The sequence below is a fragment of the Camarhynchus parvulus genome, chromosome 3 (genome assembly GCF_901933205.1).
Source record: "Camarhynchus parvulus chromosome 3, STF_HiC, whole genome shotgun sequence".
Lineage (NCBI taxonomy): Eukaryota > Metazoa > Chordata > Aves > Passeriformes > Thraupidae > Camarhynchus > Camarhynchus parvulus.
The window spans coordinates 91,440,021-91,506,348 of NC_044573.1; the positions used below are offsets into that span (position 1 = coordinate 91,440,021).

At 39.6% G+C, this 66,328-nt stretch overlaps 1 protein-coding gene across 4 annotated transcripts; it reads right to left on the reverse strand.

The window, feature by feature from the left end:
• Positions 1–14,551: 14,551 nt before the first annotated feature.
• Positions 14,552–44,537, reverse strand: TTK (TTK protein kinase). 4 transcript variants are annotated; one of them, XM_030945906.1, is made up of 23 exons: positions 44,450–44,537; positions 42,894–43,015; positions 40,553–40,697; positions 40,051–40,276; positions 36,030–36,136; positions 32,313–32,456; positions 29,125–29,233; positions 28,936–29,011; positions 28,757–28,854; positions 28,123–28,222; positions 27,291–27,408; positions 25,763–25,944; positions 25,507–25,643; positions 23,964–24,090; positions 22,809–22,901; positions 20,944–21,101; positions 20,707–20,858; positions 19,401–19,525; positions 19,009–19,089; positions 17,625–17,801; positions 17,230–17,320; positions 16,898–16,995; positions 14,553–15,796 (listed from the first exon to the last, which is right to left on the reverse strand). In XM_030945906.1, exons 3-23 carry the CDS (start codon positions 40,695–40,697, stop codon positions 15,707–15,709), a joined length of 2,634 nt encoding a protein of 877 aa, XP_030801766.1. In that variant the 5' UTR covers positions 42,894–43,015; positions 44,450–44,537; the 3' UTR covers positions 14,553–15,706. The 4 variants fall into 4 exon arrangements, with proteins under 4 accessions (XP_030801767.1, XP_030801766.1, XP_030801763.1 ...); XM_030945903.1 differs by having other exon boundaries at positions 42,894–43,063; positions 44,450–44,525; XM_030945905.1 differs by having other exon boundaries at positions 42,894–43,063; positions 44,363–44,483.
• Positions 44,538–66,328: the final 21,791 nt, after the last annotated feature.

The following is a 66,328-nucleotide window of genomic DNA, read 5'->3' on the forward strand; positions in this document are numbered from 1 at the left end:
GGCAGGGGGGGATGTTTGTAGTGATGGTGTTTGTCTTCCCAAGTCACCACCAGGTATGAGGAGGCCTGCTCTCCTGGAGACTGCTGAACACCTGCCTGCCCATGGAAGCACTGGATTCATTCCTTGCTTTGCTTTGCTTGTGTGAGTAGCTTTTACTTTCCCTATCAAACTGTCTTTATCTCAACCCATGAGTTTTTTACCTTTTACCCTTCCATTCTCTCCCTTATCCCGCAGGTGGGGGAGTGAGCAAGTGGCTGTGTGGGGCTTGGCCTCTGGCTGGGGTTGAACCATGGCAGGCATAAAAGTACTAGAAGCTGCCAAGCCAATGGATTTATATGAAAGAAAGCCAGGATCCAGAAGGATTTGCATGCAAATACTCTTTGTGTCATGGATGGAGCAATTGGACAGGAAGAGAATGGAACTGAAGACTTAGCAGTAGAACTGCACTACACAGCACCTCAAAGGGAAAGTAGAGCTCACAGACAACTGGAGAGGAGCCCAGGGCCTCCAAAGGTAGGAGAAATACACCACAAAAGTATAGTCAAGCCTAATTCTCAGTGCCCTTTTGAACTGTGCAGAGGCACAGTTAGACCACTGAGATCACTGAGATCAATCAAAGAGATCACTGTTAAATAATGATCTCTTAGATGCCAGTGAAGAGGAACCATTCTCTTCTGACACCTACACCAAACTGCTTAAAAAGGGTGATGGAAACATTGCTGGAGTCAATGTTCACAGCACACAGCTCTGTTTTCTTTCCAGAAAATTGGTTGGTTAGCTGGTCGGACAGAGGGAAGAGATAAAACAACTTGTGGAGTTGATCCCTGGGCTTTCAGACCACACTTTGATTCAAGAAGCAAGAGACAGTCCCAGTGCACGGGCTGGCTGGGACAGTGGGAAACTCTCACACACCTCACCCAGTGCAACAGCTCTGCAACAGGGAGACTTCTGGGTTCTCACTGTAGAAAACCCAGGGATACCAATGTTTTTCTTCAAACAGTTCATTAAAATCAGCAGTTGTTTGATTTGCAGCCTCTGTGGGGAGTGCAGACTGCACTTCACTCCCAACTGGCACAAGCTCAGCAGATTGACTGGCGGTCCCAAATCTCACAGCCTGATCACCAACCCCATTCAACAAAGCTCAAAGAGAGATAATAGTTGGCAAGGAAGCAGCTGACCCAGGGGCAAGAGGCATTCATTTTTCCCACCCTTTAGACCAATACTAGCCTGCCAAGGTCTTTTTATCGGGTGAAATTTCACCTGCTGCAGAGGAGTTCTGAAACAGATGACTCACTAAGAAAGATAAGGTTCTCAATGAGGCCATAAATAACAAATCTAGACAGCAACATCACCCCTACATTTTAGGCCATTGAATATGAACATAATGAAGTGCAGTGTGCAGCTACTGAAGCTGAAGCTCAGAGAAGACGCAGGTTTTCACACAACCTGGTGGTAGATTAGAGACTCAAACCCATTTTTCCTGTTTATTTGCCTGGCACCATGCCAGCCAGGGCCCTTTGGAATCCTGGGCTGAGCCCCAGATTAAATCAATTCTTATTCTTTCTGGCATTGTAGGACAGATCTCTCCTACTGGAGCTTTATGCATTTGGGAGCCCATTCATGTGCTGACAGGCCTGCAGTGGCCCAGCCCCTGAAATGCAAACAGAAACACTTTTGGGGCACAACTCCAAGGCCTGCAACACTTGCCAGAGCAGCACACACCTCCTCCTTTTTATTCCTCTCAGGTAATAAGCTTAAATTCAAAGTACCCCTCAGGAGGTTTCACCAGGCAGCTCTTTACAGTGCTGTGAAGGACTCCTGACCTGTTAGCAATCGGCCCCAGCAGGAACAGACCACTTTCTGGTTAAGTCACATCCTCAGTCAAACCTCTCTGCCAAAAGGGCTCTACAGAGGGATCTGGACAGGCTGGATCAATGGGTGAAAGCCATCTGTAAGATTCAACAAGGCCAAGTGCCAGGTCCTGCACTTGGGTGACAACAACCCCCTGCAGCACTACAGGCTGGAGGAAGAGTGCCTGGAAATCTGCCCAGAGGAAAAGGACCTGGTGGTGCTGGCTGACAGCAGCTGAACATGAGCCAGCTGCGCCCAGGTGGCCAAGAAGGCCAGTGGCATTCTGGACTGTATCAGAAATGGTGTGGCCAGCAGGACCAGGGCAGTGACTTATCCTCTGTACTCGGCCCTGGTGAGGGCACACCTCAAGTGCTGTGTCCAGTTCTGGGCCCCTCACCACAAGAGAGACACTGGGGGGCTGGCACGTGTCCAGAGAACAGCAACAAACTGGTGAAGGGGCTGAAGGAGAAGTCTGATAATGAGCAGCTGAGGGAACTGGGGGCAGCTAGCCTGGAGACAAGGAGGCTTGGAGGACACCTTTTATCAGCCTACAGCTCTACAGGTTCCTGAAAGGAGGTTGTAGCCAGGTGGGGATGAGTCTCTTATCCTGTGTAACAAGTGACAGGATGAAAGGAAGTGCATCTAAGTTGTCTAGTTTAGGGGGAAATTGCTTCACTGAAAGTGTGGTCAGACATTAGAATCAGTTTCCTAGGCAAGTGATGGAATCACCATCCCTGGAAGTGTTCAACAGGCCTGCAGAGGTGGCATTTAGGGACATGGCTTAGTGGTGGACCTCATATTGCTGAGTTACCAGTTGGAAGTCTGATCATCTTATGTCTTTTCCAACTTTAATAATTCTATGAAAATTCAGAAACCTCCCTCTAAAACCAGCAAGTAACCATCCCTCAGCCAGTGCCAGCATTGCTCTCCTTCAAGTAGCCAAGCCATGGGGCCACACCTCTGAGGGGATGCAGGGTGAACCATGGCCATTCTTGTTCTGGAGTTTGTTCAGCCTCTGCTTGTCTAGGAGCTGTGCCATACTGGGGGGACCTCCTCAGACTCACAAAGTGACCTTATTGCCAAAAGAACTCCTTGGCTGAGGGAATGTAGCTGCACCCAAGCCTGGACTGTGCCGTGCCTGCAGAAGGCAGTAACAGACATGACTGCATTAGGCTGGTTGTGGATGCAAAGGTCAGAGCCTGAGAATAAAGCCATGCTTGAAGGGAGAGAAAACACAGGATGCAGACATGGAATGGAAAAAGGAAGGAAGAAGAGGTTCAGCATCTCAGTGGCAGCAGCGGCTTTGCCTGTTGGAGGGAGGGTGCGGAGGGCTGCATGCCCAGCCTACTCCCCATGCTGAGCACAGTATCTGCCTTTGGCTCACAGGCCCTTCTCAAATAAGTGAGTTGTAGCTGCCCTGGCTCTCCTAGAAAAGCTGGTATCCCACCAGAGCTAAGAACTAAATGAGTCCTTATTTTTTCTCCATTTGAGTCAGTTCACCCACAAGCACGTCTCTCTTGGCAGGGGCAGGGCTGGTATAACTGTGAGCCACAAGAGTGTCGCATGTGCTGGGGCAGAGCACCCACCATCCGGGAGAGGTCAAACAGAGCAGAAATACACATTCTTACAATGTGGTGGTGGTTTTAAATAAACTATGCAGGGCTTTTTTTTTCCCCTGAAGGATTCCTTCATAGTGCAGGGTACAGTCCCGCATGCAGTTAGCAAAATCCCTGCTACCGGCAGTACTGTGGTGCCCTCAAGTGGATGCAGAGCACTGAGAAATGTGATACACTGCTGTCCCTGCTCCCTGCCTCACAACCCAGCCTGCAAACAAAGCTTCTGCCCACCACGAGAGCTCTTTGCAATGCCAGAGGAATAAATGTGTTTCAACATTAGGACTGCCAGACCAAAAGTTTCTCACTTAAGAAAAAATTATTTTTCAAGACATGATTTGATTTATGAAAAAAAAAAAAAACCTTCAAAAGGGGGATTAGTTGCAGCACTACCCTCATGATATTTCCAAGGAATAAGCTGAAAATAGAGATGGTTTTGGGTCCAACCACAGATCAAATGCCCTTGAGCTTGATTCCCCTCACCAGATGCAGTATTGCTGGCCTTCCTCTGGAAATTGGCAGTAGATACCAAATTGCCTGACATCAGTACCTACCAGTGTGCCATCCAACCACTTCTCAGTGCCAGCAGATGTGAAATACCCCATTTCCCACCTGCTGCTTCACTGGTGGCAAGTTACCCATGCAGGGCTTCCTCCTCCTCCTGATTGTCCTTCCCATATACTGTGTTCTTTGTCACATCACAGAGATGTAGGGGCAGCACAGGCTCCAACAGCCAGCCTTAAAGAACACAGGAAAGACCTTGAGAGGCTGGAAAGGTAATAAAAACATCCTGACACCCAGCTCACATAATTTTTAAAAATCCCTAACTTTCAAGACTACACAGTGAGCATGGCTGTGCTTACTGCTCAGAGGTCACAGGGTAAATCATGCTACTGCTAGAGAGAACTTGAATCATGGGGGAAGGACACAGAACTTGGCAGCAGTGTTTGGCTCATTTTCCTCAGCTAAACACTCCACAGGCAGAGGTTCTGTTGGAAGAGCACTGCAGGTGCTGATCTGGGGCACACACATGCCCAGCTCACTGCCTACCACAGCCCTTTCCACAGAGCTATACCCCAGCAGTCCCAGCTTATCCTGGTGCCCAGGGCAGGGCTTGGCATTTGCCCCTGCTGAATTTTATGGAGTTCCTGTTTATCCATTCCTCCAGCCTACTTGGGAAAAGCATGCCTGACCTCAAGCATTAATCATCTGCAAGTTTGATGAGGGTGCATTGCATTGCCTCCTCCAGGCCATCGATGATGTAGAATAGGACACACCCCAGCAACAAGTAGAGAACTGCAGGGGTCTGAAAGTGCAACCCATGAACCACTGCCCCCTGATCCCAGCCATCCAGCCAGTGTTTCACCCATCTTCTAGCTGTCCATCCACCCTTCCACCCAATCCCTAATATCCTGCCATGTTTACAAGACTTTTATGGGAGGCGGTGCCAAAAGTCTTGCTAAAGTCAAAGGAAACATCATCTCTTGCTCACCCCTCATTCCCAGATCCAGTCATTTCACCACAGAAAGCCATCAGATTAGTCAAAGGCGACTTAATCTTGTGAGCAGCTGTGGAAAGAACTGGCAATACAAGACTAAAGCTACCTCAAACCATATTGATTAGAAAAAACATTCCTAGGCGCACAGAGGAATCATGGCCAACCAGAGTCAAATAGAAGCAGCTGTCCAGCTGAGCAGGAATGAATACAAAACTTCCTAAAGCAGTGAACTAAGTTCAGAAATGTCTTACCTAACTTTGTTCTCTGAATCAGTTGCTTTAGAGTATTCCTAGGCAAAAGTATCCAAGCCACTGTTAAAAACCTGGTAAAGATTTAACTCTCAAAGGAGTTAATTAAAGAACCTGATTACAATACCTGTGAGTCACTGAAGGACTGCATGGGCAATGCACTCCTAAAACACCAGCAGGACATGGAGCTTCTAGCATGTGGGCCAGGCACAAACAGACCCCAGCAAGCAGCATGTTTGAGCAGAAACAGCAGCTTTGACCACAGCCTATAGAAAATTTTAGACTCACTACTGGAAGACCAGTATTTGGACAAAAAACATTTGCCATCCATGTCCTCAAAAAACAAGCCTTTCAGACATAGTCAAAAAGGTCTGTGTGCTTTCAGTCAACATAGGTAACACACAAATCAAATGCTAACCTGGGAGATATTTGGTGAGTGCAGAAATTTTTGCCTGGGGATCCATCAGAAGTGAGATAAACTATAGGGCATAGCCAGTGGCATGTCAGTTTTGTACAGCTCAGCCAACCATTACAAGAGCTGTAACTAAACACAAAACCTTACCAAAAGAAGGCAGAGCTATGAATACAAAAGATTGTTCATAATCTCTTAGTGACAGATGAGGAAGCTGTCAGTACAGGTAGAATCATGTTTAAAGGCACCTAGACTGTGAGTAATAAAATTATTTTTTACAGAGAGATTTAAGAAAGCCAAATGACATTTCATATTGCTTGAAGGTGGTCTGAGGACACTGTCGACACCTGCCAGTTCTATGCCAAAAATACAGGCCCATGCAGAGAACAGGAGGGACTGCTGCCATTGCCACAGCAGCTCTCACACCAATGCCACTATCAATTTGGCATTGACTGGACAATGACATATTGCTCTGTAGCATCATCCCTGATAACAAACCCCAGGATAGCACGACAAGAAACCCTGCTCACTCCTGGCACTTTTTTCTGACTGTGGGACAGCTGAAGGAAGCAAACTTGCACTCTGGCTGCCACTGGTACACACCTGGTCTGGATACAGCCACGGCTCACATTAAAAGCTTGCACTCATTAATACAAGGGCAACCAGTAAGCAGCAGTTAGCGGCAGCAGAAATACAACATTAAGTTACTTGCAGAAATGAAACATAAAGCAATTAAAAGGTGATGCTTTGATCAAGGCAAATCAGTTGAGTTCAGGACATAGAAGATGCAGCAGAATATCCTTCTGCTGAGGAGATCTCTTCTGGCCCTTAGTGCTCACCAAGCACCAGTCTTGGCCCAACTGAAATGCACTTCCCAGGGCAGGCTTGTGGCCACACCAAACCAGAAGCATGAGGAGAGCACTCATTTATGGCTTGCCTCAGACCAAGCTCCTCAGGCTTCTGATTCCTTTCTGACCATTCTGGCCAGCAGGTGACATCACGTCTGCCACCCTGGCCAGCAGCACTGTCCACAGGAAAGAGCTGCTCTCCAGAGACATAGAGGCTAAAAAAGAGATTAATATCACCATATGCCATACCCTTTGGGAGGCTGGCAAACTCAAAAATAAAAAGTTCAAGGCACAAACTAGAGAGAGACATTTCTCCTTAACAAATAGCTCCTAAATCTGTAAGTCCAAAAGCCAGGCAGTTTCATTTTGTTAAGCAAAGAGGATAGAAGGATTGCAAGATACTCTTTCAGAAACAAGTGATCACAGAGTCAAAGTGGCAGGGCAAACAAATGCAGATCAAGGAATACAGCTTCTAATTTCTAAAAAACTCAAAAAGCAGGAATTCCAGATACAACATTTCAGAACTTTATTTCAAAATAATAAAAGGGGAGGGAGTATTAGAACTTTTCAAAATTTTTTTCCATCTAAAAGGTAATCAAAATGAACAGGATGTTCTCCTACATAAAAAGAAACAGGGAAAATAAGGACAATAGACACATAACTAAATTTACATATAATCCCAAAAGAAATCTATTCTCTGCCTCAGTTTTCAGTGAGGACCATGATGTCTCCTTGGAGCAAAGGCATGGTAGCCATTGAAACTGAGCATGCTGTTGCACAACTCCATTGTCCTGGAACTGGAAGAGCAGCTGTACTTGCAGGGAAGATAAGGTGCTGAGCACCATCCTGGGATGCATCACTGCACACCTGCCCCAGGCCACTCTTTCCTTAGCATCCCATACTGGCCAGAGACAAGCTCTGAGGCAACATGGACCTTAATTTTAACCCAAAAAAGCTGCTTTTCAGTAACTTTGAAAGGATTAGTATATGAAACTGCAGCTTAGGTAGATATTTTGAAGTGAATGTAATATGGTTGAAGATCAGTAAGACTACAAAAGGCAATAAATGTGCTCATCCATGCAAGACCAACTAGCCTGACCTCAGAAGTATGTCTTGATTAAAAACATGTAACAATAATGTAGAAACTGACACAAAATGCAGCTTGGGTATTAATGATAAATGAGACCCTACTGAATAGTTTCTTTCCTTATGACAGTCAGATCAAGATGCACTGAATATATCTTCCCATGTATCTTCTGGCATGACTTTTTAATGCATGGAATGAGGGGAAAGTGAACCATTAAGACAGATGACAACGTACAGTACTAACATTCATGTTCATCATGTGACTTTGGATGTTATCCTGCTGGTCAGAAAGAAATCAGAAGCCCGAGTTGCTCACTCCAAAGCAAGACCAGTTCCAGTAGGCTGAACAGAGGCTCTTGGAGCACCTTCAAAGGATCACAGATAATTAATGACACCACCAATATTCTAATAAAATTTATTCTTACCTCTACCTTTATCATCCTTAATTCAGGATCAGTCATTCAGGTCTAGGTGGTAAAGAAAAAAGTCACAGTAACTTCAATCATATAGAGCAGGTTAAGTACCTAGTGCCAACGCCTTTCACTGAGTGCTGTAAACTGTTGGAAGCGAAAAAAGGGGGGCAGAAGAAGAGTTCTGCATTAGTCATTTTTTTTACTATCTATGAAGCATAACTGCCTAAGCCAAGAAAAAAAACAAATTCTGCCTAGAGATTATTAAATATTTCCCTCTAAAAAGGCACCTGGTGAGACTTCTGAGATGTTTTCATTTTCAATGCATTGTGTTTGAATGTGGCCAGCCAGGATGCACAGAAGGGCAAAGACAGTTCAGTAGGTGGATCAGGAAAACACTCCATAGAAAGTTCTGACTCACTCAGCCAAGAAGGAAGTCTGGGAGAAAGGAGGGCAGACACCAGCCCAGAGAGGCTCATACTGCTCACAAGGCAGAACAGTGGGAGTGTAGCACCTCCCTGTCTCTGGTCGGACTTTTTTGCTTTGTTGTGCATTTTGGTTTTTTTAATCTGGATCCATTCACACCAGCAACTACAAAAGGGTTTTCCTTTAGATAACGTAGATGCCTCATCTAGTCCTGGATTTATATCTTCATCTTTCCTTTATGCTTGGCCTCTCTTATGGAAATTCTTCATTATTAGGCTATGATGTTCTAAGAGATGCTCAAGATGAAAATCAATTAACCCCTGTGATACCATATGTCAATATAGACTTCAAGTTATTATTATAATTGCAAAGTTGAGAGAAAGATACAATATTACAGTAAATACAATGAGTAAGCCTTCACTTGTAGTGACTCCTGTTTACTGGAATCAGACACAATGAATAAGCTTTTATGGAAAATGTGCTTGGATGTAGCTTTGGATGCACAACTCATGCATTGGCAATGTTTATGGATTGACTCATTACACAGCCAGTCTTTCTGCATATTCCTTTTGAAAACATACAGGTTTTCAGAAATAAACAAAAACAGATGTCCAACATGTAGGAAAGTTTATTTTTCAGTTGTCTTCCATAAAGCAGAATCTCCCTGAACTCAAAAAGATCCTTGGCCAGAGTTTCAATGGACAAGATTTAATACTCCAATATAGTGACAGACCACAAAGGGATCAGCAAATGCCCTGGGTCCTTGTTATTCAGCACTTATTCCAGATCCTGGGAGAACCCAAACTCCAGGACATGGAGGTCTTATGTTCAGAATTATGGGCAGAAGACTACCCAAATGATACCAGGTCCCTGTCTAAGGTGAAACCCAGAATTTGAAATGACCACTGTGAACTCCTTGAACTAGCATTTCCCCATGAAACCACCACTGGAAAGGTTCCAGCTATTGCCTTGAAACAGTGTGTAAGGACATGCATATAGCAAAGTGTGAGGCAAGGTGCTGTGGGAAGACTGAGCACACAGGGAACTCTGGAAAAGAAGGGCTAGCTAAACAAGTTTTGTAGGACCCACCCATGTACAAAAACCCACCTGTGTGCCAAAGTGGTTATTGAAACATCACGACCTGCACCGACCTAAGCTGCTGGCAGGAATTGCTGCTGGTGTTGTCAGCAGGCAGCGTGTGAAGTGGGACCTAGTGCCAACTAGGTCAGGCTGTGGCTACAAGCAGAGTCAAGAAAGCCACAGCATGGGTACAGAACCTAAAACTGGATCTGTGGGACCAAATCTCTGACAAGCAGATCTGAACCCTCCTTCTACCACTGCTGCAGTTGCTATTCTAGCTACTTGCTTTCTTGTAGCCTTGCTCCAAAGCTGACACCCAGGCAACAGCCTGCCATGATCCCAGCTTCCAGGTGCCCTTCTGAGGTACAGCTATGATCTCAGCAGGGAAGTTACAGCACAGCTACAAAACCTGCCTGACTCCTTGAGGCAGTGGCTTAGGTGGCAGGTGGGAAGCAAGATAAGGCAGCACAGCTCTGGCCAAGCTGCTGCTGGTACACAATGCCTGCTAAAACATTATTGCCTTCCATTGACACTGATGGAGCAAATACATTCGAATGCTGCTTGCAAAAGGTGCCACACTGACAGGCATGGAGATGGAAATCAAGTACCCAGGACCCAAAGAAACCCAAACAATTAAGGAATCTATTGTCACATGGGTCAGGGCACAAGGTAGTGTGATCTGCTAGACTTTTTTATCATGAATCCTTTGAGCAAGGTAAGCAATTTCATTTCTGGCAAAACAGCCCAGGCACTTAAAATCAGAGATATATATAGGGGGAATTCCCAAGCCAGAGATTACATCTCACCACTTACATACAGCACCAAGGATCATCCTGACCTCCTTGAATATATCCCATCTCTTTTTGAATACACTAGTATCTTTGGCTTCCACAATACTTCAGATGTACTTACATGTTGCATAGTAAACCCTAGGATCTTCCTTTCATCCATTTCTAACAGTCTGACTGATCATTCCATCAGCTCCTAGCCCTGCGCAATGCTGATTCCTCCCAGTGAGAGTTTCCTAAGGAAGTCATACAGCTTTTAGTCTTGTATGGAAGTCATTTCCATCTCCCTGAAGGCTTGCATTGTGTCTCTCCGTATTCTCTAGCTTTATTAAACCTTTTCAAGGACTGCAGACAGCATTTAAATCAAATATATTTACATAGCAGCATACCAATATTTTCTTGCGTTCTCATCCTTTCCCAATAATTAATATTCTAATTGGTTCCTTTGGTACAAGGTTTGGGCAGACATTTTCAGAAAACTATGCATAATGCAGAAGAACAATCCCCAAATACCACTCCAACAGCCCCTTGTGTTGTATGTATGTTAGGATACTTTTTTCCCATGTGAATTCCTTGTGTTCTGCCAACACAGGCTTTATTTACTATGAAGCTTTGAAGTTTGAAGCTTTGTCTGCTGTCCCAAAACCAATGCTTTGTGCATATTTGCATTGCTCAGCATCCATCACCACAGTAGGAAGTGTCTTTACCTTTGCAGTGCTGGACGTCTGCTAAATCCAAAGCCCAGACTCAGGTACCCAAGACCTGAAGATTCAGAACTTCTCATTACTGAGGTACCTTCCTGCAATGTTGGTGCTTCCTGCTGGATGGCTCAGGAGTCCCTCCAGCACACAGCAGCTGCTGCAGAGCCCAGCATTTCCCCATCAGTGTGGAGGGGACTTCACTGCCTTCTGCTGCACAGAACTATGTGTCCCATTGCATGAACATCCAAACACATGTTTTATGCCTGATAAGAGTATTTCAAAGTACAATGCCACTCTGCAATAGAAGTGAAGAGCTTTATGCCCCAATGAGTCACTGAACACAAGCAGCACTGTACAGATGCATGGTACTGAACAGCTTTCTAACAAACTCAAAGCAAACAAGACAAGGAATGTAAAGAGCTAAGACTCACAGAAATATTTTAGCCATTACTTGGCAGCACTAGGCTAACAGAATCATTTGGGACCTCTAAGCTTTTGTCTATTCAAGGCTACAAAGGAAGTAAGTGCAAATCCAATTCATGTTTCCTTAAATATAGCTACTTAAAAGCCAATTAAAAATACAAATAACAGTGACATAAAATAGGGGAAAAGCAAAAGACACAGAGCATGTTACAAAGAGGAATGCAAAGCATGCCTGCACTTACCACATAACATACACATTAAGTGGGTACAGAGACAAGCCAGAGAGCCTTACAATATATAAGGGTTAAAATCAATGGACAGATATTTTTTAAACCTGACCGGTTCCTTGCATTTATTCAGTGTTCAGAACAGTGGTACCACTATTCCACGTCAAATTAGTCATATCTTTCATTGCAAAATCTGCCTCGATTTTGGCAATTCATCTGATTAGAGCCAGAATCTTCAAATTGCATCATTGTTTAGCCGTGAATATTCTACCTGCCAAGAGAAGGAATTGAGGTGAGGAGTCAGATTTTTATCTCAGGTTTCATTTCAGCAACTCCCATGAAAGCATATGGACAGGCTGTATAAAGACTTTTTGTGTGCCCACACAGGTGTACACCTCTATATCCTACAAGTAAATCATGCTGTAGTGCCTGCTCCATTCTTTATAGCCTTTATCTCACAAGATTTATCTCCTAATTACTTTATGTGAAGCAGTAAGCAAACAAGGGCACACTGACAAGCCTTGTGCTCCAGGCAGGTGGGACACATAACCAAGTTAGAAGATATATATACATCAAGCAGGAAGGGAATACTCCCATATTAGCAGTTTACCCTTAGCTGAAACAGGACATGCCTTAGCAATAAAAGTGTTAAAATAAAAAATGGTATTTGTTTTATTTGTTGCCGCTGAGAGCTCCGTTTTGTGTGAGCAGCAAGGCAATAAGAGAGTAAACAACTGGAAGAGAGAAGCAAGGAGTTGTTTTAACTGGCACCTGCAAGGATTAGCCAGAGATCCCTGCTGAGGAGTTCAGGGAGCAAGCTAGACTTCACAACAGGGCTAGAACTCAAATTTGTTCAACTGTTGAATTTTTAACATGATATTTACCACCACTCTCAGAATTAGTTAAAACTGTTGAGCATGCAACCATTATTAGGTACTTAAAGGAGGAACAGAATTCACAGGAGGGACCAAAATAGTGACAATTTGACAACTTACCTTCTGACTAACTCACACCCTCTGCTCTGTACTCTGCTGTTAGGGATTTTACCATTTCCCTCCTGCACAGCTACATGGACAGCAGTAGCACCTTAAGAGTGCCTTCCACAAGACTAGATGAGAAGCAGGAGTTTGAGTCCTCCAGCATCATGGTGATGGATTGGTGAATAGATTTTTCTTATTCCTTGGTCAAGTGTCCTTAGAGCAGAGGTATATGCAAGTAAATAGCCTCCTTTTCTTGTACTTGTCAAGGACTCAATTCTAGGTATTGCCACAAGAAGAATGATTGCATGAGCAGAGCCTTCAAAACTTAAAACTTTATTTAGTGTTTGAATTCCAAGTAACCTTACAGAGCAGAGTTCAGGCAGAGTCATAGAATCATGGAATCAAAAAATGTCCTGAGGTGGAAGGAACCTACAAGGAACATCAAGTCCAGCTCCTGGCCCTACACAGAACACCCCAAGAGTTACACCAGGTGCCTGAAAAGTTGTTGCCCAAACACTTCTTGAACTCTGTCAGGCTTGGTGCTATGACCACTTCCCTGGGGAGCCTGTTCCAGCGCCCGACCACCCTCTGGGTGAAGAACCTTTTTCTGGTATTCAGCCTAAACCTCCCCTGACACAGCTTCCTGCCATTTCCTCAGCTCCCACCACCACAGAGGAGAGGTCAGTTCCTGCCCCTCCACTTACCCTCATGAGGAATCTGGAGACTGAGTCATAAATGAAAAGGGAAGTAACCCTTCTGCAGTTACATTTCTTTTTTAGTGCCAGTTGCTGAGCAGAACTTTTGGACCACAGTTTTAGATTTACAAGCTGTAAGTTCCCAAACCCATTTTTCCAACAAGAATTACAACAGGGAACTTAGTGAAGTGTTCTCATTTACCTTTGTGCCCTTCACATAGCTACGGAATCTCATTATTAGCTGATATGGTATTATACTGTACATTTATCTCTTTACAGACATACTCTGCTTTACCAGTCATCTTCTCTCTCCATTATGTACAATGTCCTGAAATGCAGCCATGAGGGTGACAGTAATGCAGGATGGAAACTTTGTAACCTTGAAAAAGCTTCTAGCAGTTACCTGTTACCCAACATTTAAGATTGTTATTTCTTGTCCTTTAAAGCTAATCACACATTTCTGTAATTCACTTATGCTTTTAAGACTCTAGCAGAACCTGAGAAGGGAGATAGTAGTCTATAAGGCAGAAAAAAGCCTGGAATAGATTGAAGACTCATAAGTGGCAGCTACCAAGGTAGACAGATATCCTGCAGCATGTCATTGAAGTGGGGAAGGAGTATAAATCAAATGCCCATCTGCAACGGAAAAAAATTATTTTAAAGGGATGATTGATAACAACCCACTGCCTCTTATCAGCCCCAGGGCTCTTTCATAAGCTCCCTCTTATGCCAGTTATATTTCCTGTGGGTTCTTCAACAGCCATGGAATAAGAGAAAGATTTGATATATCATACACTACAAAAGAAAAATAGCTGTAGCTATTGTAGCACTGCTGTGCAGTAGTGCAGCACTGCTTCTCAATATTCAACACAAACTAGGGAGGCAAAACAGCAAAAGATAACAACTGTAACATTAGAATAATTACAAATAATTTTTTCAAGCTCTGTAATCTAGACAAGGACTTGGGAAACTTTTCACTTTATGAAAAGACATTTCTGCAGATTTTCTTCACAGGTTTTTCTCTGAAGAGGCTGATACTTCTTCCTCCCTTCCAGAGAAAGCCAAAGTGTTTCAGTTCCCATACCTAAGCAGTCTCTCAAACTGTTTAGAATATGAAATGTGCAGAACAATAAGATTTTTTCTTCATTGTTATATAGATATTAAAATTTTCAAAGTTGAAGCCAAACTATAAGCAAAAGGTGGAGTACAATTAGCGCAAGTACTCCTTATGCCTGAATTACCTCTGAACTTCTGCAGCAGCAGCACTAAGTCTTTAAAAAAATAAGCAAAACCAATGCCTCTATGGAGAACAAGCCTTTTTCACTAGAAATATGGGACAACAACCCCCATCCTGACAGATGACTAATTGAGATTCCACACCCTGTTTCACACAATGACAACGAGACCAACACCTTAAGTTTATCATTCCAGGTTTACTCTTAGTCAGGAGATGTGCTGTTCTTTGTGTGCTCCAACACTGAAGTGGAGCACACATTCTCTGCCCCTGCTTCAGCCCTCCTGCTTATCAGGAGTAATTCCCACTCTGATCACTCTCCCTGTGTAATGTGGAGAATCACAGCAAATCCAAAACAAGGGAGGGCAGGTATCAACATCAACTCACACCAGAAATGTAATTCAGCTAAAACCTGACCAATCCAATACAATCATGTAAAATCCACTTCTCTTACATTCAGTGCATTTTAGAGAATGCTTAGTATTAATGCTTTTAAAAACCCAAATTAGTAATTTATTACCATTGTGAATCCTGAAGGATTTTCTATTTTGAAATTTGAAAAGCAGACTTAACTTGTAATAGCATTTTTAATACAACAAGAGCCATTTTATTCATACAAGTTCAACACAGTACTGATGATTCCATCACAACATTTAACCACAGGAACAGCTCAAAAACTGGGTGACATTTACATGCATCTACCAATATTGTAACTGGTGGTTTATACAGAATGCTCATTTCCAAGGTATTTGTTAGCAAAGGACAGAACAGCATAGCATTGTTCATGCCTTAGGAGATGTTTCAAAAGGTATTTCATGTTTTTCATGTACATCAACTGGCTTTTTTTGGGAACTTTTTTATATTAGTTTCTCATAAGATCTCATCTTAAAAGATTCTCCTACAAGTTTTTGTACTCCACAAACACTGTAGTGCTTTGTAAGTAACACAGACCATAATCACCAAGTAGCCATTGTCATTGCTCAACACAAGCAGCGTGCAAGGAGTGAAAGAGCCCACAGTAAAAAGCATTCAATTAAGCTCTTTTTAATGACCTGAAATCATTACCAAAAGAACACAATGTACATATAAAAATGCAAACTTTATGCTGAGTGTCCTTTTAAAAGCTAGCAGCACAAAATACTTTTTGAACAGACCAGACATCTGTTGCGTCCTGAACAGTAGTACATCATTTTGTTGTCCATGTTTTTTGACTCCCAGGTTTTGCAAATGCTGATACATCAAGAGTTTTACCACTGCTGCACTGTTCATATAAAGTCTGAAAGTTAACAAACACACAGGGTATTCAGGTGAACACAGCTGTACTGCAAATGGATTCAAACTATATAACAAGAATTATCCCTTGAAATAAATCATCACATACTGAAATATTCCATACTAAAATTGCTCTGTCAAATCAAAAAATAAAAACACACTTAAGACAGCTTAGTTGAACCAGCTGTAATGCAGTGCAGTGCCAAGGGGAAAATACATACGCTGACTTTGCAGTGTGGGCAAAGTTACAGAGTTTCACAAGTCAGGAGAGAACAAATGAGCTGGAGAGATCTAAAAATCAAGTTTACTCTTTTAAATGTCTCCACTATGGAAACCCCAGCATGGAAGGAGTTTCTTGTGTACTGGGGGCATGCAAGCTTTACATGAGATACTCAGATGCCCACAAAAAGCCACATCACCATTTTGTTAGAAGAATAACTACTTGTTCACCCTCATATTCAAAACAGATCAATTGCAACTAGAAGTGTAAGCATGAACTCCTTTAGATTTAATATACATTGAATTTGCTTTCCTCCCCATGAAAGCAGCTTTGCATTCTCTAGGTCTTATGTATACTTTACCACCATCACTTCTGAGACACAGGTAGAAAGAACGGAGTTGAAGATTTATCCAGCTTCTCTTTCAGGCAATAAACAGAGAGGCTGCAATACTTCAACACACAGGAACTAATTTACACTGCACTGCATTAACAGCTCAGCAACTTCCAGGAAGCAGGAACAGCTGCAGTCCAAAAGTGTGCACACTTAACAGATCAACTGAGATAATTTTTCCATAGTGAGGGTTCTTAAATTAGAAGACCCCTGCATAGGGGCTGCTTAAAAGCAAAGCACATCTACCAGGAGGTGGAAAGGAAAGAAAAAACTAAAAGTAAAGATTACTGGCACCATTTTCAACCTTTCCAGTTCAGAATAATGTAGAGAGATTCTGCATCCTTGCAAATAAAAGCACTAAGATATGCAATGTTTTCCCAGCTATGGCTGAAGATTTTATGTATGTATTGTTTCAGCTTTCACTACTAAACATTCTAACCTTGGTCTGCATGAACATGTACTACTACACAAAATAAAAAAGACAATTTACTTACCCTCGCAGCTCTAGAAATAGAATTGGGAGAATTCAAGCCAACAAGCTGCCCAAGGATACGTTTCATTTCCTCTGTTGTTCCTTTTGCATTTGGGACACCTGCAGGTAATTTATACTTATGATGAAATTGTATACATTATTAGTGTAAAAATTGCCAGAACAGTTTGCAAGAGGTTTAAGAATTAAAATACTGAAGTCTATTCTGAAGCATATGTAGGCACCAAACAAAACTGAGTCACATCAACATGCTCATAGTACTTCTAAGAGTAAAGTGGTTTTTAATGCATAGTTACAAATACTATTTAATAAAAATGTATTTTAAAATAAATGTACCTGTTTGACAATGACTTTGAATTTGAACATAGGGATGTACCAGCAACTCCGAAACAGAAATTCTCTCTTTAGGATTTCTTATTAAACAGCGCTGCAAATGAAGAAAGAGGAAGAATGTTTTGCCTATAAATTATTAATTGTTCGAGGAATTAAAAGTATTTACTTTGGTTATTGAAACAAAGGACGGACTTAGCTGGCATTGAGCTGAAAAGAGACTTTAATATGGAAACTACGCGAGTAGCTCTAGCTTAGTTCTTTTAGAATAAGGCCTGTTACTACAAGTAGCAGTGAGCATCTCTTTGTGGAAAAAGTCTTGCAAGCACAATTCATTCAGTTTTATAAAATATACTTTAAACAAAGAAATTACCATTACTTAAAACAAAAGGAACGGTTACCTTCAGCACATCTTGAAGATCCTTCTCAGCAATATCTGGGAACCCTATTTCATAGCTTGGATCAACAATAGCATGCATTTTATTGATGTGACTTGTTATATGCTGAAACGGAGTCCGTCCATATGTCATACAGTACAAAATGCAGCCCAGTGACCACACATCACTTTTGGGACTTATCTAATATTAAAAATAATAAAAAAAATTAGTCTCTACTTAAGGAGCTGGCCCTTCAGTCAATTTATCATGTATTTGTACACTTTTCATTGTATAAGAGATCTTTGTTACTATTACACAAAATCACCAAGGCAGCACGCCATTATCTACTAAGACAGTAATGTGGCTTCCTACACTAATATTCCATAAGAAAACTATTCTTCTAAACTATTTTTGAAAACCAACTTACTTGAAGAACCAACTTAAAAATAAAGTTAGTCCTTAACAAGTCAAACTGCAGGATTCTAATTTCAGATTTAAAAATAAATACAGCTAAAAGCATACTAAATTACTTAAATCCAGGAAATGGTGAGAGATCACTGCTATGTCTCCTAAGTGGAAAGCCACAATTCAGTTTGACACTCAGGCTGTTCCTTGCAGGACAACTTTGCACTTGTCCTGTTGAAGCTGAAGTACTTCAAGAGAAGCACAGAGTAGGGGAGAGGGGGGAAGTGGAGAAAGATGCATACAGAGAACCTGACTCCCAGCACAGTCGTTAGATTTCTGCTTAGATGAGCTGAAAAAATCTGCACTTTGCATGCAGTTTTAATTTAGACCTACAAAAGGTAAAAAAATTACCATCCTTAAAAAAAATCTACTTTTAAAATATTTTATTCTCCGTTTAGGAAGCCAAGATTGTATTTCATTACATAATAATACTTCCACTCAACTGTTAAAAAGTTAATCTTCATGTACATGCGAGTACATATGGATTTTAAATACTTTTGCACTAAACCATGTAACCCTCAGTTGAATTTTGACTGCCAATGTGAAAAATGCTTTCCCTTCAGTACTTTTCTCATCATTCATATTCCATTGCCCTGGTGATGTTGTAAAATTTTCTACAATATACAATACTCTGTAGCAGAGAAAAATTAATAGGATACACTGAATTCATATGTGGCCCTAAAATGCCCAAGCCTGTGCCTCTGTTTTACTTTCAATTTTCCTCAGCGATTGAGCACTTACATTTTTCTAAACACCATCTGCCAAATGCTTTTAGGTAGTTAGGGAGATTAAGCTTAACCTTCCAACTCTGCACACCATCATAGCACAATAAATTCTCTTATGTTCAAGTTTCAGTGGAAGATTTTGAAAAAAATCTGAAGATATATCATTGAATTTCTTCCTTCTTAACATGAAGGGAATAGGAGGAAAAAGATCATACTACCTTAGAACGAGGCTTGCCATTTTCTCCATAGGAAGACCTATCTTCTATTGCTTCAGGTGGCATATAATTCATTGTGCCAGCCTAGCCATAAAAATGAAAAAAATATTTTAAGTAAAGCATGCATTAAATTTAATTAATTTAATAAAACTTAGATTTGTGTCCCAAAACACTGAAAAGCATCTTAAAAGTTTGTTTCTATTAAGGTTGAATGCCATTATTATTTTCTTCATTAAAAACATGTAAAAAACAATATACATGAATATTCATGTACAAATATAAAACCATTCAGCATAAGATTTCAATAGTAATTAAGGTTATTACAATCAAAATTATCAGCAGGTACTATTGCATTTCACAGAAAAGTGGACATGAATTTTCCAGAAGTATTTCACCTGAGAATCTTTTATGATACTTGTCACATCTGGCTGCATTTGGTTTGCAATGCCAAAGTCAATTAGTTTTAACATTCCATCAACTATCAGAAAGTTTGCTGGTTTCAGATCACTGTGAATAATGCCTGTAAAAAAAGTGTTTAAAGTAAATCCAAATTACTACCATAAAAGGTTAGCATTACTCAATTCCCATAACCCTTGCACAGAGAGAAGATGCAGATTCGCTTTATTTGCATCTCTGCAGATTTCATAAAAGTGCTTCCATTTTGTCCTAAAGAGTTCTTAACTTGCATGAATTTACAGTTAGAATTACTACTTATTCAAACGTGCAGGTACCCCAGAACAGCCCCAAGCAATTTAAGTTACAGAGTTTGTCTCAGTTGGGGACAGCTCTGTGGGCACATGGCCACACTGGATTGCTGCTTTGAAGCAGTTCAGTGGCCTGTCCATGCTTGTAGCTCTCTTCAATTAGCTAAGCAGGTAGTTAAAATAAATAGTTATATTGCTTAGTCTGATTAAAGGTACCATTCACTGAGGAATATACACAACTCACTTCTCACAAACTCTACTTGCGCAATTTAAGATGCATTTTGGTTACTATCTACATAATCAACCAATCTTGATATTTTACAAAAATCTATGTCTTTTTTCAGAACATCACATGTATGTATGCCCACTGAATTTCAGAGGTTTTGCTGTTTGCTATATTATGGAATGCTCTAGTCCTGAAAAGAGATGATACTTTCTGCTACATGTACTACTCTTCACTTCATTATTATATAGGAAAAGATCCAAGTCTGCCTCTCCTTTATACTATACAGACAAACAGAATATAGATGCTATAGATGCATACGCAATTATATAGGTAAAGAGGAGAGGAAGGCCTGAAGAACTCTAGGAGAAAGCTTAAACACTTTGTCAAAGTAAAGATGGCAGAGCTGTCATTAATGTCAAAGCTAAGTATGGAGAGACTGAGTGGCTAAAATTTGAGTCTAACAGAACAAGTGGGAGTATACAAGGTAGTCTAAAACAGAAAATATTTTCTGGCTGTTGAAAGAAAGCAGATAGCATTACATAAACAGTGATATTTGTGAGATTCTTCTTGAGTTAGCCAAGTCTGTCTCTGTATCAAGATTTACCTTGGTTTTCTGCATCACTGTTTTTTTTTTAAATACAGTAAATACCCATCTTTGAAGATCACTAAGATTACACCAAGATTAAAAACAATACCACCTCCAAAATTAAAACAAGAGCCATATTATCTGCCATATATCCTATACAAATACCTAGAATTATTTAAGAATACCATATTCATGGATTGTGTGAACAGCTTCCAGCATATGTTTCCAATAGCTCTTTCGTTCCAGTGGATCCATCTTTTTTTTCTTTTTAAGCCAGCTATTGAGATCAATATTTCCACACTCCATTACCATGTAGATATGTTGATCAGTAATTTCACTAAAAATAAAACATGTATGTTAAAAGTGAAGGAAATATCTTTTTATAGAGAAATACTGATTAAATCAAGTTAGTATTTACTCACTAGCCATAAAGGCGGATGATCTTATCACTATGTTGCTGCAGTTTACTCAAATGAGCAATTTCATTCTTATAGCTCTCAACAGTCTGTTGATCAGCTTCCTCTAGGTTCACATATTTGACAGCATACAGCTGCTTCTTGTCATTCAATACTTGAAACACCTACGAAACAGTATCTGTTAATAACTTCATTCATCCCTAATTCCAATGTACCATGGACCTTCATCTCAACTCAGCCTGAATACCAAAATCTACCTTTTGAAAAGGAAGAAACAACACGAAGAAATTAATACAAGTCAGCATGAAAAAAATCAAAGACACCAGTTACAACAGAAACAACCCTCTATCAGAAACTATCTTGGTGCCACATTATATTTCACCGGGTGTAGTACATCATGAATCTGCAGTGTTCCTAAGATAAAGATTATGAAATAACACTCTCAGAGATAAAGGTTTGATCTGCTCTCACACATTCACTTTGTCACACCATGATCATTTGGAGGCTAGATCACATGGCACATTAGAAGAGGTTGAGAGCATGATGTCTCATTTAGTCTTAAGATGAGAAGGCCGCAGGAAATCCTATATGCAGTTTTCAACTATTTAAAGGGAAGGTATGACAGACTCCTCTTGAACCATCAAAGTATGAGATGCAACAGACATAGCTAAAACAAGGAAAATTACATGTTGATGTTTGGATTTTTTCACTGTCATACAGTCCAACAGGAAAACCGCTTGTCCAGATAGGCTATGAAATCTCCATCCTTGGCAATATTTAGACACAAACCCCATGCATACTCTGCTCTATTTTAGCCTTGTTTTAAGCAGACTATGAGAAAGTGACACACAGAAGTCCCTGCCATCCTACCTCATTCTATAACCATACACTGGCAACACAAAGAGCTCCTCTTTCTGGAGTTCCCTGTGACTGCAAGCTGGCTAATGTGCTGACAAGAAGGATGGGAGGGAAGGCCCAGGAAACTACAAACTTGTTAGCCTAACCTCAGTTGCTGCAAAAATTACAGAGACTATCCTACTGGGTACTACTGGAATGCAACAATCAGAGAGTCAACATGGATTCACAAAGAGAAAGACCTCTAAGTAATTAGTTAAATTAGCTATCCTTAGGACACATCCTCCTAGAAGCTCTGCTAAAACACATGGAGAGCAGGGAGGTGATTTGAAAGAGCCAGCACTGCTTCACCACATGCAAGTCTGTCTGACCAATCTAGTGATCTTCTGTGAGGGAGGGACTACATCAGTGGACAAAGGAAGAGATAGAGATGTCATCTATCTTGACTTTTGTAAGGCCTTTGACGTAGTCTCCCACAACATCCAGCTAAACTGCTTATGCTGTTAGGAAAGTAAGGAACTATAACAAACCCAAGAGATTTTGCCAGTATTGTTTCCCAAGCTCCCATGACCCCAGATTTCCATGTAAACAGCATCTCACTCACCACTTCAGACATAGCTACAACTCTACTTCTCACACAAGTTACAGAAGTAGTTAAGAGATGGTCTATCTCCTTCAGGCTCTCAATCAACTTTACAAGTCACCCATTGCCCAACAGTGTAATCACACTGCTCTAAACAACAGCCTCTCACATTAGGATGTACACAATGCAGCACATCTCTTTCAACAGAAGAGCTGATTCTACCAGGAATTTCAATGCTTACTCTACCAGAGAAATTATCTTCAAGAGCAAAAAGTCTAAGCATGGCACACCAGCAAAGTTCTAGATTCCCTGGGTCAAACATTGCATACATGTTAACACTAGGCACTCATTAGGTGACTTCAAAGTGTATTTACAATAGATTGTCCTACTGTGTAAATGAGTGACTGCCTAAAAGGATGAAGCAGCACCTTACCTTACTTGAGCCTCCACTCCCTATTTGCTTTAACACTGTATAAACTCTTCCATTGATGACAAGGCATTCATGTGAGGGTACAGAAGCTGGAACCTGTGTACACATAAAAAAGGTTAAGAAATAAATATTGGTACATGCAACAGAACTTGAGAGCTCTACTTTTTATTACATTAAAACGCTTTGTCTTCCTCTTTCTGAAGATGATAAAGTTGCTTAGAAACAGTAAAGAAACTTCAAATGAAAGCTAGATCCTCATACACTGATCATCATTTGGCATGTGACATCACTGCACTCACGTAAAGGTACCAATGCTCCTCACACTAGAAATCAAGGAAAATATCTGCTTTAATAAGGTTTCCCAGTCATTAGCGACACCTCCTTCTTTATATACAACATCAGAAATTACATTATCCAAGAGACTTTCAGTCTCAGCATGAAACTTAAGAGTTGTACTGAAACCATCTACCATTCTATTTGAAGCTAATTACTAGCTAAAAGACTGCAGTAGTGTGAAGTTGAAACATCGCCTGCATCGCCCATATCTGCTACACCAAGCCATAGAAAGGCCTCAAGTTTGATTTATTAATTTATCAATACTTATCATCTGGTAGGAAGCTTAAACCTATCCCCCAGTTTTATCTACAATTGGGAAGGCTCCTACCTGAATATGCAACACATCTAAGGTAACCCATTTTTACATTATGTCAGGCCACAACAAATGTATCAAAATTTGTGAAATCTAAAAGAAATGGAGGAGAAATGCAATCTTTTACCTCCTTCAAACTCATGACTTTCAACACACTGCTTCTTTTTAATGATACTGTACTGGGTAATACCACTGTAAAAGCACTGCAGAACAAAAATAGAAGCTCTAGTTCTTTTCTCTCTCATTAAGTAAGACCTGAAAAGGCTTAGATTGCAGACAAAGGCTCCAGCATTTTGACAAAATTGAACTGATTTTTCAACATCTGACTTAGGTCATCTAAATTCAGACATACACACGAAGAAAGTTATTTTACGAATACTAGACTACTTTCCATTACTCCTCCAGGAAGATGAACAGTAACTTCAGATGAAAAAAAAATATACACACATTTATTTTACCCAAAGTAGTTCCCAATGAAAATATGTGCTAAAATAACAGAAAATTGTTACCTGCAAGCCAACTTGATTTTGAAATGGAGTCACTGGAGTATGTGGTAAATAATAAGGGAACTGGCTGTAGGGAGTAGAAATTTGACATCCTGGTAGAAACTTGTCCTTTACAACTGGTGTGCTGAAACTAACAAAAAAATAAACAGTATCTGCATTAGTTGTATTTTCTTAAGATTATTTTAACAACAAAGTTGAAACCTTCAATGTTTCTTGAAAGTTAAACCCTAGTGACTAGCAAGAGCTCAAGCCTCCACTTCATTCAGTAATTATCACTAAGACCACTTCAACATCTTCATTTAGAAGTCCTTTTAGAAATACACTGAAACTATAACATACTTAGCAAATATTTTTAAGAACACAAACTCACTATCTTCAGACAATAGCTGGCACTTCCCAGCAACTGAAAAGTGAAGGCAATGTAAAGCTAGAAGAGCTGACAAGACGGTTTGAGCCCATTACTCTTCTCTACCTTCTTGTTATTTATTCAAAAACTTTTTAGATTACCTATTTTTTAGAGTAAGCATATTAAGACAGACAACTTCAAAAACTCTCACGATTGCCTTGAGAGCTTTAGCTACACTCTGTATGAGCAGAAAGATCATTGATTTAAGAAAACTAAAGATGGTAAAATATCCTATGGTTTTTTTATTTGTTCTCCTGATGTGTCTACCATCTCTTTAGTAATATTTCTGAACATACTTAATTTTTCCCAAATTGTATTTACAGAAACTAATGTCAAGATCAGAACTGGAAAAAAATGTATATAACTAGGATTTATTTGGTAGAGTAAAATCACAGAAGTAAAAAAAAAATACAAAACCAGTCCAAATAGAGAAATAGAAACACTGAGCAATTCTGCATATTTAGCATGTACAAACTAAGTAAAGTGAATTTATTCAAGGACTTCCATGACGTTCCTTCATGAAATTATGTGGTTCATGCCCTAACTACAGTCTGAATTCTACAGCTACAGACACAGAGGTCCTACCAACAGGAACAGTACTTACTCAGCATACAACCTTGACCTATATGATTCATCCTAGAGACTTATGAAAACAAAAACTAATCATATAATTAGAAAGATTTGCCAACACAGGCATAGGGGTTTATGCCTTATTTAAGGTACCATGGATAAACAAATGCTATAATTTCCTAACAAGTGCTTAACTCTGCAAGCCTCTGGATTTATCAAAGTGCTTTTAAAAAACCTCAGACATTTGCATCATGGGAAATAAACTGATATATAGTTATCAATCTAAAAAGCCTCTCAGCCACATAATTTATCCAAAAGAAAGTGTCATGTAGCAGGGATCAGTGAAAAAGGTAAACGGTCTACTAGGGACTTATTGATTTGATGGTAAATATTCAAATGCTGAAAATTGCCCCAAAAGGCAAAGGTCCCTAAACACAATCTGAATCTCAAAGTCAGGCACTTCACAGAAGCACTTGGAATATTCGCTATCGAACAGAAAAATTTAACAAACCCTGTAAAAATCTGCTTAAACCTTTCCAGAGATCAACTACCACCTTATAGTAGGCTTACCAGGCCATATAATCATTAGATGTGGTGCTTGGTGTTCCATAAACATGTGATGGGTCACTTTTCTTAGAAACAGCATCTGATGGTGATGATCGTCTTGAAACAGGATGACCAGACTGTTCAATGTTCATTTGTTTTCCCTACAAAGGGCAAAGCAAGATATTATATCACACAAGGAGCCACAATTAGGAACACAGAAATAATTTCTTCAACATGAGAAGGCTGCTAGCACACATGTAACATATTTTTATTACTTTACCTCTCCATAGCAGCTTTTCTGTGACACCTCTTGAGCTGGCATTTTTTTTCTCGCATTAACACTGTTTAGTTTAATCTGCTCCAACTGCTTTCTATAGCTTCCACCAAAACTAGATTGTTGCTGTTGACTTTCCAGACTCCTGGGCACTGGTGCCTTCAGCTCCAGATGCTGAACTTTATTTTCTGTGGAAAAAAAAACCCAAACAAAAACCAGACTATTAAAATGATTCAGTATTCAACACTTGAAAAGTTACTACAATAATTTTACCTCATTTTCTAGATCAGACTAGAACACGGACAATTTACTGGAATTAGGCCTTAAAAGACATTAATGAAGTCCTCGGCCGTATGTTCAAGTCCGTGTAGTAAACTGTAGTGGCAACTTTCTTCAAAAAGTCTTAGGATAACACTGTAACAGTAACAGAGATGCAACTGTTTCCTACACCAACTCAGGCAATGAGAGTAGGTTCACAAATCATACTACAACATCCTGGGCTATTGAGCAGGTTTATTATAAAGCACTGAAGATAAGCTTACTACCATACTCCAAATTAGAAGTCTGCTGTCTGCAACAATAGGCAACCTATAATCCAAGTGCAGTGACTGAAGGCAGAGGCCTAAAGGGACTTGACACAGTCTCCTAGTTCCTTTTGCACAGGTAGTACAAGAGTGAAACGGTGGGATGTGACAGTGCAAGCTGCAAACAGCACAGCTTAAGAGTGCTCCTTCACAAGCCTAAAAAGTTTTCTTTTCAAATTACTAGAAAGCAACATCCCATGCTGAGCAGCCTTGTGCAAGTCAACTGCTGAAGGACTGAACTACCTCAACCAACATCTAACCTGGAAACATGAATGAAGCACAAACAGGGCAAGTATGACCTGAAACCAAACTGTTCCCAATGCAAGTCAGTGGGAAAAGCTCACTGAGGAGCTGAGGGAACACTGAAGTTTAAAAAAAAATACAGTTTTTCAATTGTAATGTTTCTTTCCTACAATACATATGTACTTATACAATCCTAAATCTAACTCTTGCAATATTAGACATTACTGTTCCTGTTTTCACCTAATTTTTTCAGCAGGATGAGAACACCACTTAGGGAACCAGCTTTCTGATGAAACATTGAAGTAGTTAGCAACTAACCATAGGAGGTTAATACATGTATTCCATGAAGTTGGTAAATAATTAATAGCAACCTTCTAGATTTTACTAGCCCTGAAATCCTTGCTATAAATCCAAGCTGGTTACAACATTTTCCAGAAAGACAACAGAATGTAATCTAATACCATCCCTATTTTTAGCTGACTTCATACAACAGTCAAAATCCATGCAATATCTAGTGAAGTATTTCTGAAATACAAAATTGTTTTTAAAAGAACTTGAAGAATTATTCTCCAAAGGCATGTACAAATAACGCAGTAAATTCCACTTTTTGGAAAACATTTTATTTAGCAACTTTAAAAAAATACAGAATAGCACATTTTCAATGCTCATTCTATTTCAAACTACTTAGACATGACATTAATAGTTACCTGCTCTTTTCAACACAAGACTTGCATCCACTTTGGTTTTGAGAGTTACAGTTGAATTGGTAGCTGTTTCTGAGCTGCCCTCATCCAACATCTGTAAAGCTGTTCTTTCTTGTAAGGACTAAAGAACATAAAAAGCATCTTAAAAAAAGAATCAAAGGAAACTCAGGAGTAGCATACAAAAGACATTTCCTTAAGGTGATTAAGTGGCAGGTGCACTGCAAAGCAAACTTGCCTCAGGGAACTGTGCAGGTTACACAGACAAGTATTACTGATGCTATTTTTAACTACATCAACATTCTGAATTTTCATAATCCAGTTTCTATAATAAAGGCCTAAGTGGTTTCTGTTCTGGAATTTTCTTTTAGCAGATGGGGACATGGGACGTGAAAATATACGATATAGTAATGCAAGACATGTGGTTTTTGATGAAAAAAATCTCTATCAAAAGCTGTAATTTATGGCTCCATAGAGCACTGAGTTGAATTGACTTCCTTAAATAGGGTCTTCCCATGGTAAACTTCATTACTTCAGCTGAAAGAGGTCCTATAGTCAAGTTGAAATCTGTTTATCTCCTCTTGATAAATCATATTCCAAACACCACTCCCATTGAACAGTACATCTGATAGGAGCAGAGAAAGCTCTTTTTTAATGCCCTATTATGCATAACAAATTTCAAGTTTAAAAGCCATAATGAATGTTTCTATCCACAAATGATTACTTAAAGGGAAATCTTACATTATTTCTTTCTTGAATTGAAAAAGCTGTTATCTTTTTTACTAATATCATAGGATAGCTAGAGTTCCTTCAAGTATTTAAAAAATATTTAAGTAACCTGCAAATCTCCCAGGTTGAACGAATTGCGCCCACAAGGTTTCGGTTCTGATGGTGGAAAAGGTGCAACGAAGGCTGTTTGTTTGGAGCTGGACATTTGCCTGTTGAAGTAACATTCTTAGTTACATCACATGCCACCACAGTGGGGCAACAGTCTTTTTTGTGAATGACATGAAAAAAGTAGTTGTGTGAAGACTTTTGGCTACAAGTTTCAAATATACAGAAAAGCAGGTCCACTCAGCAAAGTGAGGAACAATACAAAGAAGTCCTACAAAATGTGGATTTAAAAATATCTTGAGTTACAAGACTGTATTTTCTCTTATTTTAAAAACTGGACTACATAAACTTAAAAATATTTTGAACAAAATTTATTTCCACTTTAATTTCCATTTCTTTTGAGCTTACTGATTAGCCAGAACATGCTTTCTCTTCATATTCACATGCTTTCATACAAAGAATTTCCATAAGATTAGAAGCAGGTTACTGCACTACCTGTTGCAACTACAATGACTATTTGTTGCTATCCTTCAGGTCAAATTTGACATTGACATCTGACATTTCCACTACCCAATAAAAGTACCATTGAAAAGGAGTATTAAAGTCTGTTGTGCTGTAGGTAAATCCAATAACCATACCTCTCTGTAACACTAGCCGTGAGTGGAACATCTGAATCCTCCATGTCGTCACCATCATCAGATACTAGGGTAACAGGAATCCTCCCAAATGGGCAAATCTTAGAACAAATTCAAAGTCACCAGGTGTGTACAGCAAAATAAAGAGTTTAAGACTTTAAAGAAAATGTTACATGTTCTACCTGGTTAGATTTGTTTAGTGGTCTCAATGGATTGTGGTAATTAACTAGGGCACCCAGCTCCTGTGACTTCTCTTCCCTAAAGCAAAAACAAACTCAAACAAAAAAAACCCACAAAGCAAAACACACAACACTGTAGTGTATGTGCTTGCTTTTGGTTATAAGACATTAAATAAGAAATTAAGACATTACCTAAATAAAGATCTGTTAATAGTAGAAGAATTTTCATTAGAATCATTCTTTTTTAAGCTTCTGTGATTTCCACCTATATTCTGAAGTCCAGACTCCTGTGTACTTGATACTGTAGGGAAAATAGTTAGAATCATTCAGATCATATCACACAAATTCAACCAAATTATTCTAAGCAATTAATTGGGTTAAATTGAACCAGCTGATCTCACTGATAGCAGATTTGAGAGTGGTCATATAAGCTGTGCAAGGTCAGGGAGTATCAAGGCAGGCAATAGCAAAAAGCTCATTCACCAGCCTCATCTTAATCCAGAAGAGACTCTTGCTTGATTATTGAATATTTAGCAGTAGTTTTATGAAGTTGCACATTAATGTTAAAATTAAATGTCAAGTCAACTTAATAAGCTTTGTGAAAGTATATATTTCAGATATAAACACAACCAGAATTCATAGAACCTCAAACCCACAAATAAACACTTCAGAACAACACTGTCTTCCACATTATTTTTCTCTACAGGTGAAGGGAAGGCTATTTCTCAGAGACAAAGAAACCACAAGGACTCAGAATACACTAATGAAAATGTATCAACACGTTAATGAACGCACATTCACATTACAACACAGCTTAATTCATCATTTAGGGAACAATGTGGAGTACAAGCTATTTTAAGTACCTTCAGATAAACAATAATCACTTGAACTCAGATATTTTCCTGACAAACCCTTTTTCAAAAATGTAAATTAATATCTGGTTATTTTGATTAAGATCTCTTCAATGATACAAGTTCTTTTTTTAAGACAGACACCAAAGAGCATATTAAAAAAAAAAAAAAGAACACAAAGGCAACAGGAAGTGTTCAAAGCCAGGTTGAAAGCTTTGAGCAACTTGGTCTAGTGGAAGGTATTCTTGCCCCATAGCAGGGGGTTGGAACTAGATGATGTCCCTTCCAATGTCCCTTCCAATGCAAACCATTCAAAGATTCTAACCAAGATACTATATATTATGATCTTTTACATCACATAGGCCTTGTGTTCCATCAATATTGGAAATTATCTGCTTGACCAACAAGATCCACAGCTATCCACAGCCTTCCAATAAATCACAATTTAAGGACTTGTATATAGCACTTAACATGTTTAAATTTGTTTTAGCTCATTAAAATGGATTTTACTTTTCTTTTGAACTCTCCCATATCCCTTTTCTACTTTCAGCCAGAAGTCAGACTTCTGGTAGATGAACAGTGGCTATTTCGAATACTTAACGTTTTATGAACTACTTATGCCAATAGACCAAACCACTCATTTAAATAAAACAAGTGCCTCAATGTACAGTGTAGTTTTATTACCAATCCAGGACCATCAACATCTCACAAATGCAACTCACACTTTTTTCCCTCAAAGATTTTTTTTTTGAACCACCAAGCTGGCCACTGGACTCCCACACCCAGCTGGTGATCTACAATACTTTTATTCCTTCACACTAAGACAGCCTATCTGCTTCTTATGATACTCCTTGCCACACCTGGACCCCATGACCTAAGGCTCTCTTCCACCCAAAACAATTCTAAAGTGGTTCTGCATTTCTGAAATACTAAACTACCTTTTCCCAAGTGAACATGTCTGATTGCACCTGGTGTGCCAAATACTTTAGATTGCTGTGCACGAATGAAAGAGAAAAAAAGGAATTAATCCAAAGGTTTCTAGACTTGATGCATAGTCTATATTTGCATCACAACACTAACAGTATATAACTGTCAAAAACATTCTGTACAATCTTTTGAAGCTGTGAACAAATGCATTTACATATACAGCATTCATATTTTCAAATAAAAAAAACTTTCAAAAGCAGCTCTTCAAATAGTAATACAAAAAATACCTATATGCCAATATACTAAAATCACCTCTGTTGCTCCAGAGGACTATATTCACTTAAAGCCAAATTCAGTGATTTACCCCTTTTATGTCCCAGAGTTTGAGATATTTCAAGTCTGGTGTTATTTACCTTTTAAACTTTAATCTTTAAATAACTAAATGAATAGTTTGCATCTTTCAAATACCTAATTACAAACCCATAGATATGAAAAAATAAATGAGCCTACTCTTGCCCCACAGTTCACTGCTTCCTAACTGGCAGGCAGGGTTTTGCCACTCATTCTCACAGGTATTTCCTTAGCCCTGCAGCAGCAAGTCAATGTCAGCAAAAAATGATACAATCCACGAAGGATATTGGTATCCTTCAAGATATTCTCCTGTGGCACAGTACATCAGCAGTGGCATTTATGATGTCTATATCCAATTAATGATAAACTATTTTCTGTCATTCTGTTTATTAGAAATGAATGCCATAACTGAATAGTATTCAAAGAGTTCACCCTCACTAGTGTTTCAGTAAAAGGTTGATTCAACAGGAGCCAAGCAAATCTCAAACAGCACTCCTGAAGATATATCCCTAAGGAAATTAAATCAGACCTATTTTACATTAATCCTGTCCTTACACAATGCAAAAATATGGAAGTGGTAGACATCACTCTTGAAAGTGTTAGCTACACGCACTTCAATGCTGAAGTCAAACCATATTTTTTGCTCAATTCCACTCCAAACAAATTTATCTCTTGAAAACATCAAGAAATAACTGTTCCCTTTTTGAAGTTATATACCCAGCAATAAGGATCACTTAGGATGCATGATACAGCCAAGCACTTCAGTTTTGTACTGACAAAAATATGGGTTTTCTCCAAAATAAAGTTGAAATGGATTCTTTTTCCTAGATTTGACTTCACTGAAATTACTGTCAACTCTTTCCCAGTCTGTCACAAGATGCACCTCCAAGCAACCTATATAAGTGTAGTTTAGTCTGTATATTTCAGTCCTAATTCTTCTCTACCAACACTAGCTCTTCCTTCACACTTAGAGCTGTCAGTCTCTATTACAAATCCCTGATGACAGCCAGAGGAACACCCTCTGCAGAATCACTGAGTTGACCATACCACAGCTCCTGCAAACTGCAGTCACTGCACTGAAGATGGAAACAAGCATTGAAGGAATGAGATTTATAATACAGACAAATATTCCTGTTTATTGGGCAACAGAGATTCTGAGTTTGTATCTAGAAGGGACAAACACTAGTGATTCTAGATTGGAAAAAATCACAACATGTATAAGCAACCAGTATTTTAAGAAATTGCAATTACCTGCAAAGTTCTCCTTCTCTTCATCTGAAAGTAACTGGTTTTTTTTCAAATGTAAGTTTTGCAGAGCAGTTTCCAACAATTCCAGAGGAACAGCAGAGCACTCCACAGCTTTCTGAAGGATCTGCTTACACTTCTTCTCATTTTCTAAGTGTAAGAAGCACAGAGTTAGAAATCACAGAAGTAAAAAACAACTACACTGGGGCAAGATATTTTTAACGAGATGGCTACATTCATGTTGTCTTATATCCACTTTGCATAGTTCTATGAAGCCATTGTTCATTAGGGACACCTCCCCTTACATTGCCATTTTAAGGAAACTGCCTGAAAATAGTTAAAAGCAAATCACACAAGTCAGTTTTTCACATTAAATTGAACACCAAGTCACAAAATATGTATTCTCAGTATTTTTTTCAGTGTTAAAGGAACTGTAAGAAAATTGTACTCATTCTAAAATTTTTTTTTCTGTTGTATCAGTAAGGAAATATGACTTTTATGGACTTCCATTTAGATCTGACCAGGTAAAAATTTTATTATGTATATATTATCAAACATCTTTAAGGCACTTAATAGAAATCACATTTAAAACCAGCTGTTGTTAAATAAAACTACAACTCTGGACAGCACTACAGTTAAGAGGAGAGAAAAGCGAGGATATTTTTTCATTACAGTTTTAGACATTACTAAATGGCATAAACAGAGAACTTTGAAGAGAGCTGGGGTGGGAAAGGGAATATGTTGACAAAACATACTGAAGCAGTCAATTTACATATGTAAACATGTACACAGCCATCTACTAGAAAAAGTCAAATAAGGGAAAAAGTGTACTGCAACCACAATACTTGGTTTGAAGAACATCTGGGCAAAATGATGCAATGTTTTGCTACAGCTGTCATTGCCCCTGAAACCCCAAATTCCCTTCTTCCTTCATTCCAAAGTAGCAAAACAAACCACTTGGTTCTTACCTTCATGCCACATATATATTATAAGAAATACTCAAGTATATGCATAATAGCATATCTAAGAGCACCATGTCCCCTGCACTCAAAACTCCACTCATAAATGAAGTTAGACATCACTGTAGTTCAGGCTGGTGGAAGTGCAGTGTAGGTACCAGGAACTTATGCTTTAAGTAATCTACTTTTAGAATATTAAATGGATGATGCCAAACATGAAGCAAGGAAGCACCAAAATTAGATGAGCTATAATTTCATTTAAATAAATTTTGTGCTAACTTGTTAGAATTTGGTTTTTAACCATATAGTCAAATACTGTTTTTTCTCCTAAATCATTAGCCAAGTGGATAGGCTCTAAGAATCCTTAATCAGCATTCTGATTCTACCTTTTGCTATATTTAGTAACCACACATTGCTTCAACAAGACCTGCTACTCTAAAGTAATTCCTCCTAGTACTGCGTGCCTCCCTGAGTAAGAAAAAGCATGACATCAAAACGTGTATGTGAAAAACTGTTTCATCCCCCTTAACAGATGAGGAACCAAGGCACAAAATCAAGCCAGAAATATTTCTGAATTCCAACCAGTCCACTTCCATCAGATGCCACAAGCCTGAATCAAGAACCCTGGCATAAGATTTGAAACAGTCAAGAGTAGAGTTTTATGGTCATGAGTTCTGACCAATTCACAGCAAATCATCCTCAAACACACCACCCAAGGTACCCAAGTAATGACAAGACAACTCTTCATCTGGGGGACTTAAATGAAATTTTACTCAGTATTTTAGTAAAAAAAGAGCCACAAAAAACAGAATGGCACCTTTACTGTGTCACTCCATTTCCAGGTCACTAATATTCAATTATTAGGAAATCAACATCAATTTACCAAATCTAATTTCACAACTTGAGCTTTTATCTTGAGCAAAACTGTGAGCTAAGGAAGAGAACGTGTGATTAAGTTTTTCTTCTTAATGCAAAAGCAAGCAATGGCAGGTGCGCCAAGCCCTGCTGAAATCACCGGGATGAAGAAGCAACAAAGCACTACCCTCCTTTCCCTCTGGCCTAAGTGGACACAGTGAAAAAGGAACATCACTCTTAAGTAACAATTTACAACTCACATGTTCCACTAATCCTCTTTGAAGCACCCAGCAGGGACACTGTGGCTCCATACACATTACTAAAGGACACCTAGATCAGCTCAAGGGTAACAGATATAAATCAGAGAGCACACTGCAGATAAAACAAAGCCAATCATAACTGGCTTATTTCCTTGGGGATGAGGACTTCATTCTAGGTTGATTACTTACTGTCAAAGTAAGGTAAACTACTGCATGAACACATCCCATAACTACAGGATGAATTTAGTCACTGGTAACCTGTAGCAACATTTCTACACTTTATTAAATTACACAATAGGTTTTATTACACTTATTTAACAATATCTTTGTTATTGCAGTATTAGTGTTTAAGTATCTGTTTAAATAAACATCCAGTGCTCACTAATTAATTATCTTCTTTTTACTACTGTTTAGAAGTTCAATACCACAAGTTTATATTAGAAGAAGACAGGTCAGATAACTGACTTAGGCATAACACAGAAACTGTGTAATTTCAAGACACAAACACGCAAATTTTTGTCTTTTTTTCCCCATCCTGTAGAGGAGTCATTCGCAAAACATAACATGTACTTCTGGGAGGGGGGAGTTGGTTCATGGCCTTCCCTGCTCTAATGCAAATCAATTTATCAGAAAAGAAGAACTGGAAAATCTGACATGACAAATGAGTATTGACTTTGATTTTAACAAAATGGCTCTGCCCCATGGGCCACACACTTTGAGCATCTAAACAATATCCTAAAATACAGTTAAAAAGTAGTACTGGAGCAACACCACTATCAGTGGAAAATAAACAGAAGTAAAGGAAGATAACCAGTAAAATGTATTCAGAATCTAGAGTGTAGAATAGACAGATTAATTTATTTAGTGCAGCTAAGTTTGGGGAGAATTTCTCATGCTAGGCAGTATGAGAAATATATACAACATACAACAATATACCATAACTTGCATGATACTGAAAAAAACATGAAGGAAAACAAATCACAAAAAAAATTAATATATTCATTAAGTCTTTTCCATTCAAATACAACAGCTTTCATGGAATGTGCTTGTCTTTCTGTACAGAGCAAACTGTCAAAGGAAGAAATACCCAGGGCGAAATATGCCACTGCTCAAATCACCCAAGGAAACAAAAGATTCAAAAGATCCAAAAACACAAGCCCACAAGCCTGTGGGCAGCCAACACAGCCTTTCCAGCAAGTACCAGGGCAACCAAATTGCACATTGACAGTGTATTTTGGGCTAATAAAAAACAATCTACAAATGCTTTTTGGAAAAGGACAGAATTTGTTCCACAAGCAAGCAAAGTATTTGAGCCTCACTTTTCCATGAAGGAGGAGCCTTACTCAAAAGCCTTCCACTGCAAGACCTAAATTCGAAAACCAGAAACTACTAACAAATTTCACCTAGTTTGAAAGTTAATTCTAAAACAGAAAAAAACAATGAAAGGTGTGCATATTTTCATTTTAAAAGTGAACACATGCTCTCAGTAAATTTCAATTTTAAAAAATCACAATTTTTTTCTTTCTGATTCAATACCTATCAGTTTACTTACAAATTCCGTAAGGGAGCAGAAGTTTAAAACAAAACTGAGAACAACACAGAACAGCAACACCAAACAAGTTTGGTTGGTTTTGGTTTTTTTTACACACCTTGTGATAGCTCAAACTGTGCAAAAGCCACATGCACAAAAGCAAATTTCTTGCAGTTCAGTCTGGCCAGATGAAATTGGTCCCGTGCCTCCTCTGGATCTTGAAGCCTGTAAAGACAGCACATTCATAGTTAAACAAGGTGAAGAGCCTGAGAAGGATTAAGTCCCATGTACTGGATGAAGCCTTTAAATAACTTTGAAAAAGTAACCCACCTATAGGCCAAAGATTTTCCTTTTTCTTAGAGCAATCAGTGAACTACAAATAGTCAGAGAATTTTAAACTCTAATTATTGAAAGATATCAAGGTGAACCTTTCCAAAGCTCAAAGGACTCAATCCTTAAGCTCTTCCACACTTGACAGTTCATTTACTTCTGGCAAATTTTAATCCTAGTGTTACATTCAGCCACAGATTGCTGAGCAGGTTCATGCTTACACACAGCACATCAACATTTAAATATTCAAGAGCAACTACAGCCTCTGCAAATACCAGTCAAGACACGAAAGGCCTAAATCTACATCACTACATAATACATTAATGTTATGTTTCAACTGCCAAAAAAAAAAAAGTAGCTTAACACTTTTACCAGCAACATCTGTAATCAAGAGATAAAGGAATTCTTTCCTAAGTTCCCCCTTGACTCAACAGGTACCCAAAGGTACCATTTAGAAGTGGGAAGAGCAAAACATTTATGACCATGGTTCAAAATAAAAGTACAACATGGTAAGGTAAGGAACATTTTCAGTAGAATTCTATGGATTTTTGAGTGAAAGAAGTTTTTCATGTTACTTAGGCATGTAACTAGAGTCGCATAGATTTACTGAACTCAGCTCTGATTATCCAAAACAATAGAACAGGCACAGAAAAACCCTTGTGCATGCAAAGTCTGAGCCAGAGAAATTAAGCTGTCCTGTATTACATTCATTTTCAAAGAGCTTGTTAAAATTTAAGTTCCTGTAGAAAGCAGCAACAGCTTGGATAGCAATACACAGAACAAGACCTAACACTAGCAATAGGCACCAATTGTCACACGCTTGGTGGCACTGTGCTACAGCCAGAAGCATGCCACAAGAGCAGGTCTGGCACTGAAAATGTACAACACAGAAAATCATAGAAGCATTTGCTGTCTTCAACTATTTCAGAGCACGCTCAAGGGTTCTTCAGACAACCTTGGTATAACAATAGATCAAAAGGTATTGGCACAGCCAGACTGCAGCTAAAGCAGATACCAGGACAAAAAAGATCCAGTGCCAAGAATGGAATAATCCAGTTTCTCACCTAAAGGTTGAGCAGAGATGTGACTGCAAGCAGGCCTGGGGAGAAAGACTTGGAGGTGATGGTTGATGAAAAAGACAACATGAGCCAGCTGTGGGCACTTGGAGCCCAGAAAGCCACACAGAATCCTGGGCTGCACCAAAACGAGCATGGCCAGCAGATCACAGGAGGTGATTCTGCCCCTCTGCTCTTGGGAAATCCCACCTGAGACACTACATTCAGCTCCCAACGAAAAAAAGGACAGGGACCTGTTGGCACAAGTCCAGACAAGGACAACAAAGATGATTAGGCAGCTGGAGCACCCCTCCTATGAAAATGGGCTAGAAAAGTTGCGGCTGTTCGCCTGGAGAAGAGAAGGTTGCACGGAGACCTCACAGCAAACTTCCAGTATCTGAATGGGGCCTGTAGGGAAGCCAGAAACGGACTTATTGTCAGGAACTCTAGTGGTAGAACTAGCAAAAATGGGTACAAAATGAAAGAAGGAACTTGGGCTAGGTGGCCTAAATTATGGTAGTCACAATAAAGAGGTAACCCTCTTTATTGTGAGGGTGGTGAGACAGTGGAACAGGTTACCTAGGGAGGCTATGGATGCCCCAACCCTGGAAGCATTCAAGGCCAGGCTGGAAAAAGCCTTGAGCAATCTGGTCTAGTGGAAGGTATCCCTGCCTACAGCAGGAGGGGTTGGGACTAGATGATCTTTAAGATCCATTCCAACCACTTAGCATTCTACAATCAGAACAAAACAGTGTTGATGGCAGTAGATACTAAAACCTCAAGCCACTATCACTGCTTCTGAAGTTTGTGATGCTGATTTACTCTTCCACCTTGTTTAGGTGGAATATTTGGGAGAACAGCAAACAATTCTACTGAAAAGCACATCTCTTCTCCAACCCAAGGTAGCATCAGAGCACCTATCAGTGTCACTTAACTTGTAGTATCAATATTGCTTTACTTGCAATAGCTAAAAAAAAACTAGAAGCACTTGACAAAGTCATGAGATGAGAGGATTTTCTTTAACAGAACCTAAAACCAAGTGAAGATAAAAATATATAGTACTGGACAAACTGATAGCCAGGAACAGAGAAGGTAGAGTGTAGAACACCAGGGAAATTGAGAACAAAAAAATTATGAGCAATGAGAATACATTATGAGCAGTAAGTAAACATGCCAAACACAAAAGATCCAAATAAGTAGCCACTGATTAAGTTAATCTCCAAAAGGAGTTTGGAGTGGCTTGTTCATCTTTTTAAAAGAAATTTTTATTTTGCATGTCAAGAAACATATGACTGATGATATTTGCCAATTAAAAAATATGCAGCAGAAAACAAAAAGAGCAGACCTGAGCTACTTAGTGAGATAGGTAAATTCTGTAATGCTGGCTACTAAAGTAAAAGTTATTTTAGTAGAGCTGTAGAGTGCATTTTAATAGTGAAACAAGACAGACTACTTTCCCACAAAGGTCCCTAGAGGCTGTAGCAGCGAAACAACTGAAGATATCTCAGTGAGACATCACAACTAGTATTGTTCATACTATTCATGTATTAACAAGCTACTGACAGCCCCTTTTGTTTTGCTTTCTGCAATGCATCACACAGAATACTGAACATAACTCCTGCACACATCTTAAAAGTATCCCACCTTTCAAACCATGTTCTAAAGATCAAGTGAAAATAGATTATTTCCTACCTCCCTAATCACTTCGACCTTTCTGAACTTAAACTCTCTTACAATGAGATAAGAGATGTGACTTGATCACTACTCTGGAAAAGAATTTCCACAAACTAGGCTCCAGAAGCCTATATTACACAGTTTCTGCTCTGAGGAAAAGCAACTGATCTTTGAATAACATCTGGCAATGTATCTTTAAACCTTTCTGGAAGAGATTCTTTACTCCACTTACACCTTCCCTCTTCAAGATATTGAAGATTGACAAGGTCATTATTCACTCCTGTTTCTCAACAGGAGATTCAACAGACTACTTCCACTGCATGCTTTTAGTAACAGTGATGCAGCAAGGTCCATGCAAAGGACAGTGCCAAGAAGTAGACATTTATCATACTGCAAGATGAAACCATATGCCAGAAAGTCAAATAGAGGAAGAACATACAAGAAAAATATCAGCTATGTCCACTGGAAAATAACTTGCTCAGCTCTGATTGTTAGATTTCTGTATTGTTTAAATACAGCTCTTCATTGAAATATTTGTTGTACTATTTCAAGTGACAAAAGAACCTCTTACAAAAAAAAAATTCCAATTATAACCCTGTCCCAAATTATGTCTGAACACATCTGTACAACCACACTGCTTGAATTTGCACTGAATAAGCAATAAATGACCACAACCAAAAGTAATTTTCGAAGTATGGAACTAGAGAATGATGTTCTGGGACATTCTTCCTATCCTAAGGCAGTTAATTTAATCAAACTGTGATGATCTTGTCCAGTAAGAGAGAAAGCATACTAAAATAAAGCTCAAAAAAGGACTTCATGCTATTCCCTCTTGCGCCTTACATAGAGAACCAAGAAAAAAAGTAGTGTGTTAACATCTCTAAATCAAATAGTGCTAAACAATCATGTTTATTAGCATAAAAAATACCGTGGAGACAACAGATAAGCTGACTAACCAAAGCTACTTACCTTCCATACTCAAAATGATAATTTGTTGCAGAAAACGCTAATGAAACAAGGTATTCTTACCTTAATTCAACAAAAGAATGATGAGTTCTCATATTTAAAATTTATACTTACGCTTTCAACTCAGCAAATCTCACAAGGATGCGAGCATAGCTCTCATCTTGACTGTACTTTTCTGCAGGTAATGCAGTCACTGCTTGACTGTAACGGCCAATGAGTCTATTGAGTAGGCTAACATCCATCTGAGGAACACCCTTTTTCTCTAGCTTAAGTAAAAAACATAGCCAATCTTCTGGATTGTTTGTTGTCATCATTATTTGATTGACAGTTCCAGAGTTATCTGACAGAAAAACAAAAAAGGAGATTGATTAAAACAGCAGCAAACATGTACAGAAGAAAATACTTTTTATAAGCTTTTGTGCAAGACAGTTACTGACTATTTTTTTAAACAAGATTAAAGCAACAGAGCTAAGAAATAAGGAGAGATGAAATTAGCTTTGTGGTCATTAATATTAAAGAAACACTAAACTTGAAATCATTTCAGTTAATGGTTCTTTCACTCAATCTATGTTACGATCTTTTGCATAAATGACAGTAGAATAACAAAACCAAATACCTGTTGTATCAGCTGAGATTTTAGTATAGTTAAATTCATCTGTGATATTCTCTTCATTTCTGTATTTGTTTTTCAAGTTTCTAACTCTATTCATGATTGATGTAATCTGTGGCAATCCTCTTTCACTTAGGTCTGTCTCCTCCATCTGCAGGCACAAGGTTAAAAAACAATGGAGTTACTGAAGAACCCTGTTGTAACTCACTTTGATTGGAATTACCATGGGAAAGCCTCTCCTGTATCATTTGGAGCTTGAGACTCAACGACATTATGTAACAAATACTCTATTTAAGCCTTTGTCAATGTAGTTATACAAGTAAACTACTTTGCAGAAGACAACTTGGACAAATAAAAAGAATTGGTACTTAACTGATCCACCCAAATTCTAATTCATGCTCCACAGTAGCCCTTTCCAATCAGGTATATTCAGCATTTGAATAAAATGAGGAGTATGATGTGTTGCCTGAAATAGCTTCCAGTCCATCACATTAAATCACATTCTGTACTTATTATTAGGCTGGCTTTAGTTTAGCACACAGTGTTAATCCACGCTCTTTCCCACAGGTTACAGCAATTAGTTCTCACAGTGGGTTAAGCAGAAAAGAATTCACATTCTCCTCTGTTCAAAGGACAAAGGCAAGTGACACATGACACCTATTTTTAAGTTTCTGAAAGGAGGTTTAGAGATTCAAAGACTTGTTCTAAGAAACTTATGCCAAATCTTCAACACTCTGACAGTTTATCATCATCTGAGATAATGCATGTATGTAGCTGAGAGGTAAGAATTTAGACAATCTGAGCAGAGCAAGACTGCTCAAATAAACTAAAAAACCCCTAATGATTTCTTCCTTTTCTGCCTACATTAAACAGCTTTTCCCACCTTAATGTTTCATGCATCTAATGAACATAAGAATTCTAGAAAAAACTGTGATGAATTTGGAGCATATTCAGGGGGTTTGACATTCTAATTACTGTGAAGTTCGGCCCAGAAACAAGGGAAGTAATGCACTTCAGACAGTCTTTCTCTGAACCTATTTAATCTAAGTTTAGTTCTACAATGAAATGTTGATTTTTGTCCTCTTGTGTATAACAAATGAACAAAAAGTTGCTAGAGGATTAGAAACTTCAGATCTACTTTTAGGTGAATTATTGCTAGAGAGGGAACTGAACAGAATGAAGCCCATCTACCTTTAACCCCACTATCTAAAAAATGCCTCAGGCACCACTCTCAGGAAGGCCCACAAATAATTTTTAGGGCGTTATTCACCAGAAGCTGGCATGTCTTTAAAAGCACCAGGCTCCCAGCTTTCCCCCCAAGCAAAGACCACAAATCAGAAAGATTATCATGCTTACAAGAGCTTGCTTATAAGGCAAAAGCAGGCATATGCCATGTTCATCCTGAACTAGATATGGCCCACCAAGAATACCAAGCCGGCTCTTGTCTATATAGAAGTGTTGTTTTGTAGGTTCAAAACACAGTTTCACTGTGTAAATTCCAAGACTTAGTCCAGCAAAAGCACCATCTACATTACCACTATGAAGAGGCTTTAGCACATTAAGGGTCTGGAGAGACACTCAAACAGCCTCAGGTAAGATCTATCATGAAAACATCCCAAAATCTTTTGAAAGCTAAAGACTGTACGCTAAATCAGTAGTATCTGAAATACTATTTTTGTTTCACTGAAAGGAAGCAAATAAAGGAACCCTTCTCTTACTTATATTCCAAAATGTACACTAAATAGATTTTAATTTCAATGCTTGTTTGGAACTTGCTTAATATCTCTTTCTCCCCCAGAGCCAATTTAGGCTGTTCTGAGCATGGATCTGTAAACTGTCCCATCTTTTGGGGATCACGCTGCTAAAAATTACATAGGTGATTACTATAGCTAATACTGTTCAGATGATATTTATTCACTTCATAAGGAAAATTTTAGTACACATTGCAGTTTTGCCTTTTAAAAACACTGTAGAAGGGGCTACAGGAAATCAGATACTCCAAATCACCTATTTATGGGTGAGAATATCCACAGAGATCTGATTTTCAACTGTACCCACTCCCTCAAAGTATGGATGAAGTCAGCTTCTCCAGAACCTGAAGCACCAAGACAACCAAAAGAAATTTACCTCATGTTAAGAAAACACAATATCTCATTACAACCATAACTGTTAAGAATTCCCAGATAGATTTTGGATTTCTTAAACATAGTCTTTATATTTTCCCCACCAATATCAAAGATTCATTATTCTTCCTGCAGCAACAGCTTCCCAAATGCAGTAGACAAAAAGAAAAATAAATTTCTGTATAAATTTGATCTTAAGTCACAACAATACATATCAAACTTACATTTCTGGTGTGCTGTTTAACTGCTCTAGGTTCAACGTGTTACGGAGCAAAACTCTCCTGATGAATGGATGTGCCTTGTCAAAAAGGTAAGATGGATGAGGGCCAGACTACCTCAGATGATCCTGAGAACCCAAAGGCAAGAAATTATGTTCTCCATCCTGAAGAAGTTCCTGTGCATCAAAAAATTGATGGGTGAAACACTGAGAGCTTATTGTGCAAGTTTGCCTAATCTTCATATCCCAGAAATACAGTTTTCATCAAAATCAATTAAACTATTCCTAGTTAGTAAGAAAAACAGAATTAAAAAAGCTTAAAGACAACATTTTGAATGAGGACAAGCACTTCCAAATGTGTCAGCCTGCTGTGACCTTCAGAGACTAAAAAGTACACTGAGGGCATATTCATTTATGTAGTGTCATGACTTGCCAGCAATCTTTCTACTCATGCCAATAGCCAACCACAAGCAAGTATTCAGAGCTTCATTTTTTCTTAATCTGCTGCATAATTACTCTTAAAGAAATAATTTGTCAGGAATTTCCCTAGTGTGTGTGTATATATATATATATTTAAAATCTGACAACAGCAAAGACCTAAACCAGCCATGTGCTGTTACAAAGACACTGAATAGGAACTGAGGCAGTAACTGCACCAGCTCCACTGCAGCATACCTGAGATACAGAAATGCCTACATGGGATAAGGTTAGGGAGAACCAGGGAACAGGAAGAACACACAGTGCAAAGATCAGCAAGAACTACCTCTAAATAAAGTATAGTAGTTAAAGTTACTTCAACCCCTCATACAGACCCACTACACAACAAGTCAAAGGACAGAGACTTGAGAGCAGTAAATGGATAAAGTGGCAGTACAAGTTGGTGGTAAGATTCCATATCTAACACACTCAAAAATACTCATTGATAATAAAAAGCAGTAACAGCAGCCAGTCTTGAAATACTGTATTTACTGTATTATACTACTTGTTCTGTTTATGTCTTCTATAGAGGAGAGGTAAAAAACCACCTGTTTCTGAAATATCTACCCAGCCTTAAAAAAATACTATCTACAAAATTGCATAATCTTCCTTCTACTTTATTTACAAGTACTAAATCTGGATTATTTTTAAAGAAAAACAAAAACTCCCAACACTAAGAAAAACCGTCGTCGATTTAAAAGAATTAGCAACACTAAGAAAGAAATAAAATAGAAAAATATTAAAATCTAACGTAAGACACAGGAAGGGTAAGACACCAGGATGCAAAACTGGGCTAAGTAAGAGAGAGACTGAGCAGCAGCGGAGCAGGTGAGGCAATGCGGCACAAACAAAGACCGTGAGGCGGAAGACACCAGCAGCTTTCCTCCCCTCAGGGGCGGAAGCCCAGCGAAGCCGCAGCCCCGGGGCTGCCGAGGAGCCGGCCCAGCACCCCCGCGGCCTCACCGCAGACCTCTACTGCCCCTCGGCCCCGTCACCCACCTTCCCTCACTGCGCTGATCCCCGGCCCGGTCCCTTCCCCCTCGCTGTCCTTCCCGGCCGCCCCGACCCCCGCCCGGCCGCCCTCACCGAGGCCGCTGCGGGGCCGGGACGCGGCTCCGACCGAGCGCGTCCGCGCGCTGCCCCCGGTTTGAATGTGACCGACGCCCCAAGAGCGCCCTTCCCATTGGTCGGAAGGTGGGAGGAAGCGAGCGCTGATTGGCTGCAGGAGGGAAACACGGGCGGCCCGTCCGCCCATTGGCCGGTGGCTGCGCCGTGCGCGGCGGAGGGGCGGGTGCGCAGGCGCGCTGGGACGTCTGCGGCCCGCTCTTGGTTCGGGATACGGAGCGCGGGGATGGGGCAGCGCCGGCTGACTTAAATTATTTATCTGGAAGTGCTTTCCCCGTTGGGCCATGAACGGCTATAGTTTGAAGCTTCATTCAGTTGCAACGGAATAGCCGGGCTGTGTGTCTTTAACGTTACGTCTCCCCGTACCTTTCCCTCCGAGGGATCGTGCCTAGGCCCGTCCCGTGTCTGCAGTGTGCCCAAGGCTGCTACAAGCAGCTCCTGCTCCGAGCGTCCCGTTCCTGGGCTATAGCAATACAAACGCACTAAGCAGAATGGTTCGGCCTCTGCGTTTGCATTCTGGGTGCACACAATAATTTGTGTTCTTTGCAGCTGCGTGGTTCTTCTGGTGCTTATCATGAATTCAGTGTTATGCTAAATATAGTCTATTTTCAAGATTGATAGCGCATTATAAAGCTCAGATGTGTATTTATTCCTTAATTATTTGGTAAGTTGCTAATCATTTGCTTGCCATAGACGTCACACATGATGTTTAATAATAAGATACCTACTTTGGCCTTTCATTGAAATTTATCTCATTCTTCTTTATTCATCTACAATTTAAATATCTCAGCTCATCTAGTGATACAGGCTTACTCTACGCTCAACAAAAAGATTTCAACAAGGAAATTTTGTCCAAACACCTTTTTAAGAATGTAATGGATGATCCCATGGAGGTCCCTGTGTTTCTCTCCTAAGTAAGAGCAATTCTAATTCTCAGCTAAGGCTAAGTGCCATGATCGTTTTCAGCATTGCCTTGCTCATCCCTCCATATTTTGGGTGGATTTGGTGGGTTTGTTGTGTTGGTGATCTTGCATTTCACCAGAATCCAAATCTAGTGAAAATGTAAAGAGACAGCGCAAGTTGCATGAATCTGCTCTGCATTTGGCTTCACTTGAGGGACATAGAGGTAGATTATTTTATAAGCAGGAATTTTGATGGGTGTTAAAGAAGAGTAAATAAGTGAAAAATGCCATAAGGAGCTGTCATTTGATTTCTGTAGCTGTGACAAGAAACATCAATACCATACAGATTCCTGGCAAAACCGAAATAAATAGGAGAAGGAAGATGGAATAGATCTTGGGGGAAAGAAGCCCTAAACAAACAAAAGAGTCAGAGAAAGAAAGGCTGTAATACTCATGGAAAAAAAATAAAAGAGCCTCCATTTAGCATTCTTCAACAAAACATAAAATATGTATGGGTTTTGGATGGTTGGTAGAACCATTCTTTATTTGCTTATAAATGTTTATGCTTCTCATTTTGTTTAATATAAAGTCATAGATACATGGGGAATTTAAGAAGTGTATGAACTGTAGTCTCCACCTAAAGGTAATTCCACTTTGAATGACAGAAGTGAATTGTGAATTGCAAAAACAAGTACTAGACTGGGTAACAACCAAAAGGAGAGAGAGAGAGGTCAGTTGTCACAGACATCTTTTGTGAAAATCCTTTTCTTTAGGATTTTTCCTTCTGAGAAGCTGAGGCCTCAGAAACAAAAAGTAAGCAATGGTTATTTGCTGCTGTGGAATGCAACAGGTGGATCCATGATTGGTCTCATGTGGATGTTTTGATTCAGTGACCAGTCACAGCAGAGCTGGCTCTCTCTCTCTTGGTCCAAGCCAGCTGCTTTTGATATCATTCTTTCCTATTCTATTCTTAGCTTAGCTAGCCTTCTGAGGAAACCTTTCCTTCTATTCTTTAGTATAGTTGTAATGTAACATATATCATAAAATAATAAATCAAGCCTTCTGAACATGGAGTCAACATTCTTGTCTCTTCCCTCATCCAAGAGCCCTTGTGACCACTGTCACAGTCAGTCTTTTGTAATGAGTCACTATCAGGGGAGTCTTGTTTGACACTTTTAAATACCTCATCTTATGGTAGGATTCCATATTATTTTGGATAATGGTATTGTAAGTCTAAATGTAGCAAATGTACAGGTGAGTCACGAAGGATTTTTCAAATGTTGGTAAAATCTTTATACCACACTATGATGTTTTCTGTGATAGATATAAGAGAGAGGCTTTCCTCCTCTTGAAAATTTGGCAGCCATTCCCCCATCCTCTTAATTTGGTACTTGAGGTTTAATGTCTGAAGCCTATGAAGAGCTTATCTAAAAGAAAAAAAAAGATAGGTCTTTGATTGCAACTGTTGACAGACATTCAGTGTAGCTGGTTTGGTGGAAAGTGCATTTGGAGAAAGCTTTGCTGAGTATTTCATGGACACCATTTACTGAGAATATCTGGACTATTCCTGACTCCCAATGCATGGCCACAACCTGTGGATGTCCATGAGAAGAAGTAAACATACATTCAAAATGGCAGAGTCACCCCAACGACTGAGGAGTTGTTCTGAAAGCACTGAGTAAGTAACAACTACTAAGATTTTGAGCAGCAAAAATAATCACCAGCTGTCTGGTATTCCCAGTCCTCCTACATCTTACGTTTCCATGACATACTACTATTTGTCACTACTGACTTCTTTGAGATTTATGTGTAATTTTTTTCTTGTTGTTTTTGTGTATCAGTGGATCTTCTGCCGTGGCATTTCTTAATTTACAGAATGGATGCATGTTTTGTGACTGAACTTGGAAAGTAAACCTTTTTTCTATATTGATGGTCATAGTCAATCAGTAAAACAATGAGAACCATTGCTCTTTTGGGTTTATTTGTGTTGTCTTGATTCCAGTTTCTGCTGGAGGTCTATAAAATGCACCGTTTTTCATGCACACAAAATACTGATGTAGAAACTGGCTAATAAACACTTCAAAAAGGTAGTGTCAATGAGAAGTGTTCAAGCTGTTCATGTCAGGAAGGATACCTCGGGCATTTGCTGTAACAGCGATGTGCCTATTATAGTGGTGATTTTAAATTTTTGCTGATTAACTTGATACAAAGATAGTGTTAAGGCTGCAGGCAAATGATCAGGCTCTTGACTAGGGCCTGGATGGAGGTTAGGCTGACTGATGGGAGGTGGAAATATAGAGAATGTAATGAGAAATTGCTGAGCATAACGTTGTAAGCAGCTGATGGAAGCTACAGATCAAACAGTGAAAGTTGGCTGGATCTCACGTGTTGTTACGGAGTTGTGTGAGGGACAGCCAGACTTCACAGGTATTGGAAGTGGAATATTTTGAAAAGGTCATCTTTCATGCAGCAGGATCATACACCATGAAGAGCACCTACATAACCACATCAAGAATACCAACTCCACAGAAGTATGAGGTCACTTGGATGATGGTGCCAGCCATACCAGATGTGAATGTAGATTTATCAAAACTGGGACCAATGGAGAAGAAGAAATTAGAGGCAGATCCTGTATGGAGGAGACAGACACAGACAAAAGCAGGTGCAATACTCAGTCATGTCCCTAAGTGCCACATTGTCCTCATTTTGGCTGGGATAGAGTTAATTATTTTCCTTATAGCTGGTGAAGTGTTGTGGTTTTGATTTAGTAGAAGAATCATGTAGATGGCACCCTGATGTTTTGTTTGTTGCTCAGTAGTGCCTACCCTTAGTAAAGGACTTTTCAGTTTCTCATACTCTGCCAGTGAGGAGTGGCACAAAAAGCTGGGAGGGAGCATGAGCAGGACAGCTGAGCTGAACTGGCCGAAGGGATATCCCATATCTGAGAACATCATGCCCTGTATATAAACTGGGAGGAGTTGGCTGGAAGGACTTGATCTCTGCTCGGGGTCAGGATGAGCCTTGGTCAGCAGGTGGTGATCAATTGTATTGTGCATCACTTTGTTCTCTTAGGTTTTTTTTGTCTCTGGTTTATTTTTGTCTCCCTTTTTGCATTAAAATTATAGTTATTTCTATTTTACTTAAATTATTAAACTGTACATATCTCAACCCATAGGTTTTATGGTTTTTTTTCCTGATTCTCCTCCTCATACCACCAATGGTGGGGTGGGGACTGGTGAGAGATACTGTAGTTAAACCATAACCTTAGCAGTTCTTTTTGCCTCCCAACATGGGGCATGATGTCTTGAGACTATAACAAATCTGACTAGAATGTGTTAGAACAATTTTATCATAAGCATTTGTTATATCAGTTTAATAGTCTCTGGTCACCATGTTGATTTATTTGCTCTCAAAGTTGGTGTGCTTGTTCTTTCAGATGTGCTATGTCATACTGTACTTGCAGTATCTCACCCATGGGAACTGAGCTACAATTATCATGTTGCTGTACTTTGTAGCACTGGCTTATGGTATGACAGAATTGCTGGTCATGAAACAAATCTAATATTTGTACTCAGCATTGCTGTCACCACTGTCACCACTGTCACCACTGTACGTTGGGAGCCGTCTGTTGGAAATTATTAATAACGATAACTTTTTTACCTACCAAGTTCATCACTATTCAGTATTTTGCAAAGAAGAAAAAGTCTCTGGATGAGAGAGCAAAACAGCAGGCACTGTGGTTACCCCAGCCCTGGGGACAGACACCACGGCCGATCCAACTCCCTTGACAGGCACTGCAGCTGAACGTGAGAACCAACCTGTGCTGGTGTCAGATGCTCCTGTAGATGAGAAGAAATGGACATAAAAGCTCACTTAGTAAAGGACAAAGCAGGGTTACCAAAAGAACAAGGAGGAAGAAACAGAACAAGAGGTGACCCCCTGATCCCCATCCTTGATGATCTGCAGGATGTGTGAAAAGATTTCAGCCATCATTCAATGAGCACATTGGTCACTTGGCTACTCCAGTGCTGGGATAATGGATCTAGTATCCTGGAATTAGAGGGTAAGGAAGCCAAGCAGCTGGGCTCACTTTTTAGTTAAAGGGAGTATTGATAAGGCAAATGGAAAGAGGAACACAAGTCCTCAGCCTGTGGTGGAGATGATTCCTGTCAGGCATGAAGGGAAGGAATCCCTTCAAGAAAGACAGATGGACCACCACGAAGACAAGTATCCAGTACCTTCAGGAATTAGCCATGCTAGAGGTGATTTATTCTGCCCCTAACAATAGGCTGTCACCCAGAGATCAAGATGAAATCTAATGTACATGACCCATGTGGCAGAAATTTGTACAGAATACACTTTCTGTGTATGCCACCTCATTGGCAGTCATTATCTGGAAAAACAGATGCAGCAATGATGGACTTAGTGGCTCACCAACTCCAGCAATATGAAGAAAATCTGTTCTTCCCTATTAAGCTGTATCTTGGCTGTAGAAAACTTGTCCAAAAGTGGGAAGAGCTGTTCCAGGAGTTTCAGCAACAAAGAGAGGATAGGTCCTGCTCATCACCTGTACAGACCAGTATCTCAGCTATTGCAGTGAGCGTTCTTTTGCCCAAGAGGGAGGATATAGAGCGTGTACACCACAAGATACCCTGTGGTTTTACCTGAGGGACCACAAAGAAGACATGAGGAAATGGGGTGGAAAGTCTACTGTGACTCTAGAGACATAGCTACATGGGTTGCAAAGAAAAGCAATCACAAATGGAGGTTCTTCCAGGAAAATTGCTGCTCCAGTTTTCAGTGGGCAGTTCCCCAGTCAGAGTGGAAGGGTTGGTCTTACTTCTGATCCTATGGAAATTAATTCTGATTTTACAAGTCAATGGAGACGTTTATTCACCAGTACTAGAGGGGGTCTTCCTGCAATTAGGTGAAAGAAGGGAACAGCCTGATTTACTGACTGTGTGGATCCCAATGGCCTCGCACATCAAGATCCACAGGACCGCAAGGCTCTAGTAAATACCAGTCCACAGTGTCCACTAATGCCGTCAGATCACAAAGAGGCAGAACCCACCTGTGTTTCTGGAGTAATGGGAGATCACAGGATCTGTCTGTGTTGAAGGTTGAATTAAGTCTAACTAAGAATGAGTGGCAAAACCCCCACTCTGTGACTGGCCCAGAGGCTCCATGCATCTGCCCTGTAGACATCTCAGGAGAGGGTATTTGAAAGACCAATAAGAGTATTGGTGGGCTTCTAGTATAGCTGCCTTGGAGAAGGAGGAAATTAGGCAGCTCTTTACTTTGCCAGGTCTCTCAGAGGTCCCTTCAGCGTTGCTGAAGGCTGAAGAGCAGCAGGTGCTGATTCCTACCACTGCAGTGTATTGGCAGCATTATCACACCAGCTGAGCCTCCCTGATTCCCATCCATGAGCTGATTCATCAGCTGGAGAGCCAAGGAGTGATCAGCAGGACTCACCCTTTAATAGTCCCATAGGGACAGTGTGAAAGTCTAATGGAGAAAGGAGACACACAATGGACTCCTGTGGCCTGGATGAAGTCATGCCACCACTCAGTGCTGCCATACTGGACATGCTGGAACTTCAACACAAGCTGGAGTCAAAGGCAGCCAACAAGCATATCACAATTGACATTGCTAGTGCGTTTTCCTCAGTCCTTTGGCAGCAGACTGCAGGACACTGCTCCTGGGGCATCCAGTGCACCTGGGATTGACTGTCCTGGGAGTGGAAACATAGCCCTACCATCTGCCACAGAGTGATCCAGGCTGCACTGGAACTCCAGAACACCTGTAATACGTGGATGACAAATAATTGAAATTATTGCAAGTGGCTTGGTGAGCGCCTCTGTCAGCTCCCTCAGTATCCTTGTGTGGATCCCATCTGGCCCTATAGACTTGTGTGTGTGTGTTTGATGTAGCAGATTGCTGTTTCCCCTTGGATTTTGAGGGCTTCATTCTGCTCCTGGTTCCTGTGTTTCAGCTCAGGGGGCTGGATACTGAGAGAACTACTAGTTTTACTAGTTTTGCAGACTGAGGGAAAGGAGTAATTTAGTACCTCAGGCTTTTCCTTGTCCTTTGTCACTGTTTCCCTGCATACAGTAAAGGATGGAAAACGTGAGGAAGAACTTCTTCACAGTGTGGGTGACCACTACTGGAACAGATTGCCCAGAGAGGTTGTGGAGTCTCCTTCACCAGAGATACTCAGAACCCATCTGGATGCAATCCTATGCAAAGGGCTCTAGGATTACCCTTCTTGAGCAGAGAGGTTGGACAAGAAGATGCCCTATGGTTCCTTCCAACTTTATCCGTTCTGTGAGATTCTATGAGATTCTCCTCAGCCCTCCTTTTGTTGGTATATTTATAGAAACATTTTTTATTGTCTTTTATGTCAGTAGCCAGATTAAGTTCTAACTGGGCTTTGGCTTTCTAATTTTCTCCCTGCATAACCCTGTGACATCCCTGTAGTAGCATCTCCAAACTGCCTGCTCCTTCTTTCAAAGGTGATACACCCTATTTTTTCACTCTAAGTTCCAGCCAAAGCTCTCTGTTCTACCAGGCCAGATTTCCCTGCTGGCTCACCTTTTGGCTCATGGGAATGGCCCGCTCCTACGCCTATGAGAGTTCCTCCTTGAAGAATGTTCTACCATCCTGGACTCCTTTGCCCTCAGGACTTCTCTCAGGGGATTCTGTAAACCAGGTTGACACTGAGTACAACAAAGATGATTGCTCACCTGCCTGTTAGATAATTAGTAATCTGCCATGGATGGCTTTTCAGCTGGAGCTCTTCTGTGTTTTGTTCTGTTATCTGGCCAGTATAATGCATGTATGAGGCCACACAGGAAATCCGTGATGATATGAATTGTGGTACCTCCAGTAGGAGGATAATACCCAGCTGTACACACTGATTTCATCAGATCCAGCTGGTGCTGTTCAGCAGCTTATTTCATTTATGACCAAACTTAGTTACAGATTTATGTGGGCTGGAAATAACTAGAAAAGAACAGAGTTGAGAAATCATACAATGTTGCTTGTGCAGGTTCACAGCTTTGGGTCATGCTGGATCCATGGGTTCTGTTGAATGTCCATGTAAAAAAGATAAAATAAAACATATATATATATATGTCAGAAATTTCCTTTCAAGTGTCCATTTTATAGAAGCTAAGCATGGTACAGTTCCCATGTTTACATCATTCTTAAATATTTCTAAAAGTCGTATAACATGTATTAACTGCATTAAAACCTATCAAACTTGTTACACTGTGTGCTATTCAATTCCTTAGTGAAATTTAAATCTGAGGTTTGATCTTTAAAATTGTAAATAATGCTGTCTACTACTTCTGAGATTAAAGCTTTGGCAAAAGCGATCAGTTTAGGCCAATTAGTCAGATAGTCACAAGTTACCTTTCCTGCCTACATTCTAGTTGGACATGAAAAAGGTCCAGTTCAGAAGAAACACAGTTGTACTGGGACAGTCCTCTGACACCTGCCTGGAAAGCACCATGTGCTGGTTTGTGCAGAGCTCCTCTGCACAGCCCTTAGACTGCATGTGGTTCCTATCTGACTACGTAAGCATGGCCAGAGAAACTTGAATCTAATTTTGCCACTCCCTAAAGAGTGAGAAAGCCCTGAGAGACTCCCATTTACTTTTTGATGAAAACAAGGGGTGTGGGCAGTGGGATATAATCGGTGAATGCCACCCAGTTTAAGAAATCTGAGACCTGAGTTTGTTCAACATCTATTCTAGACATCTTGCCCCATAAATTCCTCACTTGAGACCTAGCTATTGTTAGATTTTGGAGAAAATACTTAGACTATCAGAAAGAACCAAATAAAAGTAGTTTTACTTGGGCAGCTCAAAGTAGTAAATTTAAGGGTGTTCATGGGTGAAAGATGCATTTGTGTGCAACACCAGATCAGGGCTTAAAGTTATTACAACATATCACCATTGTTCACTGCATTATTAGAGTATTTCAGAGAGGAGGTGGCCATAATGCAATAATGTGTATCAGTCATTTTAACATGTATCTTTCTAAAGAGGTGTAATAGCCATTTGAACAGCAATCACCATAATAGCTGTAATGGGACATACAGGTGTGGCATCAGACACTTCTTGTTCCACTGTCTAAAAAAAAGATTAAGAGCAAACACATTGTTTATTGCCAGATAAATAACAGAAAATAGATAACAGATAAATGCCGGAAAATAGGATACAGATTTGTTTCTGCTAATTCATGAGTCTGTGTGGCCATGTGGGGTCTTTAGGAGGCTGGGAGAGCTTGAAGGGTTGCCATGGTGCTCCACAGACTGTTAACTGCTGTTACCATTGCAACTGTTAAAAGTCTCCTTTACCACAAACAGTGAAAGCAAGAAAAGATACTGCATACAATTGTGAATTTGGTCTTGAAAAAGTGATGTTAATATTTAGATTTCAGTAAGCTATATTATGCTCTTAACCACAACGACATGAAATTATTTCTAAATATTTAACCAAGAAGTCATTTCTTATCAGTCTGGTTTTATGTGCAGCTTCTGTTAGCCAGTGTACCTGTGATATTTAGTAAGATTAAGAAAAATAATTAAAAATCAACAAGAACAACAACAACAGAAGCGTGAATTTTCTGGAAATCATCTGCTGGGGAAAAAAGAGTAGAATTAGAGAATTAGAGAGATGGAATGTGTTTGAGGATAACTACATCCAAGAAGGTACAGTCAAGGTTTAAGAAGCTTAGACAGTGTCTTCAGAGAACAAATCCAACATATAGTAACATTTGCTCTGCCCCTCAGGTGTAATTATGACTGTTTCTATGCTGCCTCTTACTTGCCAGTTGCTTCTTTTCCCAGAATCCCTTTTCAACAATTTTATAAAAACTGAGCTGACAAAAAGCTAATAAGGAAAAGGCCTGTGTTTTCTTTACGAGTCTTTCATTGTCTTACTAACACGCAGTTAAGGCTTAGAGTGTGGTTTTTTCTTCTTCCTTATCTATGATAAATTATGATGATAGTAATGGAATTGTAATCATCACAGTGCCTCATGTGGAAGATACTATTATAAGCGTGTAAATTGAGTTACTGTTATTATTGCATATATAAAAATATATTTGTACTGAGACAAAGTGTCCCCTCATAGCTAGAAGAAGTAGGGTTCAAAATTTATTTAAATACTTAATCATTAATACTCCACCCTCTGAATTATCAATGCATCCAAACAATGTGTCATTAAGCCACAGAGATTGCACTTCTTACCTGTTAATTAAACCTTTATTGATGGCCTTAAGACGGAAGTAAATAAAATATTAGTGAAATTGATACGTGAATAGGAGGAGTTGAATAGAAGTAACATGTAACAACCTTAGAAGAATAAAAAGTCAAACCAGATGAGAAAACATAATTATAAAAAAACCCCTGTAAGCATTCAAAGAAAAACAACTAAGTGGGCAATCAGTAATGCTACAAGGGAAGTGAAGGTGATGTTACACAAGGACTTGAGTATGTCATAACTGCCCCCCAAAGCAATGGCATTTTATGCAATTGAACTCTGAAAAAGTTCTCATGAATCTTGTTTTTCACCCCTTACCTGATTTCTCCCTTTTCTGTTAGAGGTCCCTACTTTCATAATGCAGGTAAAGAATCCAGAGTACTTCTTTAATCCCAGTGGAAGTGGGATGTTCCACTGAAGCAGTGCAGCTCAAATACACATTCCTTTTGATGCTCTCTGCTACAGGGAAAGTAACCTGAGGCCATGGGATGAAAGGAGTATCTCAGACTGGCTCACCTCTTTTCTCAGCAGCATGATCAAAAGATTCAAGGCCAATTACTTTCAAAAGCATCTCCTAACCCTGGAAATGGATAAATTATTTTCTGCCTTGAAAGTTCTCACTATTTCTGCTGATAATAATGAGAAAACAACTCCGATGTTAGCAGCATGCAGCATTTGACATTTGTCTCACACTTAGCTTTAGTGGAAGACTCTGGTGACACAAAGCATTCATCTGCTCATTTCAACAGGAGATTTTCCTGTGTTAGATGAGCCATGAGCATGCACAGACCACAACCATACAACAAATTAATGAACTGCTAACAAAGAAGTGTGTCAAAACTTTTGTTGCCAGAATTAGGAGAGAGATCAGATTCAGATTTTCTGGTCTTTTTTAGCAGCCCTGGACAGACTGCATCAAAAGCATCATGGTGGCTCCTGGTTACCACCTCATCACAAAGTTATTGTTACTAAAAAGACATTTACGATTTGGAAAGAGTTTTTTAAAAATGCAGACATTTGCTAAAAAAATTACATAGGGCCAAAATCTAATTAATTTATTTGTGAAGCCAGACAAGAAGTAGGAAAGTATCATACCATAGCATTCAATTGGACCAATATTTAAAATGACAGCAGATCCCAGTACCATACAGATAGGTCAGCTTTGTGTTGCATCATGTTGGTATCAATTGTCTTGAGCACTTTTGGATGTACATTGTAATTACTGTCCATCAGTATTGTTGAGAAAGAAGAGCCTGTGATTTCCAATTATATAGGAAACAGGGATTAATCATATTTTGCCAGGGAGGAAGACAGGACCTGAGATGCAAAGTGTCTCAGAAAATACCTGCTTGTGGATACTGCTTAGAGTATACATAGATAGAGTTACATAAATAATTTTTTAATTAAAAATACAGCCAAATAATCTCATCAACACTCTCCACAAGATGAATAGTGTAGAAATATTTTTCTTAATAGCTCTCTTGAGCTGAATTTTATGGTTTGATTTTTAATGTTTTGAGAAAATAATATTTTCTCTGCAAGCTTTTAAGTGCTATAGGTTGTAAATTAATGCTTTTTTCCTATTTAATGAAAAAATAAAACTGGTCAACTGAAGATAATAATTTAAGACAACTGAATGAGTCTTCAGCTATTTTTGGGGTATGTTCCAATAGACAGAAATAAAAACCTTTTTTGTTTTCATAATATGTAAACAGTGAAGAATGGTAAGATTTGAAATATCAGGGATTGTTTCCATTGCTGGAATTAAAAATAGTTTTTAAACTTCAGCAAAAGAGGAGCAAACTGAAATTTTAGAATAGACTCAAAATGGATTTAAATGTTGTTTCTTTAAAACATAAAAGAAAAAATTGACACTGAAGGAAAAAGACATAGAATCATAGATTGTTTAGGTTAGAAAAGACCTTTAGGATCACAGAATCCAACTACTAATCCAGCATTGCCAAGTCCACCACTAAATTGTGTCCCTAAGTGCCACATCTATGTGCCTTTTAAATACCTCCAGGGATGGTGACTCAACCACTTCCCCAGCAATCTGTTCCAATGCCTGACCCCCCTTTTGGAGAAGAATCTTATAATTTTGATATCCAATATAAACCTCCTCTGGCACAACTTGATACTGTTTCTTATTGTCTTTTGCTTGTTAATTTCCAGAGGAGACTGGATACTAAGAGAAGGAACCAGAGACTAAAGTCCTCTCTTGTGGGGGATATGGGTGGTCTTCTCTCTGATGCTCCAGGAGATGCCCATTTCCATCCCTTTCTTCAATCTCTCCCTTCTTTGAAGAGAAGAAGCTGATTAGCTTTACTTTTAATTGCTATTATTCAAGCAACAATTTATGCAGCTTGAATTAATGCAGCTTGCTGCTATCATCAGTTTTACTGCAGCGTATTAGTTGGTCCCTGATTGTTTCTATCTCTTTCAGAAAAAAAAAGTGACTGTGATTTAACATCCAGTTCTCAGGATGCACAGTTGAATACAGATCTCCAGATGTCTTTCTAAAACAATTGTCCAAAGAACATACCAATACTGACAATCTAGTCCCCAATACTGTGTTATTGAAAGGGCTAAAATTGTGATAGGGGGTGATGTTTTCCCACAAAAAGAACTGGTGTTTTTTAGCTGAAAATATGATTGAAGATTACACAGCAAAGCAAAGTGAATGAACGTTTTTAGCAGGCAGATTGCCCAGAATGGAGCCTCAGGAGATATTTAAAAGAAAAAAAAAATTGGATCTAAGCCTGACAAACATGAAGTACATTTTAAGATCTTATTACTAGAAATAAATATGTAACTGATTTTTATCACAGCTGTAAATACCAGCATGAGTGCCAGAAGATCCACCTCAGGACATCCTTGTTATAGCTCTTAATTTTAGCTCATCTTAAATGAGCTAACCTGGTTATTGAAAGCAGTCCAAGGGCAGCAACAGGGAGCAACATGGGTTCCCAGGCACTGCTGAGAGCTGTTGAGCTGAGAAGCCATGCACTATCCTGCACAGTTCTCCATGCTGTCACTGTTGCTTCTGGAACACAAATAGCATTTTTTAAGGAATACCTATAATATATGGCACAATAGTGACTACTGCCTGATAAAAAGTCTTGCTTTCTCCATAAGAATTTGATTAATTTAAGAAATGATGATAATTTTGTGCAGAGCCATCTCTCCTATTCTTTCCTGACAGATTTGAAACAAAGGTAATAATGAAAAATCAGATGATTTCCCTGAGAATCAGATGTTGCAGGTTGACTGCACACTTCCCTAATTGATGGGGTATGGAAGCAGCAGAAAATTAGAAAAGGAATCATAGTTTCAGTAGCAAACTGTGCTTGTGAACTCACTGCAGCAACACCTCCTCCCAAGGTTTCTTCAGGAAGGAGGTCACTCAAAAAGTAACCCATAGATTAATGGCATGAAGGGAACAACCACCAAGAGAGATTGAATCCAAGGTATGAGAGCTGAAATTAGCAATTAGCAAATGTCCAGACACATGATACCAATCAAAGATTAGAAGGCTTTGTCCACCCTGTTTCCACTGGGTGTGTGAGCAGCATGAAGAGATACGCACAAATTAGGATAATCCAGTAAGCAGAGGTAAAATAGCAGTCAAGATGTGGCAGTACAGCGTGGGCCAGGGAGGAATGTATTTGATATTCACTGGATATCCCCAGTGGCTGCTGATGGTACAATTATCAGCACTGTGGTTATTTGAGGTACCCAGAGCACAGCCCACACAGTGGTTCTTACCAGTGCTGCTGCTGTCCATCCCATTTGTGGGTGAGATGTGGAGAGGCCAGTGGAGGCAGTGAGTTATGCTATGCAGAGCATTACTCTTGGTTGCCTGCCAAGGTAACTCCAGGCTCATTGGAAGGGCTGACCTACATGCAGTAGTCTTGCAGCAACACTTGTTTACATTGTGCATGGAATAGATACCCAGAGGTAAGACAAGACAAAACAAAACTTCTTTTTAAAAGTAAGGCTGTGAATAAACAGTTATCCCATACCTAGAGTGCATCAAAAGAGGATTTTTTCCCCAGAAATCAAAATACGAGACTAATCGAAGGAGGGTCACCATGGCAGTGCACATTTCTGATGCTGTGTAGCAGAGAAACCCCATCAGTTGTCTAGTTTATTACCTTATGCCCTGGGAAAGTTGAAATTCAAGATTATTACACTTTAGATGACCTTAAGGCCATTGTCTTAAGCAAGCAAATGTTCTTAACATTGCTGGTATTAAATGCTTCAAAACTGGAGTAACAGTCACAGGTAGGCAAGGTTGCTGGCATTTTGACCCTACCTAGTATGTATTCCATATATACTAAGAAAACTTGATTATTGGCTACAATAATTACTTGGCAGGACATTGGCACTTAGCCTCATTCTCAGTGAGGAGGTTCTGTAGCCATGTGGTTCTCCAGGGTATAAGCATGAAATCTAGTTTGAAAAACTTGTCCCCATTTGCAGTGGTGAGAAGGGAATATAATTATGACCAAATTAAATATTTGATTGTCAAAAATGAAGTTCCTGCAACACCAAGAAGTTATGCAAGGGCTGTCTTTGAAATAGAGAAGCCTGTCAGGAACCCTTCAGGCTTAACTCTGTTTGAAGGACTGTGTTGGAAACTTTAGGCTATTAAGGTTTTAAATCCCAGTGGATGTTTAGAAAGTACAGACCCCATTGAAGATGGCCTGAGTTTTGTGAAGAAGGTAGCAGCAAAGATCAAGGACTGAGCTAGCTTAAAGAAAAAATGTGCAAAGGAGATGATGGAATATGTAAGAATTAGCAATTAATATAAACTGTCAATATAAACTGTCAGTTTATATTAATTGCTAATTCTTACATATTCCATCAGTAGATGGAAAGGAAATCTGTACAGATGTTGAAAGTTTCAGCAGATGATCTCTATCATTTCTGTAAAGCCTAGATCCTCAGTGTTTACAGGTATTCCTGCTTGCCCAGCCACTAACCAGTACAGGCATATCCCATGCCTCAGTACCAGCTCTTTAATACAAAAATGTAGTCTAATACTTTCAAGATGCCTTAGCAAAACAGATTACAAATAAGAGCTGTCTTATTCACCAGAGTCATTACTTCAAAAAATAAATTAAAACTTAAGATTATAGAAGTTAGATTTTAACACCTTATTAGAGCAGTAGTAAATTATTCACTGTAGTGTGGAAATTCAACATAATCTACATGGATAAGAAGGAAGATTTTCTTCTCCATGTTAAACTGAAAGAATCAAGTGTTCATGGTTCAATAAACCCCATTCCTTATAGCTTATACTGTTCTGTGAGCACTCTACAAAATACTGAGTCCCCGAGTCCCATTTTGTCCAAAAAAGTGCCTGCTCTCTCTCTGAAATCATGATATCTGAGTCCCTGATCTATTTCATTTCTTCACCAAAAAGACCCACAAAGCACCTTAAAGGAAGTCTGCCTAGTTCTCACCCATCATTAGGCAGACATGGCAGAATTTTCTCACATGTGAAACCATTACACTTAATTTTGTTTTTTGCATTGGAATCCGAATTCTCAGGTGTAAAACCACAATGCTTTATACTAGCTGGCCAGAAGACTGGCAGAGCAGCCAATAACATCAGATCTGGTTTTGCCCTGGTCGTGTCTTACATGCCTTCTGATAAGAAACCACATGTGGTCACATATTTATACCATGAAGGTACATTGAAGAGAGGAACCTATCAGCCACTTACTGTGGGCTAAGGTAGGTTCTGAATTTAGCCTAATTGCCCAGGTTACCATGCTCTCCTGTCTGGCTTAACCTCCAAAGAATGTGGTAAACAGGTCACCCCTCAGTGAGCTCACTTTTACCACAAGGTGAGAGTAGGCACAGAGGGAGATACTGATGAGTAGTTGATATGTGGGGGCTTCAGATCCCTGGATTACTTTTCTTTTTGCCATCTGCCCCCTTGCTGCTCTCCTAAGTTTGATTGCTTTTAGGTCAGGGACAGTAACTGCAAATGAGAAGAATAATTATTTCCATTCAGAAACTGGCAGCATCTAGCTTGAAGGTATATTTCAAGATTTCTTCACAAAGCAAAGTAATTCCCTGTTTATTTACAGAGATTTTGTGAATGTGGTTTTGTGAATGCTGCTACATATTAAAGATAGTAGGATCTGATTACTTTAAATTAAATACTTTCTAATAGTATTGTGGAATCATTTTCAGGTCGATTTTTTATAGAAAATACACCTTTTCTGAGAAAATATATTGCACAATACCCTGTAAAGGCCAGAAACGACATTTTCTATGACTGCTTTGGATGTTTGAAGAGAGAACCATTTTCAATGAAATTTGCTTTCTTACAGTCCTCAGTTGTCTGCCCCAGTGGCCATGACCTTCCAAAGATAATTGAATGTCTTTTCAATTACATTGGCCAGCACTTGTGGGTGTGTCCCATCAGGTCCAGTGTGTATGTCCAGTTTATTTAAATAATCCCTAACATTATCTTCATTCACCAAGAAAATTCTTTCTTGCTCCAGAACCTTGATATATCTTGGGAAACTCTGAGATTTATATAAGAGGATTTTAAGAACAGAAAACTTAGAACTATGATGGCATTGCAAAAACAAATTATTCAATTCTCATGTATAAAAATCATGTGGTTAGTGAGTAGGGGCTCAGACAGGATCTTATTTTTACATGTGGTGCTGGGGAGTCTCAAATTAGTCAACAGCAAATGAGTCATTTCAAAAAACCAAGTCATTAAAATACACAAAAAAAAGTCACAAAACTACCTCAGATTTGAACAAAATTCCTTATTATCTAAGGAAGAAAAGAAAAAGGTGTTTGAGACATAACTTGATTGCTGTTAATCTTCACTGGGAGAAAAAAGTAGGTATTACAGTGGTCTCTAAGTTAGTGGGAAAAAGTTCCAAGGAACCAGTGTCTGGAAGATTAAACTGGAGACAAAACACAGCACTAAGCATAAGCACTGAAATAAAGCTTTCAAGAGGATTTGTGAATAATCATCTTTGAATCAAATTTACCCTGAAAGAATGTTTTTTGTCAAAAGTTTCTTTGTCTCAATACAAATGTAATACAATGAAATGCAGTGAGGCTGATATATCAACGCAGATGTTAATTTCACGGTCCTGTCTGATTTAAACCTATTATATAATTCATTCCAGAGGTCCTGACAGTGAGTTTGAAGCCAAAACCAATGTCAGACTTTAAAAGTACTGCCCATGCTGAAGGGTATGGTTGATGCTGTACATCTAAAGAATACCAGTCAGGCTGAGGTATCTAGGATCGCTGTCGAGGCATGAACACCAAAAATAGATGGGAATTAAAAACATGCAGTGCATGGAAGACAGAAAAAACCTAGTAAAACATGAGATCATTTCATCAGAAGGAGAAGAGATCCCACTAAACAGTGAACATTTTGAAACTCCTACTGAACAGCGTTTCAATATAATTTTTGTACTAATGAAGTTTCCATGGAATTATGTCCAATTTTTGCCATCATGGACTAATCATTTGAGTGTGTACATTACTCTGCGTTCTTAACAATGCAGCATTGACTATGGTGTTGATTTTGTTCTAAGTAAACATGCCAGAACTATCAAATGCATTGTCACATTTGTTTTATATTTATTAGTTACTTTTTGCTTCCTTAATTACTTTACCATATGCTGAGTGACTGGGTTGCATAGCTGTATAGGAGGTGTAATTCATATGACATGAATATTTTGTGGAACTCTTTTTTGCATCAGGGTTTCTACCATTATACATCTTAGTCTTCTTTCTTCTCTACCCCATCTGTTGAAATGGTGAATTTATTAAAGACAGTTTTAAAATAAGACTTCTGTAAGACAGTTGTGTCAGATGTGACCTTTATGTTGAACAGGGAATGCATAATTATTGCAAGATTTACGCAGCTTTTTGTGGAATTATAAATTTATCAAAATTTTGCATCATAAGAAGCAGAAAGAAGTAAATAAGCTCCATTAGAAAACTGAAGAAGTCGAGAACAGTTCTGAACGAATAAACTGAGTCCTTAGCTACAATTCCTTTTTAATATACTTCCAAGAAAGGTGGTTTGTATTGTACTTGTAAGAGAAACTACAGTTAGATTTACATGTGCACTACCTCTCTGATGGAATGATTTTGGTTGTACTATATTAATGTCTTCTCCAAAAATCCCATCCTCTTTGAAAGAATTCCTTCCCTAATCTATGTTGTAAAAGCATACTCTTATCCTGTTTTCACATCACATTTTTCCCAAGCAGAAAGCCCATCTATTTCCTCACCCACATCTGTCTTATTTGCATCCAGATGCTGCTCTACTGCTGCTTGTTTCACTCCTGTTCCAGGAGGCAGCCCCAGGTCCCTAAGCACCCTACCAGCTGGATTGGTGCTGGAGCCAAGATTAGTCCTTCCTTCCTTCCTTCCTTCCTTCCTTCCTTCCTTCCTTCCTTCCTTCCTTCCTTCCTTCCTTCCTTCCTTCCTTCCTTCCTTCCTTCCTTCCTTCCTTCCTTCCTTCCTTCCTTCCTTCCTTCCTTCCTTCCTTCCTTCCTTCCTTCCTTCCTTCCTTCCTTCCTTCCTTCCTTCCTTCCTTCCTTCCTTCCTTCCTTCCTTCCTTCCTTCCTTCCTTCCTTCCTTCCTTCCTTCCTTCCTTCCTTCCTTCCTTCCTTCCTCCCTCCCTCCCTCCCTCCCTCCCTCCCTTCCTCCCTTCCTTCCTTCCTCCCTTCCTTCCTCCCTTCCTTCCTCCCTTCCTTCCTTCCTCCCTCCTTTCCTTCCTTCCTCCCTTCCTCCCTCCCTCCCTCCTTCCCTTCCCTTCCCTTCCCTTCCCTTCCCTTCCCTTCCCTTCCCTTCCCTTCCCTTCCCTTCCCTTCCCTTCCCTTCCCTTCCCTTCCCTTCCCTTCCCTTCCCTTCCCTTCCCTTCCCTTCCCTTCCCTTCCCTTCCCTTCCCTTCCCTTCCCTTCCCTTCCCTTCCCTTCCCTTCCTCTTTCCCTCTCTCTTCTCTTTTACCCTACTCCAAGTTCTACCAGTGTGTTTATAGTAGAAGATAAAGGACTAACTCATACTGATTTCCATGCCAAGTGTATAATTTACTAATAAAACTTAGTAAGTTTTTGAGGACCCTCTGGATTCTGTTGCTCTTTTCCAACCACAAGCCTCTATGACTGTTGGGTGCTCCCCTTCCCTAGGAGTGGGACACCACACATACAAAATCAGGCCTTGAAATGATACCTCTAGGTTACAGGGAAATTCTGCAAATATTGCTGAAATAACAGCTATCTGGAATGGGACCTTCCAAGTGTCAGTAGTATCATCAATGGCACTCAAACATATGTTATTTATCCATTAAAAAAACCACAGAAACAGAATTGCTGAGGGTGCTATTCCATCATTCTCAAGTGGTACTCAGCATAAGTATGTGTATGTATCACAGAGTCACAGAATCGTAGAATCATGGAGTTGTTTGGATTGGAAGGGGACCTTGAAGCTCATTTGGTTTCACCCCCCTTGCCATGGGCAGGGACACCTTCCACTAGACCAGGTTGCTCAGAGCCCCATCCAAGCTGGCCTTGAACACCTCTAGGGACATAAAAAAGATATGTATTGTGACATTGTTAAAGAGTTCAGATGTTTGCCTTTTGGGACAAGAGAGATTTTAGTCCCTTAGTGATAAGGTCATTATAAGGCACATGATTTCACAGTAGCTGCAAGGAATCCCACTGACCTGTTCCTACCATAATGCCAGTTGCTGGATGATGAAAGAATGTGCAGGCTGCAGTGAAAAGATCAGATTCTAGGGAAACACCTGGATGCAGTCCTGGCCATGTCTTTGCAGAATGCTGATCTTACAGAGCAAGGACTTGCACACTATACATGTTATCTTTTGATTACTTGAGCAGATAATAGCAAGCTCTAGTTGCATACATTTTCCCCATACACACTCAGCTGGTAAATCTGGCACACACAGACAGAAATTCTATCCCCTCCCTCTAAATCTAAGAGGAAGCAATCAAGGAAAATGAGGGATGCCTCCTGCTCCCACATCCCTTATTGCACAGTGACGTGGCTTAGGAATGAAGGAATGCCAGGTTGCCCTGTGTCAGATCGTGTGTTGTGCACTGGTGTGGTATGCACATCCACTCTGCTGTTATGGACTGATTTATGTCTTCCATTCGAGACTTCTGGTTTTACAGACTCTACCTGCAATAAATGTTCTGGGTGCAACAACATGTTTCCCCTTCAATTTCCGAGTACATAATTTTTAGGGTACCCAGCCTTTATGTACAAAAGCAAAAGTATGTGTAGAACAACAGAAAATATTTTTTAATAGAAGAGGTGGAAAATGTTCTTCTCTTAACCTAAGCAAATAAAGCCTTGTTAGGAATTGTTATCAACATGACATGCATCTATTCCCATTTGAAATAATGTGCGTTTGAAAGCCCACTCTGAAGCAGTCTGGGACAAAATAAACCAGGGGCTCTGTTAAAAATTTATTTTTCTTTATTAACGAATAAAAAGTTTTAATGACTGGGAAAATATAAGCAGGATTTGCTAGGGAAAATAATAAGAGAACATGTATGTCATCATGATCATGTTACCAGAAATGGTTTCACTATTGCTTCATACTTGGTAGGTCCTGGAACACATTAGTAACGGAGACTGAAAACAAGCAAACTATGGAAAGATAAGCATAATTCCATCTGTTAATGCAAAGGAGATTTCTTCATTACCTGCTGACTCAATAGTGTGTTATGGACTGCAACATATGTTAGTTATGGAAGTTGCCATTGAAAACAAGCGCGCATTAGCATCCCACTGACCACTGCAATTCCCAGAGCATGAAGTGGTCTGAGGTGTCCCTTGCCAGCTACAGGGAAAATTTAGACAAGCATGAAAAGAAGCTGAACTAGGAGAGGAGTTCCAGAAAAGCAAATGTTTCACAAGGCTTTCCACATCCCTCTCAGTCAGAAAAAGCTTGCTGAGAAATGGCACAAGCCAAAGACTGTAATTGTACCAAGCTCCACAGTCCATCCATTTGGGATAATTTTTCAGTGATAGTTAATTAATCTTAGTCTACTGCTGTGTTAGAGCTACAAAAATATCAGAAGAGATGGGTACTCTTCCTTAGTATACCTATATCTCTTATATTTCTGCAAATTGCAAAGACAAATTAAAAGAGGCCGTTGTTGCATGATTAGATCACTTCCCTTTCTCCTCTGTAGTTTACCAGGTACAGGAAAAAAAAGAAGTGGTGCAAAAGAAATGCTCTTTTGCCATCTTTACACAAAGACAAATACAACTTGCAGCTGTAAACCACTAATAACCTCAGTGCGTAAACCTGGATACTGTAGCAAAATGGAGGAGTCTCTTCCCTGTTTCATTACAACTCACTCATGACAGCAGTCAAAAGGGTCAGTGGACCTTTTTCCTGTCATAGATTCTCTAACACACAGCTTTCACGTCGTTCAGTGCTTGTAACATTCAGCAGAACATCTTCTAGTTCATCCACTGCCAGAGGCTGACCTTGAGGTCCGTGGTCATCATGGTCTCTTCTCCTACCTCTCTGCCATTAACATGCAGCCTCTCAGTTACTTTCACCTGGGTCCTACAGGGAAAGGTTGAGAGAGCCTCTGTTCAAAGTTATGTCATAGCAGATGATGGTGGCTC

Excerpts from the sequence above, each read along its gene's own strand:
- TTK (XM_030945907.1), bottom strand. The coding sequence starts at position 40,697 with ATGGAGGAGACAGACCTAAGTGAAAGAGGATTGCCACAGATTACATCA. Across the intron at positions 28,855-28,935 it reads CACTAAACAAATCTAACCAG|ATTTGCCCATTTGGGAGGAT; the intron begins GTAGAACATGTA and ends ATTTGTTCTAAG. Across the intron at positions 19,526-20,706 it reads TCACACAATCCATGAATATG|GCATTATTCACAGTGATCTG; the intron begins GTATTCTTAAAT and ends CTTTTTTTACAG.